The 72,089-nt window shown below is 38.9% G+C and overlaps 1 protein-coding gene across 1 annotated transcript; it reads right to left on the reverse strand.

Annotated features, from left to right (window-relative positions):
• Positions 1-7,364: 7,364 nt before the first annotated feature.
• LOC142151068 (pesticidal crystal-like protein Cry17Aa) lies at positions 7,365-21,252 on the reverse strand. Its single transcript, XM_075206361.1, has 2 exons — positions 21,157-21,252; positions 7,365-10,542 (listed from the first exon to the last, which is right to left on the reverse strand). Exons 1-2 carry the CDS (start codon positions 21,218-21,220, stop codon positions 9,134-9,136), a joined length of 1,473 nt encoding a protein of 490 aa, XP_075062462.1. The 5' UTR covers positions 21,221-21,252; the 3' UTR covers positions 7,365-9,133.
• Positions 21,253-72,089: the final 50,837 nt, after the last annotated feature.

The raw sequence follows: 72,089 nt of genomic DNA on the forward strand, positions 1-72,089 counted from the left end.
CAGAATGAGCCCAAACTTGGTGCAATTAACATGTTGGAAACATTACTTAGTTTCTTCACCACATTATATTTTATATTAACTGAAATAGAAATATCAACTTATTTGCATGTTGCTATTTGCTATGATTATTGTTCTATTGTGTACTAATCGCATTGCAACCGATATTAGTGTACAGGAATTATTGATGCACCACCTTCATCCAATTATCTAACTTTAACAAATGAGTTGTACCAACCAAAAGTGGTCGAAGGAAGTACAACCAGCCGACAACAGAGTCATGGGTAACCAAGGCTCATTGGTCTGTCTTGACCAATGCCACAGAAGAGGTGCTGTAGTACAAATTGCTGAAAAAGTTAATGCTGGCGATGATAGAAAGGTGACAGAATACCCAGTGCATAGCAGCTTGCTGGGTATGGGGCTGTGTAGTCACAGCACGGTCACAGTGCCCATGCTGATCCCTGTCCAACAGCAAAAGCGTCTACAATGGTCATGTGAGCACCAAAATTGATCAATGGAGCAATGGAAGAGGATGGCCTGATCTGACAAATTATATTTTCTTTTACAGCATGTGGACGGCTGGGTGCGTGTGCAGCATTTACCTGGGGAAGAGATGGTACCAGGATGCACTATGGGAAGAAGGCAAGCCGGCGGAGGCAGTGTTGGGCAATGTTTTGCTGGGAAACCTTGGGTTCTGGCATTCATATATTTGTTACTTTGACAAGTACCACCTACTTAAACATTGTTGCAGACCAAGTACACCCCTTCATGGCAACAGTATACACTCATGGCAGTGTCCTCCTTCTGCAAGATAATGTACATTGCCGCACTGCACATTATCCACATTAACCATTGTTCAGGTATGGTCTGAGGAACATGACAGTGTTCAAGGTGTTGACTTGGCCTCCAAATTCCCCAGATCTCATTTCAATTCGAGTATCTGCGCATCTTAAAGGATCTGCTCCTAACGTCCTGGTGCCAGATACATCAGGACACCTTCAGAGGTCTTGTGGAGTCCATGCCTCGCCGGCCCAGAGCTGTTTTGTTGGTACGAGAGGGTCCTACACAATATTAGAGAGGTGGTTTCAATGTTGCTGCTGTTCGGTGTACGTCTCCATAGTCTTTTGTAGAACACAGTTCAATGTTCATTTCCTGAAGATCAAACACAAGGATCTTCTGTTCCATCAATTGTTCCACTTTTATGAGACTTTAGAAGATGGGGAAAAAAAAGCATTTAAAATATTACTTCTCATTTTTCCAACTGGTATACTTCAAAAGGTGGTGATACTGACTGTGATACTGACCACAATATCTTTCACCCTGTCATGCATTGTGCTGTTCAAACTGATTTTAGAGTTGTTCCCTACAGAAAAAAATGTTGATACATTACATTTACTATATTTTCATAGAAATTATTACAAAGTTGAGACTTGGGAATCAATACTACAAAAACTGTTGAAGAGTGACACATTCTACTCTGCAGAAATGTGTATATTTCATCACCATACGTGTCTCCATCCTGCTATTTGATGCCTTTCATTGTATTTGCTTTGTCTGTCATTTAGTGTGATTGTTAGCCATCTAAAGAATGCACATATCAGAGTAGACACATATCTATCTAATATTTATCAATCTATCTAATATATATCCATCTCAAATCTATACCATATCTATCTATCTTTCTATCCCATATCTATCTATCTATCAATCCATCTACTGTCTATCTCATAGCCAGTGATGCCTCAACTAAATTATGTATATAATGGGATGTGTGGCTTTACTATTAGTTGCACAATAAGTTAATGAATGTACAGGCTCATTGGATCCCATATTAAAGTGTACATTTATCATGTTTGTTTTATCCTTTAAGTTAGTCACAATGATTAAACAACATAATCTTTTGCAATACCAAATACTGAGGCTTGAATATGTTGTAATATATTAGATGGGTAAGAAGAAATAGTGCATTAGGAATGTTATTGAATATATAAACACATAACAGATAGCAAACATAACATTGTTGTCATGTAAATGTGGCACCTTCTGGGGTCTCTAGACCTTTTTCTTCTTAGGAGCAGCTATGGTCACTAGGTTTGCACAGAGTATGGATTTTAGAATCTAAAATTAAGTGAACTCCAGACTGTTTACTTTCAGAAATAAGGAGAAGCACACATTGATGATAATGATTGTATCAGGATGCTGCCTTGTCTCTGCATCTCCTGTCTTTTGGACAATATTGGACTTTAGATTATTGTAATTATCCTGCAGTACCTTTAATCCACCAGGGGGTGCTGATATTGTGCCTTGTCTCTTCTCCCTACCAGGGGTTAACTTGCTGCACTAGCTATTCATTTTCACCTGTTCTCTCAATATTTTTACCTGCCTCTCCCAGTTACCTTTGCTGGTCATTAATGTGTTGTGCTCACTTGTTTCTCCTGTTCCTTGGGACTATTACAAGTTGCTTGCCACCATCTCTGTACCTGGAGTCTCTCCACTCAGTCTGTTCAGCCTGTTCACCTGCACCAGCCATATTCCTTGTTATTTGCTTTCAGCCTCTCTCAAAAATCCTCGTTCGGTATCTGCAAAACTCAGTTTGTACCTTTCACCACAATTTAGATCATATCTGTTCAATAAATATCATATGCTTTCATCATATTCCGGGCTCCATAGATGTCATTCCAAACTTTTAGCATTGAAGTGTGACAGATTGTTTTTATTATTATTTTGATTATTGTTATTAAAATCCATATAGCACCAGAATATTCTGTAGGGCTTTACAATTGGGAACAAACACACTAGATTGGGTATTACAGAAATACAGAGATATAAGAATGCTGTATGCAAGCTTGCAATCTATAGGACAGCCAGATTGATAAAGTAGTAACTGCTTAGTGGGCTATACGATCCAGAGACAAAGCAATGTTGTTCAGGGGGTCAAGAAACAAAAGGATTGATTGAGCATATAGAGACACATAAGTCTTGCGTGCACTGTTTAGAGGCTGATAATAGGGTGCCCTAGGGAGGTTAAGATTGTGTTTGAAGAATTTGAAGAGGTAGTATTAAGGTTTGCAAACTAGTGGAAAATCTTGTTGTGTAAGGGAGGGAATGTCACAAAGTGGATAAAGCCTGAAAAAAGTCTTGTACCTGTAACTGGGAGCAGGTAATGAATGTGGATGAGAAATGCAGATAAATCAAGCAAAGCAAGTTCGACATTCTATCAAACCAGGTCAGTTCAACAGCTTAGGACTTGTTTCTGGTCCTCTGATGATTTGAGGCTGGTTCATTCTGAAGGTGAATTTAAAAGTTGAACATATTTGTAGAGCAAATGCATTTGATGGTTGACGGACACATGAAACAAGCACATCTGACATTCAAGGAATGTGCTACATGTATGTTGAATAAGCTCAACATGATCATAAATAACGTCGAACAGGCTCCATCAAGTTTCAGACTTTTCAAACAGCCTCACACCTGCTCAAACGTGCTTGAACTATGAACAATGGTCAAATCTTTCACATTGGCATAAGAATCATTTTCAAAATGGTCTAAGCATCTCTACCAAACATCAATAGAAACCAACTCTATATGAAGCTATTTTTACCAGAATATGTGATATGTGGTATCTACAGTGTTATAGTGTAATGCAAAACTTGTACATATGTTTGTAGTTACAGTAGCCAGGTCTATCTTTGAAGCCTTTCTAATTTAAATACAAGCTGACAGCCAAAACTCTTCAGGTAACAAGGTCTTGAACGGTACTGCAGTGGACCAGAGGACAAGGTGTACAATATAAAAAGTACCACCTCAATTTGCTAAGTGCAGTCTAGCATCACTGCTGTACTTCTTGTCCTTGGCAACAAATGTCCAATAAAGCACTCTCTCTGAATAAGAACATTTGTTAGAGTAGTTCCCAGAAGACATACCAGGGAGTTGAGCTACCAGTCAGACCTCCTGTTGGTGTACGCTGGCCAGAACTTTGACCTGGGGAGCCTGCTCTGGGCCTTCTACTGGATGGAATTGGTTTATTTGTCTGTCTGCAATAGGACTCCCCTGCACCGATTGGAATGAAACCTATGCCAGGTGGTCCAGTTGGATTATAACCAGGTTTTAAGGGGACTAGGGTCCTGGTTGTACCTCCTGTTGGAGTACACTTGGCAAATCTTTGACCCAGGAAGCCTATTCTGAGCATTCCACTGGATGTATTTTTGGAAACTTCACAGACTGGTAACATTGGATCTCAGAAGACATACTAGGGAGTTGAGGTTCCGTTCGGACCTGACGTTGGCGTATGCTTGCCAAAACTTTGACACGGGGAGCCTGTTCTGGGCCTTCCACTGAATGGATTTGAATGATATTTAATAAAAAAAACAAAAACGACATAGGGCAGCCACCTCAGGAGTGTGTAGGAAGAGCTGCTAAGCTGCTAATTATTTTTAAATTGTTGACAGTTACATCCAACTCATTGATAGCTTAATAGCTTGGAGATTTAAACCCGGGCAATGCCGGGTACTTCAGCTAATTATTTATACAGCTCTAACACACTACACAGAACTCTACACTGAGGAGATCATGGCATAAACAAATTACATTCATTGACATGAAACAAAAAGGTATGATTGCACTGCCCATGTGATCTTACAATCTAAGAAGTTTCCTGATACTTAAGGAAACAAAATAATTTTTGTAGCAGCTGGATGGAAAAGTGTGTGCTGTTATTACAAGCATATGGCATTATCAGGCCGCCAATAAAAAAGCAGTCCTTGGTGGATGGCATTTCTGTGCAGCTATTGGTATTGCACCATGGGGGCAAGCAGAGACACCCGAAGGTGGAGATACGAAACAAAAACCAGTCACTATAGAAACCTTAAAATATTCAGCTGTTGTTGAACAAAACTGTACTTTACCAGTTACAATGACTGAACCTTCATTCTCTACTGGTTGTGAAGCAGGCATTTGCTTTTGCGCTACACAGGAACTCTTGAGTTTAACTGTAAACTTGGAGCTTCTGTGAGTGTGAATCTTCCACTGCCACCACAAACATTAACAAATATTATGTTTGTGAAAGATAAAGATGTGGGTGGCTGGGCACACAGTTGATCTACGGTGCAGTCATCTTTAGCTGCTATCAGCATGCTTTAAGTAGGCCTGTATTAGGTGAGATTAAGTTTTGAATCCACTGTGGTATTCTAGTAGAATAAATAAACAACCATAAATCTATTGATGTTGGTCAGGTAGAGTACACTGTAATGTATTTTCTTACATAGACAAATAGTGGTGATATTTATCTCATGGTGGAAAGTGTATAGAAAAACCACATTGTATATGTAACCAGTACATCTGCACATTTGAAAGCATAAAAGTTCAAGAATCAACCTCACAATTTTACATCCTGTTATTGATTAAAAGGAACAAGTAAGGAAGCAGAAAAGAAAAGAATGACATATCTCTGGTAAGAAATGGGAAGGGAGAGGCAAAGTAGAAAAGTAGGGGGGATCCCCAGAAGCATCTAGGAGCAACCTGTTAGTAGTAAGAGGAAATGCAGTTTCTTGCGGTTCACCAGCCAAAATGGTGGGCCCATTAGGAAAGAGCGAGAGAGATGACCTGAGGTTAAATACGTGTCATGATAGACCTATAAGTAGGAGACTAGCCAGCAGAGCCATATGGCCATATAGTCTATGAATCACTTTGGGCATGACATAGAGAGGTCATCCATAGTCATATAGTTGTGGTTCCTGTTCCTGTGTTTTGGTTCTGACCCGGCTTCCCTGACTTCTCTTCTGGATTGTGATTTCTGCTCCTTTTGTGACCCCGGCTAGTTTGACTATTCTCCTGGATTCCTCTATTTATCCTTTCAGTGTTACCTCGGCCTGTCTGACTTCTTTGTGGATCTCCCTTTGGTACCGCCTGTCTCCGTTTGGCTTCTGACCCAGACCGTTCTGACCATTCTCTATCACTACTCTGGTAACTGTCCAGGAGGACTGCGACCTGCGTACCCTGTGCAGCGAAGTCCAAACCTCCTAGCAACGGTCCCTGGTGAACACCAGGGGTACGTTAGACTTCGCACCTCCTGGTTCAGTGGCGCTAATACAGGTTAGTGGTTTCTGTACAGTTGAGTTTCTGCTCCCGATGCCTGACACTGTGAAGTTTTCATCCAAATCCATCCAGTAGAAAGCTCAGAACAGGCTCCCCGGATCATAGTTCTGTGCAGAGTACACCAACGGGAGATCCGACTGGGACCCTAACCCTCCTAAAACCTGGTCAGGACCCAACTGGACTACATTGCATTTGCTTCATCCCAATCGGTGCAGGGATGTCGAAGATATTCGCCAAACAAACTTATTTTTGTAATCTAATATATAAATGCTTAGTGGCGTCTGTCTGTCTGTGTGGAAAAAAAAAGCCAAGTTGCAGCGCCACCTGCTGGGCAGAGTTAAACACTGACCTACTAAATTCTTAGTGTGTGTGGGAAAAAAAATTCAAAAAGGGCTGAAATTTGGTAGGGCTCAAACTCATTTTCGTGAGGTAATTTTACCTCATGAACACACATGTGTAGAGGCGTGCGTTAGTGTGTGTGTGTGTGTGTGTGGAAAAAACTATTTTCTCAGAAAGGGCTCATCCAATTGACCTGAAATTTGGTATACTGACATTATGTGACAAAAAAATTAGAATAGTCAAGTCAGTTAACTTCCATCATCCCCCCTTCCCCTCGTGGGAGGGGTAGTAAAGGCTAAATTTACGAGTTGAGGGGTCAAACTCATTTTCGTGAGGTAATTTTACCTCATGAACACACATTAAAAGGGCGCTTGCGTCGGGAAGTAACGATCTTCCCCTGAGGAGGCCTGGGCTAGGCACAAATGCATGACAAGAACCTTTTTAAGACCTTAAGTATCTTGATTTGACTAGAATGCATGAGTATCATGCACGGGTTAACTTGTATATATATATATATATATATATATATATATATATTGCTTAGAAGAGTCCAAGGTATGGTTGTTGATTCACTTGGGCGCCATCTTAACTGTAATCTAAGGATCCGAATCAATTAGCTGTGAGGTTCCATACCTTGTGGTATGTGTATGCACGCATAACCGACAATTATGATAATGAAAAAACGTCACTCTATTTTGCTTACACAACTTTCTGAAGCGACTGTGCCACTAATTTGACGCTAATTTAATGGCCCTAAGAGACGACAGTATTCTGTGTGTTGTGATTTCCTTATCAGTTTGTGAAGTATGTATGGCTACTGTAAATCATAAATAAATATAAGTCGCTTAGCAGTTGATTACATATTTTACTTTACCTCACCCATTGCACTTAGTAAGTGTTCTGTCACTTAAATAATAAATAAGGACACATGAGTCTTGTTTGGTGAAGAAAAGTAACAAACTTTATTGAAAATAATTTAATCAATTAAAGTGGTGTCAGATAAAAAGCACGACCAATCAGCTATCAGCCGCTACTATGCCAAATTATGGCAAGCAAACAAAACAACATCCTCTGACACTTCTAAGCAGCGGAGTTCCACTCTCCCTCTTTTGGCTCAGTAGCTAGAACCCCCCCCAGCATAAGCGATGCCCCATAACTTCCCAAGTGGGAGTGTTACTAATATGAACCTCCCTTTTTATGGTAGAATGTTCCACCGCCACCCGAATGCATCATTGATGGCTGCTGTTTGGCCTGCTTTTCCGCAAGCCAAGATCCACCTGCAAACAAAAGCAGCCCATGCCCAAGTTTATAGAACCTCACCATTCCAGGCCGTCCCCCCAAATCTATTCTTATTGGCTGATGATTGCAAAACAAACAAGCCTTGTATTATTAACCCTTGCTGGGCATCCAGTTTTATTCCTTTTATTTTACCACAACCTTGGGGCTTATATGCCTCCGGGACAGTTACCTGCCCTCTATTATCCTTACATTTGATGAATACAATGGTCTATAAGTTCTGATTTGTTCACTGGGATCAAAATGGCATTTGTAAAAAATAATCTGACAGCTTGTTAACAAATAGCAGAACTTGCTGTGTCGATGTTTTCTACAATAATAAAACCAACAAAGGTAAAACTATTATTAATGATAATGTCTTATTATCTGGTCATCTGGATAAGCAATAACATTCGAACGATGGGACTATAGGGTAATGGTGGAATGATGGGAAAATTCTGAGATGGTAGAGAATGGAGGGAGAATGGACGCTCTACTTGAATGATTAAGCAAAAATGGGTCACAAATGTCATTAAAGAATTCTGTATTTTCATAAATTAAATGGTGAAAAAAATATTACATTATTTAATTTCCATTCACTAAAATTACATATGGAGTCACATTTTTCCATGTGTCATAAATATATGCTTCGTTTTTTTGACTTATGTACATGAATATATCTTATGAATTAATTTCCTGTATTAAAGGCCTCCATATACTTGTAAATAACTTCATATTGACCAAAGCCATATATTATGACTGTACAATATATGCAGTAGAGATATTGAGGCTTGTTATACAAGTACTAACTTCATCATTATTCCCTGAGCCGATTATCCTTATCCATCTATGTGGAATTTTCAGAACAGTCAAATTAATAAAGAAAATGTTATTTTGTGATTTTCCCAACTATATTGGAAGATAAGTATCAGCGCAACTTTATATTTATATAACTGTAGCATAATGTCAATGTGGACACTGTGATCATCTAATAAAACCCACAGAGTCCAATTAGACACACATGAGATTTCAAGGGGCTTTCATTTATGTTATCATAGTTGGTTCATCCAAAGACACCAGAATTTGCTTCGTTCCAACGTTACAAATATTGTATTTCTCTGGCAACTACATTTAGGTTCATGTAATGTATTTGATAGCTTACAAGCAATGCACAGATCTATTTTAAAATCAGAGAAGCAAGTTTTAACTGTTTTTTGTCAGGTGACCCTCTTAACAAAATAAAATTGAGACTAATAAGTATTATTACATTCATTATCACATTCATTTTAATTTTTAATATGTTCTTATGGAGAATCTTGCTGATACAAAGTACAGCTTTTATATTTATGCTTGTGAATCACCAAACAGCTGAAAGTATCACTGATGAGATATTTACTTCTGTTTACAGGGTATCACGGCAGCAGAGGATTTACTCCACCTCCGTTACTGAGCTGTATTTAAAATGGTCATTTGCAAAGTCCACAATGTGTAAGTCATGTGTGTCCATTTGAGAAGGTTTGGTAGGATAGGCTTTGAAATCTAACTCAATCTGATACAGTCCAGAGACACCTCCTGCCATACGGACGTTGTATAGTCCATATGTGTCTATACTTCCAGTGTCAACACACGAAACACTCCATCCACCACGGTTTCCCAGACGCCCAGTAGATTCCCCATTTGAGAATCCTATGGTCACTTCAACCATTACATTGTCATTATCACAAAACTGTAATGATTTGACACGTCTGTTATTTAATTGGATCTCATGTAACAAGCCACCTTCTCTGTTTCCTACAAATGATCCAGAGTGGGTGCTGTAAATAACCTGGAAGCCATTTAGAAAATCCCATTCTCGAACATTGATGCTAGTAACTTCACCATTCTTTATGTTATCATTACCTGGTGTATATAGGTGGTACCATTGATCTCTTATAATTTGAACACTGGGTGAGATGGGACCAAAAGTTGCTATGGACATGGATGGTGGTATGACTGAGGCATCATCTTCCTTTCCAGGGATGAAGTTATCCAAGTAAAAAGATGGTACAAATATCTGTAGGAGTTCTCCATTCCGAAGACCAAACATGTTTTTTATTACAGCATCACCTATATTACTAAAAAAGTAACGGTCAGGAGGGCCTAAATCATGTTCGTATTCATACTTTACTGTTTCTTTTGTCATTTCATCATAGACTGTCCCATATGGTGCAAATATAACATAAGGTGGTCCTAGAAGGATATATCTTTCGTAACCTAAGTTTATAGTGATTTTATCCTTTCTCCAGTCTACCCATTTGGAGTATATTGTTTTCATGTAATCTTTATATGTAGAAATTTGTTCCTCAAGATCTTTTCTCCAGACTCTTGTGTTGTCCTCATCATACATTTCCTTTCCATGAAGAAGCCTCTCCTTTAAAATCAATAAATGTTGAATACTATGTGTGACCACTAGAGGAATTAGTTGCACAGAGTTTTTAGACTCTGTAAGCTTGAAGAATAATTCATTACTTGCATGGATCATGGATGACAATAATGAACCTTTTTCTCTGATCTGAGCTTCAACATACATCTCCATAGTCTTATGTAGACCATGGAGCTCAGAATTTCTTTCCTGAAGTTCAAATTCAAGGATCTTCTGATCTATCAATCCTTCCACTTGGTCTTTTATGAGACTCCATATATCTTGTTCAGAAGATGGCCAGAAAGCCTTTAAAAGTGTACTTATGATTAGTCCAACTGGTATACCTCCAATGGGGGGAATCTTGGCTGTGATACTGATCAAAATATCTTTCATCCTGTCATTCCATGTGCCACCCAAATTGTTTCTACAGTTGTTTCCTACAAAAAAATAAATGTAGAAACATTACATTTAATATATTTTCACAAAATGTACTGCAAAGTAGAGATTCTGAAAATCAATACTAACACTAATAATGCTGACGTGTGACACATGCTTCTTTGCACAAATTTCAATATTTCATCACCATATGTGCATCCTGTCCTGCTATTTGATGTCTTTCCCTGTAGGTGCTTTGCATGTAATTTTGTGGTATTGTGAACAATACACCACAGTAGGATAGTCTGCCATTCTAACATGTGAGGATAGACCACAGTATCAGTTAAAAGACCAGTTAAAATTACCTCATGAAAATGATTTTGAGCCCTCAACTCGTAAATGATTTTGAGCCCTCAACTCGTAAATTTAGCCTTTACTACCCCTCCCACGGGGGGAAGGGGGAATGATGGAAGTTAAATGACTTCACTATTCTAATTTTTTTGTCAAACAATGTCAGTATACCAAATTTCAGGTCAATTGGATGAGCCCTTTCTGAGAAAATAGTTTTTTCCACAGACACACACACACTAACACACGCTGCTACACATGCAGGGGTGGATCTAGAAAATGTTTGTACCCGGGGCGATGTTAGGGTGGGTCGATTTAGGCTCGCCCCCTTTCCGACTTCTGAGGATGCCAGCGGCTGCACAGTATGTGCAGGTCCGCTCGGCAGTGACAGGCAGGGACAGTGTGCTGCCCGGCTGCTCTGATTGTGTTTAAAACACAATCAGAGCAGCCGGGCAGCACACTGTCACTGCCAAGCGGACCTGCACATACCGTGCAGCCGTCGGCAGCAAACCCCTGTTAGGGGGGGCGATTGCCCTGATCGCACCCCCCTGGATCCGCCACTGTACACATGTGTGTTCATGAGGTAAAATGACCTCACGGAAATGAGTTTGACCCCTCAACTCGTAAATTTAGCCTTTACTACCCCTCCCACGGGGGGAAGGGGGGATGATGGAAGTTAACTGACTTCACTATTCTAATTTTTTTGTCAATAATGTCAGTATACCAAATTTCAGCCCTTTCTGAGTTTTTTTTCCCACACACACTAAGAATTTAGTAGGTCAGTGTATAACTCCACCCAGCAGGTGGCGCTGCGGCTTTTTTTTTTTTCCACACACAGACTAACACACGCTGCTAGGCTTTTATATTATATATATATATATATATATATATATATATATATATATATATATAAAAAAAAACAGGGATACTCTGCACTCTCCAATCATGTGTTTGGAGAGTGCAAAGTATCCCTGTTTTCTTGTCTATAAAATGTGGGCAACCCCCTCCTGCACCCTGGTCTGTACATGGTGAGTGCAGAGGATCTATGTCTGTTTTTGTTTATACAATGTAAGTCCCATGACTCTTGCACCCCATTTTCTACATTCTTTACATTTATTAATTCCAACTTGTGCCAGGTGAGTCCCAGGTGTCCCATGGCTGCTAGTGCTTGGCTTGGAAAAGCTGTGTGCAGGTAAGTCTTAAGCCCAGATAAAATAGCATAGCATTTGATCATGTTAGGACTGACCAGAATGGGAAGACTTTGGCGTCAGTTGGTCAGCTTAACATATATTGCAATATGTGGAACTAACACTCCCTGTTTTTAATATAGAACAGTACTTGGTATAGCATTAATTATGTGTTTGGTGAGTGCAGAGTATCCCTGTTTCCTTGTCTATAAAATGTGGGCAACCCCCTCTTGCACCCTAGTCTGTACATGGTGAGTTCAGAGGATCTATGCCTGTTTTTGTTTATATATATATATATATATATATATATACATATATACATATATATCAGGGATGTGCACCGGCGACTTTTGGAGTCTCGTGTTTTGTGTTTTGGATTCGGATTTTCTCGATGTTTTGGATTTGGATTTGTTTCGCAAAACACCTGCCGAAAGGTTTTGGTTCGGATTTAAGGTTTTGGATTCAGATTTTTTCTGAAAGAAACATAAAAAGTGTTAAAATCAAGTTTTAGGGCTAATTTTCACTCCTACGCTATTATTAACCTCAATAACATTCAATAACAATCATTTCCACTAATTTAAAGGCTATTCTGAACACCTAACACCTCACAATAATTTTTTTTTTTTTAGTACAAAATATTGCAACGAGGTATCTTTCTGGACTGCGTAGAGGAGTGTTCCCCACAATATAATTAAAAACCCATCAACTGGTCTGAATTACACCCAAAAATAGTATCTGGACTGCGTAGAGTAGTGGGCACTGGGCACCACAATATAATATATATATATAAAACCTTCAACAGGGCTGAATTACACCCCAAAAAAAACATATCTGGACTGCGTAGAGTAGTGGGCACTGGGCACCACAATATAATATATATATAAAACCTTCAACAGGGCTGAATTACACCCCAAAAAAACATATCTGGACTGCGTAGAGTAGTGGGCACTGGGCACCACAATATAATATATATATAAAACCTTCAACAGGGCTGAATTACACCCCAAAAAAACATATCTGGACTGCGTAGAGTAGTGGGCACTGGGCACCACAATGTAATATATATAAAATCTTCAACAGGGCTGAATTACACCCCAAAAAATCGTATCTGGACTGTGTAGAGTAGTGGGCACTGGGCACCACAATATAATATATATAAAACCTTCAACAGGGCTGAATTACAGCCAAAAAAAAGTATCTGGACTGCGTAGAGGACTGGCCACTGGCCACCACAATATAATATATAGAAAACCTTCAACAGGTCTGAATTACAGCCAAAAAACAGTATCTGGACTGCGTAGAGTAGTGGGCACTGGGCACCACAATATAATCTATATTAAACCTTCAACAGGGCTGAATTACACTGCACATACAGCTGCTCCTCCATCCTCTCCATCATATACATGTTGGAGTTTCAGCGTGTCAAAACCTCTTGTTTTTGATAATGACAGTGCATTTTGAATATTTTTCAATTTGCCCCTTAACACTGAATGTACTTTATCTATGATACGCATCTATCTTTCTTGACTGCGTAGTGTGGTGGCCCCGGTACACAATTTGGTACCGAGGCCACAATATAATTAAAAAACCCTCCACGGATCAGAATTCCACCAAAAAAGGGTATGGACCGCGTAGTGTGGTGGCCCCGGTACACAATTTGGTACCGAGGCCACAATACAATTAAAAAACCCTCCACGGGTCAGAATTCCACCAAAAAAGGGTATGGACTGCACAGTGTAGTGGCCCCGGTAGTAAATTTGGTGCCGGGGCCACAATACCTCCTCCAACTTCCAAGTGTAGTGTTTATAAAGACAGACAGCGTCGAAATGTTATTTGTTGACTTTATTAACCCTATAATTGTCCCTGTTGCAAATATTCGTGCAATGCAGAGTGACTTTTTCATTTAAAGACTCAAGCTTTCAAGTGTAGTGTTTATAAAATATAAACAACAATACAGTAGTTCTAGAGCACGTCAATACCTCTTGGTTTAAATTATGACAGGGCATTTTACTTTTGATTTAATTTCTAGAATTTGTTGAAATTTGGTTTGACTTTTTGAACATGGCAAACGACTTTTGAATGGTCATATAGTGCAAAAATAAAAATTACAAAATGAAATTGTCCTTGGGCCTTCCCACCCACCCTTATGTTGTTGAAATAGGACATGCACACTTTAACAAACCAATCATTTCAGCGACAGGGCCTACCAAACAACTGTGGCTGAAATGATTGGTTTGTTTGGGCCCCCACACCAAAAAAACTATTTATCTCTCCCTGTACAGACTAAACAGGCTCTACTGAGGCAAGATGTTGTCCTCATCCTCAACCTCAGATTCCTCTCCCCCTACAGTGTGTACTTCCTCCTCCTCACACATTATCAATTCGTCCCCGCTGGACTCCACAACCACAGGTCCCTCTGTACTATCTGGAGGGCAGTGCTGTACTTCATTGAGGAATTTATTATTCATTTTTATAAACATCATTTTTTCGACGTTGTGAGGAAGCAACCTCACTGACCAGGTTACCCGCTGCACTAAAAACTCTTTCCAAGTACACACTGGAGGGGGGAAAACTCAGGTAAAATAGAGCCAATTTGTACAGGGGCTTCCAAACTGTTTTTTTTTTCCTGCCAGTAACAATATGGAGTGTCTGACATGTCTATTTGGATGGTGTCAGCAAAATAATCCTCCACCATTTTTTCTATTGTGACAGCATCCAATGCAGCGACAGTAGACATGTCTGCAATATTTGGCAGGTCCTTCAGTCCGGACCAGATGTTATCAGCATCCCCGCCAGCGGGTCTTTTAGGAAAACTGAGCTTTTTCCTCGCAGCCATAGATGTGGAAGAAAATGAGGGTGAAGCTGTTGGCATGTCACGGTCCTCTTCAGAGGACAATTTCCTGACCAGCAGGTCTTTGCACCTCTGTAGACTTGTGTCCGCCGGAAACAGAGACACAACATACGCTTTAAACCGAGGATCGAGCACGGTGGCCAGAATATATTCCTCTGACTTTAAAAGAGTGACCACCCTCGGATCCTGGCAAAGCGTACGAAGGGCTACATCCACAAGAGCTACATGCTTGGTGGAATCGCAATGGTTTACCAGCTCCTCCCTCACTTTCTCCAGCTGCTTCTGCAACAGCCTGATCAGGGGAATGACCTGACTCAAGCTGGCAGTGTCGGAACTGACTTCTCGTGTGGCAAGTTCAAACGGCTGGAGAACCTTACACAACACGGAAATCAGTCTCCACTGCGCTTGACTCAGGCGCATCCCTACTCCTTTGCCTATGTCGTAGGTGGCTGTGTAGGCCTGAATGGCCTTTTGCTGCTCCTCCATCCTCTGCAGCATAGAGGGTGGAGTTCGAGCGCGTCACAACCTCTTGTTTGAGGTGATGGCAGTGCAGGTTCATGGTTTTTTGATGTGCCTCTAGTCTGCGGTAGACACTGGCTGAATGCCGAAAGTGTCCAGCAATTTTGCGCGCCACCGCAAGCATCTCCTGCACACCCCTGTCACTCTTTAGGTAATGCTGCACCACCAAATTAATAGTGTGGGCAAAACATGGGACATGTTGAAAATTGCCCATATTTAATGCCCGCACAATGTTACTGGCATTGTCTGACATCACAAATCCCCATGAGAGTCTAAGTGGGGTAAGCCACTGGGAGACAATTTCCCTCAGTTGTAAGCATTCCCTAAAATGTTGTCAGCATTGTGCCTCTTATTAAAGCCTGTAATACACAATGTTGCCTGCCTTTGCATGAGCAGCCATTTTTTAGATGCTGCTACTGATGCAGCTGTTGGTGTTGCTGCGGAAGGGGATACATCTACCCAGTGGGCTGTCACAGTCATATAGTCCTTCGTTTGCCCAGAACCACTTGTCCACATGTCCGTGGTTAAGTGGACAGTGGGTACAACCGCATTTTTTAGAGCACTGAGGACACTTGATTGTACTTCTCTGTACATCTTTGGTATCGCCTGCCTAGTGAAGTGGAATCTCGAGGGGATTTGGTACTGGGGACACAATACCTCCATCAACCCTCTAAATCCCACTCCACTGATGGCGGACACCGGGCGTACGTCTAAGACCAACATTGCAGTCACAGCCGCAGTTATACGCTTTGCAATAGGGTGACTACTATCGTATTTTGTGGTCATGGCAAACGACTGCTGGACGGTCAATTGTTTGGTGAAAGACTTAGCCGTCTTACGACTTCCCCTCTGGGAAGATGACCGAGTAACAGCAGCAACACCAGCAGTGGCAGTAGTAGGCGTACCGCTGCAGGATTCCTCGGATGTATCCCGTATTGAGGAGGACTCATTCTGGCTGCTGACTTGGGCTGCAGGACTGAATCTGATGGAGATCGTGGAGGAAGTGGACGAGGAGGGTGTTGCTGGTGTGTATCCAACTGGACCACGGGATTTAGGTGTCCCTGTACCGATGAGGGTCCTAGCCCCAGTTCCTGAACTAACCACGGAACTATGAAGGTTATTCAGGTGACGTATAAGGGAGGATGTTCCTAAGTGGGCAAGATCCTTACCCCTGCTTATTTGAGCTTTACATAAGCTACATATGGCCATACATTGGTTGTCCGGATTTGGATAAAAATAACTCCACACCGAAGAGGTGCATTTTTTGGTCTTCTGACCAGGCATGACAATGGGCTTTTTCATCCCATGGACATCAGCTGTTTCCCTCCCTGGTGCCTCATTTACAATAACCACATCACCATCCTCATCATCAAGTTCCTCCACAGCACCAGCTACATCAATAGCCTCCTCCAGAGCCACGTCTTCCCGTACAGTGATGGGAAGGTCAGGCGTGACAACCACCAACACCCTTGGACTCGCCTTGGGGATTTGTGATAATTTCTCTTTAGAAGGCAGAGTTTTTTGCTGTTTTGTTGCTGACAGCATAACTCTCTTCAATTTTTTGTAGGGGGGGAGGAGGAGGAGGGCTAAGATCCTTGGGTGAAGCTGAACCACTAGTCATGAACACGGGCCAGGGCCTAAGCCGTTCCCTGCCACTCCGTGTCGTAAATGGCATATTGGCAACTTTACGTTTCTCCGCTGATGATTTTAAGTTTCGCTTTTTGCTACTTTTACTTAACTTGGGCTTTTTGGATTTTACATGCCCTGTACTAGGAGATTGGGCATCGGGCTTGAAAGACGACGTTGATGGCAATTCATCGTCTATGTCATGACTAGTGGCAGCAGCTTCAGCATTAGGAGGAAGTGGGTCTTGATCTTTTTCTACTTTATCATCCAAATTTTTGGTCTCCATTCTATGTAGCACAACATACTGCAGAATGTGTGAACTTGGTAATATTGCAGTACCAATGGACTTATACTGCAGAATGTGTGAACTCGGTAATATTGCAGTACCAATGGACTTATACTGCTGGATTGGTTTTGCAACTTTTGTGGTAATTTTTTTTTTTTTTTTATTATTCTTTTGGTTTTTTTAGTATAACTTTTTTTTACTTTTTAAAAAAATTGGGAATAATGGGGAAAGAACTATGCCCTTAGAAGCACAGAGCACTGGACACAGCACCACTGGACTGAACAGGACACAGCACAGGACCCAGCAGCACCACTGAACTCTAAATTGACAGAGCACAGCACACAGCATCACTGCACTGATACTGCAGAATGTGTGAACTTTGTAATATTTCAGTAACACTGGACTTTTACTGCTGAATGTGTGAACTTGGTAATATTGCAGTAGCAATGGACTTATACCGCTTGATTGGTTTGGCAAATTTTGTGGTAATTTTTTTATTTTTTTTAATTTATTAATGTAGTTTTTGGTATAACTTTATTGTACTTTTTTAAACACTTGGGAATAATGGGGAAATAACTATGCCCTTAGAAGCACAGAGCACTGGACACAGCACCACTGGACTGAACAGGACGCAGCACAGGACACAGCAGCACCACTGAACTCACAAGGACAGAGCATAGCACCACTGGACTGAACAGGACACAGCACAGGACCCAGCAGCACCACTGAACTCAGAAGGACAAAGCACAGCACACAGCACCACTGGACTGATACTGCAGAACACAGCACAGCACTAAACAGCACAGCTCAGCACAGCACTAAACACCACAGCTCAGCACAGCACACAACTAATCAGCACAGCACGAGATATAGCAGGACAGAGGACCACCTAACCTAACACAACCTCCCTCTACCCTGATCAATGCCCGAGTGAAGTTGGCGGCATCTAGCGGGGAATTTATAGGATCCGAGTATCGCGAGATCCGACAGCGGGATTATGAGTCAGAGCCTCGGTTACAGTTTTGAATTTGGCGCCAATACCCGGATCTGTCTCGGATCCGACCCGGATCGGCAACGTTCGGGTGGGCTCGGATTTCGGAAAACCGAGTGCGCTCATCTCCAATATATATATATATATATATATATATATGTATGTGTATATACATATGCACACAGATTATTATGGTGGTCAGTTTTCTCAACAGACTTGAGTACATACTGTATGTTCTACAACACTGACATGTTTTCTTGGCAGGAATCATTCTCATCAATTGAATGGTCAGATCGGTGGTTTTTAAGGGTTTTACAAGTATGACTGGCCACAAACCTTAATGAACATATTGGAAACTGTGGGTCAGCTGAAATCACATTGATTATTGAAACAATAGTTGCATGACTTCTAAGAACGGATATACGATATAGTGCTCTGTTTTTTAGGCTAACTTAAAGATTAGAATACTTTCTTGTCATAAATATTCATTAAGGTAATATATTGACCTTTTATGACTTTGTATGAAGACCACGTCTTGTAAATCTACATATATGTTATACCTCTATGTACAGTGTATATAAAAAGTCCACACAACCTTATTAAAATTGTAAATATTTGAAAAGTAAAGTCCGAAATCAAGAAAAATATGTCAGACCTCTTCTACCTCTAATGTGACCTTGCAGCCAACAAAATTCAAGTGAACAACAAATAGACATATTTTTATGAAAAATATAGGTAAAATAAAAAGCTATAATAATCTGGTTGTATGCACTCTTTCATAAGTTTTCTTGGTCTATCCTACTGGAACTTCCACATTCAGGGATGGGCTGGGCCAGGGGGCAAGGGGGCATCGGCCCCCCAGGCCGCTCAGTCTTAGTCCCCCCGGATGCAATATCGCCTGATTTTTACCGGCGGCCACATCTCATGACACGGGATGCGGCCGCGTCATCAATGACGCAGCCGCATCGCGTGTCATGTGAAGCGGCCTCCTGTGCGCCCCCTGGGCTGAAATCTGCCAGCCCGCGCCTCTCCACAATGCACAATGAGACTTTAAAATATGTACGTGGTCTCATTGTTGAACATCACAAATGCCTGCAATTTAAATTAAGGTGTAAAGGCTTTTTATACTCACTGCACACAATACGATTTAAAACTTTAAATAAAATGTTTCCATTTGACCGAGGTTTAAACCATCTACCGTACTCATCTTTTCCACCATAACTGCAATAGCATTGGAGGTCTTGTTGGATATATCTCCTCCCTATAACTTGCATATACACAGTGGGCCTGATTCATTAAGAGAAGTTTCTTATTTAAGCCTCCTGGACAAAATCATGGTACCAGGGCCATCTTTTCCATTGGGCACGATGGGCAGCTGCCCGGGGGCCCCACAGGCAAGGGGGCCCCATAGGCACGGCTCTTAATGAGAATAAATAATCCTGCAAAAGAAAAAAACCTGCAAAAAAAACATTCAAGGGTCACTGAGCAAGTACATCTATCTATCTCTATCTCTATATATCTATATCTATATCTGTATCTGTATACATCTATATATCTATATCTAGGGGCCCCGGTGCACTGCTTTGCCCGGGGGCCCATAATGTTGTTAAGATGGCCCTGCATGGTACAATGCAAGGGGTGCAAACTAGTTTTCTGTTTTGCACATAAGTTAAATACTGACTGTTTTTTCATGTAGCACACAAATATCAACTTTAAATTTCAGTGTACAAATAAGGTATCAAGTATTTGTGTGCTACATGAAAAAACAGTCAGTATTTAACTTATGTGCAAAACAGAATACTAGTTTGCACCCCTTGCATTGTAACATGGTTTTGTCCAGGAGACTTAAACAAGAAACTTCTTAAGTTAAGATTCTTAATGAATCAGGCCTGGTGTTACAAAGGTATTAGAAAGGAAATAAGGTTCAACCTAAACAAAAATGTAATTAGGGAACAGGTTTTTATTTATGGTATATAAATAACAAGTTTAAACAATGGATCGTGATTGCTGAGCCTTTATGTACATTATCCTCCTGAAAAAATAAATAGCCAATAAAAGTGGGAACACCGAGGCTTAGGTATAACCTTCATTGTAGTGACTGAACTACACATAGGCTTCCCTTTCTATATGCTATATATTCCAAGACAGTGACAGCAAGACGTATGTCGAATACAGGCTTACAGTGAACTCTAAAGATGGTCTGTATTTCTCATCTTTATCTATATTATCTGAAACTAGCAACTCCTTCTATATATGTACAGTTACAATATTATTTTTCCTTACACAGAATACACATTGCAGTGGATTTGAAATATATTCTTAGTCACAATCTCATTGCAGTTGTACATCAAAGTAGATCTGTCCAGTAACAAATGTGATCTGCTATTCACTGAAATTTCTGTGCATTAAAATTGATCAAGTGTAAATCTGCAGAAAGTAGCAGCATGATGCTGGATATCTCACTGAAAAGCCATGTGCTACAAATTATACACCGAAGACATTTGATATTGAAATTATGTCAGATTACTTTTTGCAATATACTGGTATATTGCTCATTAATTGTTATCTAACAACATACAATTAAATGTCAGACATAGACCCGAATGGAACAGTGTTTGGTTTGCTTTGGTACAAAGTTTTAGCAAGAGAAAACTTAAAAGTATTGCTTGCCAATGATATAAATCAATTTGAAAAGTTATCCATAAAAGAGAGTGAATGTAATATGTTGTGAAAGTCTGTAGTAATCAAGTCTAAGAGATATTGATTTTTACACCAACATTTAATGTGTGTCATTACAGTACTTGAGCTTTGTGGAAGGATGTACAAGATATTCATCTCTTATACATAGGTATATGTTTAACTACTTACCTTGCAGAAAGAGGAAGAGGAGAAAAAGGGTGGTCATACAAGGTCTAGAGCGCTTGGACACCATTCTTATGCTGAGCAAACGTTCACTAACCCATTGATTCCTCAACTAAATTGTGCATATGATGGGACTGATATTCGTTGCTAAATAAGTTAATGAATATCTAGGTTCATTGGAACTTATAAAAACAAGTACAAGTTTCATGTTTGCTTTGTCTTTCAAAGAAACAACACAATGTTTTGCAATATCAAAATGCTGAGGCTTTTGTTTGACACATAAGGTAATCTGAGATAGAAAGCATCATATAAAAAATTCAGGAAACTATGGGTGCACTTCTAACTCCTATATAAATGATGAACTGGTGTCTCCTAGGTTTCAGAAGACTATTTTATTCCTAGACTCGGTTCTGATAATCAGTCTAGTCTGAGTAGGGATGTCAGCATGCAAAATGAACAGATATTTACACTGTTTGATTATCAGGTAATGCTTGAATGTTTGGAGGCAAGGAGAAAGCCTTGTTGTACAGGGAGGGAGTGGGTGCAGCCTGCAAAAAGTCCTGTAACCGGGAATGGGGGAAAGTAATGAGTGTGGATGAGAAGTGGAAATCTTGGGCAGAGTGGAAGGGTCAAACTAGTAGATATTTTGAGATAAGGGAAGGGATGTATGTTGGTGCAGTTTTATAAATGACTATCTTATTTTGATAGTAATAAATAATAAGTATTTTATATTGGAATCGGTAAAGTACAGGCACCAAAGTAGGGACTGACAGAGCGGATCAGCAGTAGAAGAATGTTTTGCAAGGAAAATCTTCTTGTCAGTCTTGTTGCTTCATTCAAAAATTGTAGGGGGTATATGTATCAAGCTGCAATTTTGAAAATCCAGCGATTTTCTCGGGAGAGTTGAAACTCGCTGATATATGAAGCTGAGATTTCATGTAAAATCGCGTTAGATGTTTTTCTGTCAAAATCGCTATTTAAAAAATCGCTAGAGATCGGAGACCTGACAGTTTGGCACTCTAGCAATGCAAGTCTCAAATGTATGAAGATGTGATTAAGCAAACTCTCCCGAGTTCCCTTTAAAAATGGCTAGATACAACACGCTGCATCCTAGCTGCGTGATTAGTAAACACATCCCTGTTACACTGCCTGTCTATAGAGCCGGAGGTCCCGCGGCTGTCAAAAATTGAAAAAGACATAAATGTAAAAAATAAAATGCGTGGGGTACCCCCATCTGAGCACTAGTGCTGCCAGACTACTGCTGGTTATGTGAAAATCAGAAAAATAATTGCGTGTGAACCCCGCAATTTTCACATAACCAACACTAGGCAAACCAGCCGGGGTGGTTGGCACTATAGCAGGGGGACATGCAGAAGGGGTCCCCCTGTCATAATGATAAACCAACCCCAGGTTGTTCAGCGCTGGGCTATATTCCCTAGAGAGTGGGGTCCACCATAAAAAACGAGCGGGTCCCTCCTCTAGGAATACCAGCCCAGTACTGAAAGCACTAGGGCTCTTCCCACACCCCTGGACGGTGGGTGTAGAGTAAAATCGGCGATTATAATGTAAAAAAACCAAACTGACTCCATTTTGCTTTGTGGAACTACAAGTCCCAGCCATGCCAGGGTGCCATAAACAGTTTGGTCATGCTATTGCTTCTATAACTACAAGCACCAGCATACCCATAGCAGCCAGGTCATGCTGGCACTTTGAGAACCACAAGTGCCAAATTGGCCTGACACCCATGGCTGGCTGAGACCTGTAGTTCTACTAAACAAAAATGTTTAAAAAAACACAAACTCCCTCATTAAAACCACATACTATTAATAAAAATAAAAACCCCAATAAAAAAACATAACACAGCCTCTTTTGTACCACATAAATTTAATAAAAATAATAAAACCCAAAATGCTCACCTATCTGAATTCTTCTTCTTTTGTCAGCAGCTTTTACTCTAAATGTGTTTAAAAACCATGTCCATAAACATTTATAGATCCAAATGTCCATGCTTGTAACAATGTCCATAAATAATTATAGATCCAAATGTCCATGCTTGTAACCATGTCCATAAATAATTATAGATCCAAATGTCCATGCTTGTAACCATGTCCATATATAATTATAGATCCAAATGTCCATGCTTGCAACCATGTCCATAAATAATTATGGATCCAAATGTCCATGCTTGTAACCATATCCATAAATAATTATAGATCCAAATGTCCATGCTTGTAACCATGTCCATAAATAATTATAGATCCAAATGTCCATGCTTGTAACCATATCCATAAATAATTATAGATCCAAATGTCCATGCTTGTAACCATGTCCATAAATAATTATAGATCCAAATGTCCATGCTTGTAACCATGTCCATAAATAATTATAGATCCAAATGTCCATGCTTGTAACCATGTCCATAAATAATTATAGATCCAAATGTCCATGCTTGTAACCATGTCCATAAATAATTGTAGATCCAAATGTCCATGCTCGAAAATATCTTGTGTTCTTCTGGTCATCAAGATCCCCTAGTTGCTTGCAGTCTTCTTATCTTCAGACAACAAGGGCCCCTATATTTGTAAAATACAAATTGGACCATGATACATTTACCCCTAGATGTCTGATGTAGGGGAAGATCAGTAAGGATGGTATTGCCATAGTCAAAGCAGGAGATGATGAGTGCATGTAATAAAGTTTTAGCAGTATCTTGTGTGCAATATGTGCATATTCTGGAAATCACTCAATGAATGCACTATTCTTTGCAGCTTGTCAGACAGGTACACAGCATTCTAATAGAATTCTTTATCTTTATATCATGAAACAGAAGGGTTGTTGTTAGAATTTGAGGCTAGTGTAAGTATAAGGATTCCAATGGTGAGGAGCTGTGTAGGGATCAGATGTATGGGAATGTTCATAACCAGAAAAAAGGTTACAGAAGTCCACCATCATCATTTATTTATATAGCGCCAGCAAATTCTGTAGCTCTTTACAATTGGGGACAAACTTTCGAATGAATAATTGGATGAATTAATTTTAAATGGATAAATATTGATTATTAGAAACATAAGCAAAAGTAGAAAGCAGTAAATAAATGAATATTATGGTGAGAGTGGACTATAAAATTCATGTAATAGGAACAGTATTTAAAATGAATACCAAACCCTAAACAGGTATGTGCAGCTAAAAATGAAATAAAAAATAAGTATAAAACTGTCAAAATGAAATGTAAGGATCTTGGATATGTTATAGCATTGATAAATGCCGTTTTTGTAGAGATAAAACACCAGGCAGAATGTTGGCAGTGGAGCGCCAGATACACACAGTGCTGCTCGAATGTATAGAGTAAAAATGTCCCTGTTCACTATAACTAACTCAGCTCTTACCCTGTCACGTCCAATAAGACTTGATGGTCATCTCTCGGCGTCCGATTCAGTGCTTCTCTGCTGGTAACTGCAGTCCCGGTATGCTGGAATGCACTATAGAACGCAATGGACTTCCTGTATGGTATAGCATGTGGATCAAAAAGGGCGTGTATTTCCTTTAACTCGTTTCATCCGTAAAAGGACTTTCTCAAAGAGTACTAGTTGCTGATTAGGAGGGCGATTGAAGGCTGTTCTCCTTACAGTTTTTCTTAAAAGAGTTTATTATTAAAAACCAATCATTTAAAAAATGGGGTCCTAAAATTAAAGAACTGTGCTAATTATTCCCATTATTATGCTCACAACATTTAGGTCTTGGTATTGCAAAGTTAAATGATACTGGTAAAATAAGTTAAAATAAGTTATCTGTTTAAAATATTAATGATAATAGTTTAAAAGGTAATTACCCTTCAAATGAAATTACTTATTAAAAAACTGGTTATGTATATAAATATGGTAATATAAAAAATCATTACATATCAATATATTCTTTAAACTTAAAAATAAGTCTCCAACTCAGACGATTATATTTTAAAATTAGGAGACCTAATAGTGTTATATCTCCCTTCTATTGCACGGTATTTATTAATGCTATAACATATCCAAGAGCCTTACATTTCATTTTGACATTTATACTTACTTTTTACTTAATTTTTAGATGTACATACCTGTTTAGGGATTGGTATACATTTAAATACTGTTTCAATTGCATGAATTATATAGTCCACTCTCACTTTAATCTTCATTTATTAGTCTCTTGTTGCGCTCCTACTTTTGCTTATGTTTCTATTTTTATTTAATTAGGAGCAGCATAAGCCACACAACTCAAGGATTCGCAAAACCTACGGATTTTGGTTTACCAACATAGGGTGGAAGACATGTCTAATAAAGGAAAGAACGCAAATAGTATTATGTCGTTTATCATCCAGTGTTGCTAAACCGAATATCCACTTTGTGTGATCTAAGAGAGGTGCTGGTGGAGAATCTAGAGACAAGAAAAAAAATTGTTTCTATTTCATGTAATTTTTCCGATTAACACTTGATTTATTTGCATAACATACGCATATATTTCCCTATACATTTGCCACATGTTTAAATGGTTATACTGATAGATATTGATGTTGTATTTTATGGTGAAAGGAATTGCTAAAATCTCTGAGAAGTTATTACCAACATTTGGGAAAATATTTTTCTGTACAGAAAACAAAGGTGTATGTGAATTGTGTGATTGTGAAAGTACAGGTTAAGGGTAAAGGTTATTGTTGAGAAAACAGAGTATAAAATTGACATTAAGGTAGGTATACGAGGTATGCGATGAAAACAGAGGTTTTCTTCATAATCCCAATTGTAATCGTAGAGTATGCAGATAATTAGCACCTGTAAGCTGTGCGATCAGACCGCATGTGCTGCATACGCACCCTGATTGTGAAATTGTGGATGGTGGGAGGAACTTCACTGGAAAGGCAGAGTATTGTTTTGTGCTGCGAAGCGCTGAGGAGTCCGCTTTCACATGGGCACTAAACACTGATATTTCCATTCTCCCAGTAGGAAGTGACTGTGTTAGGGACCTCATTGTGTACGCTGGCAATCGTGTGAATTGTTTAGTGGTACACAGTGGAGAAGAAGTGAGTATACGCAGCTTATAGAATTTATCCACAATCTCTAGCAGGAGTTTTGCGATGCGAAGCGATGAGGACACCGTTTCCACATGGGCATTAAACAAATGTATGAGATGGCTTATGTGACCTACGCACAGGTCAAAGAAAGCCCAATAGGGTCGGTGAAGTATGTAATGGGCAGGAAATAAGGTAAATATGCATTGGCATACTGTGAAAAATGGGTCAAAATGACCGTTGAATGTGTGAAACCTTTTTCCTAAGTTGGTCATTTTGATCCAGAGGTATTGAGTACGGGTAGTGATAAAAATGTTTTGTGTAAATCCCTAAACTAGAGAAACACACTGACTGTTTAAAACTGTGGTAACAGGAAGGGAATATTTTGCATGAGAGAGCAAAACAAAGATAGTGAATACAGGCGAAACCGCTGCTGTCATATGCTGACAGTGGGAGAAAGTATAAACGATACTAAAACGAATCAAAAAAAATTAACAAATGTAAATTAAAACTCACATTAAGTATTACAAAAAGGTAACGTTTCCGAAAAAGATGATAAACCCACTTTTGTTTCAACAATAGCCCTGCAATTAACATACAGGAACTACCACATAGGCAAGAGAAGGTTAGTGGTCTCACCCTCGGGCAGTGGTTGGAACCAGTGAGACAGGTTTAGAAATCAATAGACTGGAGAGAGATTAGTATTCCATTCAATGGCATGCCCCCTCCCTTTAGATTGTTCGCTCCTTTGAGCAGGGCTCTCCTACCTTCTGTTTCCATCACTTTTAACTGCGCTCTCCAGCTACTCAGCTCACCTCCTCTCAGTCCCTCTGCCCTCTGTCTCCTCTCGCTTCTCTCCGCTCCCCTCAGTGACTCTCAACCTGTCATCCATGCCCACCCTCTTGGGCCATAGTTACCTGCCTGTACTCACTTTTCCCCTCCCTCCCTCTCTTTCATTCTGTGCCTGAGCCCCCAGAGTTATAGTGCTTACTGTTACTTGTACTGTGCTGTTTCACCTTGTATTGTGCCATTTTTTGTCCTTGTACGGCGCTACGGATACTTTGTGGCGCCCTATAAATAAAAATTAATAATAATAATAATAAATGCCAAATCTTTAAAACCTGAACAAACAGTCTCAACACACCCACCTTATGTGGATAATAACAGAAGTGCAGTCAGGGAAAATAGTAAGTCTTGTAAATTTATTCATTTTAGTGAAGCCTCAGTATTTTGGCACAAGCCTGGCGTGACTGTTTTGTTGAACCAAAACGATGGGTCGGTTCTAAGTAGCATGTAAATGTAGTATTGCAGTGTTCTGATTTGTTTATTTCATCATACTAAACACTTATTAGTTTATTTCTTGTAGACAAGACACAATATTGCAAAGGATACATTACAACCATGCCAGACAAGGGTTAAAATACTTTAAATACTGTCTCATCCAGGGTCTATAACAATTGACAACAGACAGGATTCAGGCTATACAGGATATGACACTGACACAGAATCAGCAACAGATTTGTGCTTTCTGAGGGATGTGGGAGTACTGGACATCCTGAATCGGATCCCAGTTTTTTTTTTTATATTTTGGCTTTACCATGGCAGGAGTTGGTCTCATCTTTAAGGCCTGAGCTTGTCTCACATACTGAAGAGTCAGAGCAGGCATTCTTTCATATTAAAGAGAATCTGACTAAAAGCACCTGCTCTGGGGATGCCTGATTATAAAAAAGTCTTTGCGCTGTACTGTACAGAAGCCGATGGTTGTACAGCAGGAGTCTTGACATAGACACTGGTTCAATTCAACTGTTTATACATGGCATGCGGTATCTGCCTAAATTACAAATGTCTCCTAAGCAAGGTGTACAAAATGTGCCTCCAAATGCACAAAGGGTGGAAGGAGAGGAGACGAAGGGTGAATTTGGCAGGTATACAGATACGCATGATTGTGTGGAATATTTGAATCAGACTGTTACCGAAAAGACCTGACATAAGTGACACTCCCTTAGAAAATGTGAATATTTTGTATGTATTATGTTCTATTATTTCTCATAGACAGATAGACATGTACTGGTAATACTGATATATAGATGAGGAAAGCGCTATAGAAGCTGAATCTGGGCCAGCCTCACATAACCCAAGTAGCCAAGCCTGTGAGATTGAGAAAGGCATGTGAGTTGGAGTTAATATGTACACTGACTTTAAGTATGTTTTAAGATAGCGCGTGACTCTGGGGCTTTATAGTGTTTTAGGAACTTTTATAATAGTAACAGGACATCAGTAGCACAGTCACACACACAGAATGACTTTTGACAGTGATAAAAAGACTCAATATCAATGGGTAATAACATGGCTGACAGAGCTGCCAAGTGGGCAGCAGGTTTATCTATGACAACTGACAGAATAATGGTCTTTGAAACAATAAACATACAAGAAACAATAAACATACAAGAAGTAATTAAAATGTAAGATTTGTGTTCCCTACAGGAAAAGGCGGCCAGGAAGGCAATGGGATGCGGTTCAATAGTCCTCCGGAATCTGGAGAAATGGACAAGGTAGGCCCGTGGCTCCCATAGCATATCTCCCAGGCCTTGCACATGGTCTGCACATGGTCTGACTTCTCTGGGTAAAGAAGGTATGTGAGAGCTGGTAAGAATACTGGTGTGCAACAGACTTTTCTTCACAAGCTAGTGGAAAGGCAATGTCCTGTCTCACTTGAATGAGGAAAAATGTTGGGAGGACAGTACCAACAGAGCCATCTCATATCCCTCCTACAGATAGAGTTTTTCCAGGTAAAACAAATCAACTGCATCCAATTTCCACCTTGCAGTAACCTCAAGTATGTACTTTTGTATTTTCTAACTGGGTAAAGACATTTCCAGCAGCCACTAATACTACTGTTTCATACCCAAGAATTTGTATGCAGATATTGTATCCCTAGAGTTACAGAAAGTTATAGTTGTACTCATTTTACTGGTGAAATCTTTCAGATCATGTATGAAACTTATGGGCATTTGATAGTAAGTTATTTGCTCTCGATAGGAGACAAGTTAGTGGAAAAGTAGAGAGGATAAATGGTACTATCTGTTAGGAACCCCTCTAGCCGGTACAGCAAAACCCGGAGTCTGCTCTGCAAGTCTGGTGTTCACTGGAGCCCCTAGTGGTGGGGACAGACTTGGCCGCAGACTAACAGAGGGTCATGAAATGCGTACCGGCTGGGGAGAACCCAGGAAAGTGGAGTGAAGTCCAGGCAAGGGTCGAGGGCCGGCAGCAGACAGCAAATCCAATAAAGAAGCGGGGGTCAAGGGTCACGAGCAAAGTCGGTAAACACGCCAGGGTCGGGGTCACAAGAAACAACAGGCAGGGTTCAAATCTAGGCCAGGGGTCATACACAGGCAATCCAACAGAATATCCACAGGACAGGAACAAGGAGCAGAGCAGGTCAGCAGAACTGATAACAGTAAGCTATAACCGGCAGTGAGACTGCAGACCTCACTGCCTTTAATACACAGATGGCCATATCAGGGCTTGTATGCACCCCTGCAGGCTGATTGCATGTTACAGAGCCAGACCAATCAGGGCTTGGCCCTGAAGTACACATTTGCAGGCTAATGCCTGTCAATTCAGCCCCAGGCTGAATCTAATAAAATGATCTAAACAACGCGCGTGCGCGCCCGGCTTTCTATGCTGCCGGGATGCCGCGCTGAAGAAGCGTCCGACCGTTGCCTTGGCAACGGTTGGGCGCTGGGCGGAAGTGACGTCCCGGTCATCAAGGTGACGGCGGGGACGCCAAGGGCCACAGGAAGTGAGCCGCTATCCAGAAAGAATGGAGTAGAGTGATAGTTGAAACTAGATTGGAGTTGCTGGAAGCTTTTGCCACTAATGCTCCCCAACATCAGATCCACTCCTAAACCAACTCTTAACCTGTTGCCTTTGGAAATACTTTTTGACAAGCAACCTCATTTGATGGTAGATTCCCAAGATGAGTTAAATGTAATGATGAAGAGACTGTTCAAAATCTTATAAAGAGAAGCAAATAGTTAGACAACAACAAAGGAAGTTTGAATCACTGTCTCCTGACACTAACTGTCATGATGTTGGACTGGGAGGATATGCTGTTGTAACAGGCCTAAAAAAATGGCCACTGACCTCCATTTTGGTGTATTCATACTTTTCTGTGTGTATTGTAAAATGCTTATCTAATCAAAGACTGGGCCAAGAACACTCCACATATAATGCCAGAGCATTGTCTCAGATGCTTCTGCACATGAGCGAGAATATATTATTTATTATCAGTAATGTACCAATAGCAATTCTGAAAATATGTTTATACCCTTATATGTAAGTTGATTCTAAGACCCTTTGTTCTCGGAGTATAAAACTGGAATGCAACCAGAGAGGCACTTGCCTCATGACTGGACCTTGATGGAGAAAGGTGCCTATTGTTTTTCCAGCTTTTGTATGAAAGAGGGGTCCTGGAAATTGACTGTTACTTGAACATATTGGAAGCTAAGTATTTGATTTGCTTTTTCTTTTATGTTATGTTTATCGTAAAAATAAAGGTAAATGTCACAATACATCTTGCATTCATGAGTCATTAACTCTTTGAAACCGAAAGAACCTCATTCAACCTGGAACAGTTATGAACTGTAATTTCCTACGCTCAAGTTGTTTAACAGACAGATGAAAAGGCCCATTCCAAGTGTTGATGACCAGCACCACATCTCTGAAAAGTAGCAGAAAGAGAGACTTGGATCAGTTCCATCCACTGCAGAGAAGGCAATAGCCTGAAAAAGGATAAAAATATAGCCAAGGATGACACTGGTGAATCTGTTCCAGGAGGCCTAAAATCGCAATTAATAACACCTGAGCCAAGGACTTTGCAAAGACTTTTATCCCATCATGGAGCAAAGGGTTTTGTGTTTTACCCTTTCCAGTGTTTTTTTCTCATTCTTACTATTTTTCCAGGACATTCTATTTTTGCAACGGTGATCAGGTGATGGAGACTGGTTCAGGTAGTGATGTGGAGATGGAGGAGAAATTGTAAACACAATCAATCCAGCCAAATACACTATTGTCACGGGCACTAGGAGTCTTTGCCCAGGATATCACCAGATGATGTTCTTACCAGAGTAATATAGCTGGCACTATGGTCCTCTGGTAGCAGGGTGACTAACGGAACAGGAGAATCAGCAGATGGTGAGAGAATGCTCAAGGAAAGTCTATGACTAGCAGCAACTGGTAATGACTTAGATGTATGAACACGATGAACCAAATGGACGAGTAAACGTGAGGAGAGTCAGTGGTCTGCGTACAGCAAGTTGTACCACTGCTATAGTGAGAAGGAATGTCCAGGAGTAGAGAGGAGGTAGTGAAAGTCAGTGGTCTGCGTATGGCAAGTTGTACCACTGTCTATAGTGAAGGGATGGATTCCAGGTGCAAGTAGGTAACGGGGAAGTCAGTGGTCTGCGTACAGCAAGTTGTACCACTGCTTATGTGAGAGGATACTTGTAACTGGTGCCAATGGGAAACAGGAGTCAGTGGTGTGCGTTCAGCAAGTTGTACCACTGCTATATATATGTGAGGATGGGCACGAGGAGATGAATGGAACACAGAAGATACACGGGAGGTACGAGGAACCTGATCCCACGATGATAACCACAATACAATAATAACTGACAAGCGCTGCTCGAAGTATACAAAGTCACTATAGAGATCCAGGTAAATGGAAACAAAGTCAATAGCAACAATAGCTTCAGTAGATGGAGAACTCCGGAGATGAACACAACACAGTCCAGGTGGATATGCAATATAATAGCAAAGTCAATGGAAAGTAAGCATACTGCGGTTCAGGAGAGCAGGCTGTCACGGAGAAGTGCAGGGATACCTGAACAGCTGAACGCCGGCAGGAGGAGAGACCACTGGAGGATGGAAGCGGTAATCAGGTTGGTGCAGCGCACGAAAGGTAACCGGTAATCAAAGGAGCAATACTCTGGAAGCAGTAGTAAATACAACTGGAGACACGATGAACACGGGAGTGTTGAGGTGGTCTGGTATCCGGCAGTAGTAGCGGAGACAGCGGAGAGCAGACACGCTGAACACAGGAGAGTTGAGACGGTCTGGGAACCGGCAGTAGTAGCAGATAGGAATCAGCTGAGTGCATACACAATGAACACAGGAGAGTTTGAGACGGTCTGGGAACCGGCAGTAGTAGCAGATAGGAATCAGCTAAGTGCATACACGATGAACACAGGAGAGTTGAAGTGGTCTGGAAACCACAATCGTAGCAGACAGGAATCAGCTGGAACTGAATACACGAGGAAACACAGGAACACCTTCAGAGGCTCATGGGGAATGAGACTCCAAGATCAGGCAACTAGGTAATGATCACAGGTGGTTTAAATAGGGAGGGTTGCCTGATCATCCAATTAAATAAAAGCAACAGGTACTGAAGGTTTCATAAGGGCTGCACATGCGCAGACCCTCAGGGTGGCGGACGGCCACGGTTCCTGAATACAGGAGAAAGGGTACTCACAGTCCGGTGAGTGACAACTATTCAATTCGGAGGGTAAAGAAAACATCTGCTAACCTTGAACCTCGGAGACAGTGTGAGGGGCTATTGTCTAAAGAATATTGTGTCTGTAAGTACTGTGAGCCAATAGTTGAAGAGAGGCACATCCAGCGATGCCAGTCCAGTAATAATTTGGACTTGGGTGGGCATCCATGAGAATGATTATCCTTCTCTGGTGGGTAAGGTCCTAGACCAAACTGAATGCTGGGTGTGCTCTCGCGTGCCTAAGAGACAAAATAATGTAAGACTAGTCCCATTCCCACTAAACATCTCTGAGGTTGTTGAATTACAGGGGAGGGGAGACCAATAGAAAGGAGATATAACACTATTTGGTCTCCTAGCTTGAAACTTCGCCAATACTCAGTAGAACGGTCAGTGCTGTTCCTGAATTTGTCACATGCAAAGTAGCTGAACCAAATGATCAGACAATAGCCCGCCACACAAGTGTTTATTAAAGATTTATTAAAGTATGGTTAATTAGAAAGTCTGAAGGGCATCATAAACATAGTCATGTTAATAGACATAAGAAAATATTGATTGGGAAAGTTCCTCTAGGTTATTGTATAAATGTTATGCAAGCAGAGAATTGACTTGGAGAGATGGAAATGCTAGACAGGGGGAACTTTATTAGAATATTGTGCATTGATGTAACATATTATATTGTGCCTTATATCCTTCCAGACAATGTATTATATATGTGGGTCACTGCCGACCGCGACGCTGTTATCGGTGCTGTTAAGGGGCATATAAATGGTTAGAGCTCAGAGATAACTATTTGAGAGCCCTGCTACTTGTGGATTTATCTTTGATATATTTTTCACATGGTGCATTAGTCTTATCTATATATTATTATTGCACGCTACTACACTAAGGGTTTTTGGTATTAGAGTGTATTTCTCACTTATTGCTAGCTACACTATTGTGTTTTTTTTTTTTTTTTTTACATGTCATTACACTACTGGAGATGGATGAATGGAGTTACAATTTCATTGTTTGAAGAACTCTGATGCAATATAAGGATAGGAACTATAACCCTTGCGTGAACCCTTTTCCACATGTTATTTAAATGGGTGGGGTGCTGAATAATGATGCGGATTATTCTGACAAGACTTACCCCAACGTCTTCACACCAAAGGGCTCCTACCCAATGAGGCTCCAGGACGACTGATGTGCAAAGCGACTGGAAGCAATCGCGATGAATGAAGAAGTCGTTGTGTCTTGATGACGTCACTGCCGACAGCGACGCTGTTATAGGTGCTGTTAAGGGGCAAATGTAAGTATGTTGTCATGGACAATGTACTTTACAAAGCGTTGTACATTGTCGATGCCCGCATACTTACATTTCCCCCTTAACAGCACCGATAACAGCATTGCGGTCGGCAGTGACATCATCAAGTTGCGGCGGCATCTTCATTTCATTGCGATTGCTTCCAGTCGCTTGACACATCAGTCGTCCTGGTGCCTCGTCGGGAAGGAACCCTTCGGTGGGAAGATGTTGGGGTAAGTGTTGTCAGCATCTATATATGCTGACTACAACCGATTTAAATCAGGAACTAATCAGTTTAGGACTAACTATATCCTGTACATTTATTATTAATATTGCTTTTTCTAGTGATTGATGGTGTGCGCATGTGATATACAAACCTCCTAGTTTTATTTGTTGAAGGCTTAGTGGTACCCTTTTGCATAACACGGCAGCAATCCATATTTATTATTCCTTGATAATTTTCCACTATTTTCACTTCTTAAGCTGCACTCATGTTCAAATATAGGGAACAGAGACAACTATATGTTAAGGAGATTTTTTACAGTGATGTGAATAGTAACCTTATAGACAAGGACCTAGAAGGATCTATGGATAAATTGGAATAACTCCTACAAGAGAAGAGGATATGGTGGGAGACCGTAACTTTAGAATATTATATAGCAGATCAAATTATTCCATTAGGCTTAAGGATTAAAAAATGTACCTCCTTTAATAATCATACTAAGGAATTTGAACAAGACTGAATTAAGATCATAGGAGATTGTTCTTGTTGCCTAACGAAATTAATAGTTGAGGAAAGACGAACATAATTTAAGAAAATTACAGGATGAAAATTTGAAACTCTAATCAGACCTTTCTTGGATCTTGTGGACTATCAAAGATTTGAAGGTAGAATCATTAGGAGTTTAGAGAAAGAAGATAGACTTAATTAAAAAAACAACATAAATACGTACATGATAAGAAGGAGATTGTACTAACCAAAGGCAATGTATGTTCCTTACACAGAGATGTCACCACTTAGACTCATAATGGAAAACATCTCAATAGGGAAAATAACAGCTACTACAATAAAGGAAATAAAGATTGGTATGATTATTGCAAACTGTACAACAACAATAGAGTTAATTGTGATAATAATCAGAGACAATTCAGGAGCCATAGGCGGGAGAAGTTTAGATATGTAAAAGAAGTCTTAAATAGATGAAGAAAGAAAAATACCTTATTATTCCAATAGAGGTCCACATGATCATAGCAGAAATAAAGGTGATTGTAAATTTAAAGAAAAGTGAGAATCTAGGGCCTGATTCATTACGGAACTTAAATTAAGAAGTTTCTTATTTAAGTCTCCTGGACAAAACCATGTTACAATGCAAGGGGTGAAAATTAGTTTTCTGTTTTGTACATAAGTTAAATACTGAGCTACATCAAAAATCAGTCAGTATTTAACCTATGAAATTATATAGTGAGCGCTCAATTGTCCCTATTAAGATTAGGTGTTTGTTAAGAGGATATAGTGACCGCTCTGTTGTTCTATTGGGATTGGGTGATTGTTACAACGATCTAAAGAGTAGTATCGGTGGGTATGGAGTCAATACATGGGTAAATTAATAAAATGGTAAAATAACATGCATTTAATAAACTAAAACATTAAAATGTACATAACAAAATAATATAATAACTGTAGATGGATAAAACACAGTGAAAAAAGTGACAAATGTGTCACTAACCAAATAGATGAACAAAAAACAAACCATGTAAATGAAAGTCCAATTAATGCTGAAATGAGGTTAACCCGGGAAACCTCAATGAAATAGGGGAATTGGTTTGGTGGGTCTGATAAGATAACAGTCTGTGACCAACCTTAATATCCTGAGTGTCCACAGCGGGGTAAGAGAGTCCTTCAACAGAAGGAGGATCTATCATCCATTGAGGATCAAATCAATACTTTAAATAATACATTAAGCTCTGTCAGTAGCAATTCCAATTATCAAGAATTACTCACTCCAATTAAAACTAGATTAGACAAAAAGGAACAATCCATCATAGAGAAGAAAAAAATCTAAATACCTGAGACAGATTTGGTGTTAAAAGAAACAACAAAAAAGGGATAAGCCTCAGTAAAATCCATCATCTTGAGGAAACCATTGGGACTCACATCCAATCCCGTTTAACTTCCAAATTACCTTATAAGAGAATGGGCATCACGTACCAACAGTATATGTCCTTCATACATCGGAAATCTCTACCAACAATAATTAACACCAGCTCTTAGAGTAACACCAGTAGCCTGGACACTGATGTGTCCTCCTTAACCATATCTGTATATGATGATTCTAATTACAATTACGATATTTTGGCTATTCAATCATTCGAAATAGGCTGGCAATGGAAACCACCTCATAAACACCAAATAACAAATATAGATATTCCATCTATCCAAATCCCTCCACCACCATCACCTGTTTATGATAACACTCTGTATTCTACACCATCAGTTTCTTTCAAGCCACCCAAACTTTATGAACCTACACAAAGGCCAAATCAGCTGAATTCCACAAAAAGAAAACTAGACACCTCAGACGAGGAAGAAGAGGAGGCCAAAAAAACAAAATCCATAACATAGATAGCCCCTCTTCCACAAAATCTACAGGCATTTTTAATCTAAGCACACATATATTATCATCAGCACAAATCAGTGTGCTTACCAAAAGGATTATAGTATGCTCCCACATAACCAATTAATAAATTCAATACTTATCTAGATGTCTAGTGCTTTGTGAGGAAACTCACTCTTAAAATATTCTTTGCTAAAACACCATTGGAACGTACCATTAGACTAGAACAGGACATGTACAAGCATACAAACCTAAAACCTGAGTCAAACTTCTACCCACGACAGGTCAAAGGAAGCTTGATTGATAGCTTTGAAACTCTAGTCCTTGATGACATTGGAAAAATCAAGCAACATAAACAGAATGTTGTCAATTTAACACTAGCTGAAATGGACGCATTAAAAGAGTTACAGAACATTAAAGAAATTACAATCAAACCAACAGACAAGGGTGGGGGGATTGTCATTCTCAACACTACAATTCAGAGACTATCAGATACGTCCACCTATGAAAGTCTTAAAACCAATCCAACCAACGCATACTCTGAACAACTGAAATCCATTCTCATCGAAGGGATGGATCTCGGTATCCTTACCCTTCACGAATTCAATTACCTACATAACTCTCATCCTATCATTCCTGTTATTTACTATTTACCAAAAATTCATAAAAACCCCACCAATCCTCCAGGTAGACCAATAATTTCAGGAATCGGATCTATAACTGCTAATCTCTCTCACTATCTGGACACCTACTTGCAGCCTTATGTAAAACAACAAAAAGCATACCTCAAGGACACCACACATATTTTACAGATACTAGAAGACACAGCATGGCACAATTATTATTGGTTGGTCACATGTGATGTGACCACCCTATATACAGTCATAAAGCACAAATTAGGTATCATAATCACAAAATATTTCCTTGATCAGGACCCTAACTTAAATAGCAGACAGATAGAATTCATCCTCACAAATATAGAATTCATCCTCAAGCATAATTATTTCTGGTTTGATGATGAATTATATCTACAACTTCAAGGTACAGCCATGGGCACCAGATTTGCCCCCAGCTATGCAAATCTATATATGAGTTTCTAGGAAAACTAAATAATTTGGCCAATAATAGCTGGGCAGCAAATCTGGTGCTCTGGAAAAGATTTATAGATGATGTCTTCATCATTTGGGATGGTCCTGAAACCTCCTTACTTCAGTTTCTATCTCACATAATTATGAACAAATATGGACTACAATTCACAGCGAAGTACAGGCAGGTGTCTGTAGAATTTCTAGATTTAGAAATTTTCGTTTTCGATCATACACTTGCCACCAAAACATATAAAAAGCCGGTTGATGTGAATAGTTATATTCTGTCTGATAGCCATCATCATCCCTAGTGGTAAACAAGTATTCCATTTAGTCAATTTACAAGGATTCGACGCAATTGCACACATTTAAAGGACTATATAGAACAAGGTACACAAATGGTATCAGAATTTCAGGACAAAAAGTATGATACTCATCTAGTCCTTGAAGCATTTGACCAATTGAAACATTCAAAACGCAGCAAATTATTACAATACAGGTCTGCAGACACTTTCAATACCTCCACCATAACAGCCAAAGACAAATATCAGATATATTTTATATCAGACTACTCAAGTGGAGCACAACAGCTAAAACATATAATCAAAAAACACTGGCATATCTTACGGAAAGATGATACAGTAGGGCCACTACTCCCAAAATACCCAAAGTTGTGTTCAGGAAAGCTCCCGATCTAAAGCGAACTCTTGTCAGGAACCACATCAAAAACAATATTCCTAGAAACAACTAGCTGAGTACCCTGAGTCATAACCCTGGCTTCTACCATTGTGGAAGATGCAGTAACTGTAAACTTTTAAACTATAGGTTCACTAATACTACTTCTAAATTTCACTCTACATACAACAAGACTAGTTTTCTCATTAAGGATTTTATCACATGTGACACCAAGAACGTGATATACTTACTACAATGTCCGTGCTCGAAACAGTATGAGGGCCAAACAATTAGACCATTAAAAACCAGGATAGGCAAACACATCAGAAACACCATCTCTCTCACCATTTCAAACTTGAACATAATTGTGACCCTAAAGGTCTAAACTTTGTCGGCAGATTAATTGGAGAGGAGGTAGTAACATTAAAATGATCAACAGAGAGGAATCCAGGATGATTTTCCTCCTTAATACCCTTACACCGGCAGGACTGAATGCGGAATTTGATCTCTCAGTATGATAGGATCATGAGTACTGGCCCCTAGTTTTACCATTCACTAGAGATTTTTGCCTATACCTATGCACCTGATAGGTGACTGTCATCATTGAGTCTATGATACACCAATCCCCCATAGGTGATATCTCCATGTTCACTACTATCATAACACCCTGGTCATGCCAAGCAGAGTGTTGCCAGATTAGTACCAAGATGGGAGACCGCTTGGGAATATCTGGTTTAGTAGAAAAACATGTCTGAGAAATATTATCCCGATTGGGGTGTATTGGTGAGGAATGCACCTGCTGACTAGTCTCCTTTCGATGTTCAGATTATGAGAAACAAACTCTCCTTATTTCTGATACATTTACATAATCATCACTTATATCATACAACCACCTTTCCTCTCTGGAAGATATCTGAACAATTTATTTTTCACAGACTATGTATTCATGATTAAGAGCCAAATCTTGGCTGGTTGTATTGTGATTTATTTATGTATAACATCTTAATAACTTATCTGTCACAGACATATGTATTCATAATCAAGAGCTACATTCTGGCTGATTGTTTTGTGATCGATTTATCCATAATATATCTATATCATTTATTGATTTATTGTCTTAATGGGCATGATGTACTTTTACTGTTATATACACTCCTCTCTTTGTATATGTATCCACGAGCGTTGGACGAGTTCATATGGAAAGATCCAAATTGGGGGATAAATCTGGTGTCATGACATTGTTATATCGATGTAATAATATTTGTGTGGAAGGGAGAAAAGGAGTCATTGGATTCCTTTTGTGAATACTTGAGTAAAAAATTGTATAATATGCAACACCTTCAATATTAGCCAGGAATGTGTCAATTTCCTTGACCTCACGATTTACATCAAATATGGTTGATTACATACTAAGACATGCACAAAACCTACAGATAGCAACTCTTACATAAACTCGGAAAGTCACCATCATAGGAATTGGCTGAACAATATTCCTGCAGGCCAATTTACCCGAGTTAAGAGGAATTGTACAGAAAGTAGTGTATGTGAAGAGCAGATAGCAATATTAAAAACACAATTTTTGGAGAAAGGTCACTCCACATAATGTGTAGAAGGAACGTGAGTAACATTAAGAGACAACAGTTGCTAGAACCCGGGGAAAAGACAAAAATACCCAATTTAATAGAAACCACAAAAGATATGAGAATGTTTTTAAAAAATAATGGAAGGTTCTTAAGAGTGACCCTATACTCCCGACTTTATTGCCAACAATACTGAAATTTGTTGACAGACAAGCACTTAATCTGAGGGACAGAATAGTTTGCAGCAGTCTCCCCCATCATAATAATAGAAATCCGATTCAACAGTGGGATCTCCTATATGCGGGTCTACCATGTAGAACTATAAAGAGCAGCACCTCTAAAATAACCGAATATGAATCAACGACTACTGGTTCCAAACTTAAAGTCAAAGACTTTATCACATGCCATTCAAAGAATTTGATTTATTTGATACAATGTTCATGCAAAAAGCAGTATGTTGAAAAGACAAGCCGTGCCTTAAAAATCTGGTTAAGTGAACATCTTTGAAATATAAAGAAAGGTAAAATCAACCATTAGTTACCTGTGCACTGTAAAGGCAAACATGAATGCCGCATTAAATCATTTAAATCATTTTGTGGCATTAAAATTATAAAGGACAACTGGAGATGTAGGGATGAAAAAAAAAAACTAGCACAGGCTGAAATGGAATGCATTTTATACTTTGAATACGCTGGTGCCAATGTTGATTTTGAGTTGAAATGGTTTTTATGAAAAACGAGGGATCGTACTATATATTAACAATATACCCCTCTTATTAATCCCTTCAAAAGGAGAATACTATTCTCTTGAGCAACATTCTTTACTGTTTTTTAGTATGATTGATTTTGCCCACCCATAACGAACTTTCCATTTAGTCATCCACCCTGATTTTCATATTCATAATACCCTTTTCAAAATTTGGGTTAATATGAATCTGTTATGATTCCTAGTGCATTCTGGAAGCAGCAACAGAAGTATAATAAACCAAATGTCTATATTCAGGCAAAATATATAAACAAGGATTCCGTTTGTGGGATATGCAGATCTCCAGGTAGCAGTATAAACAGGTAGAACTCAAATCCATAGATATGAACAGGTGTGATAAATGGCAGGAAAGTCCACAGAGCAACATGTTCCAAGTAATGGCAGGTACAGATAAATAGCAGGGACAAGTATAATGAGTTACCCAAGTCCAGGAGGCACAAGGCTGTCTAGGGAAGCAGACAAACTGAGTCCAGTGACCAAGCAGAGATCAGGGTAAGCAGAATCCAATAGCCAGGCAGAGGTCAGGGTTACAAGCGAATAAGCATAGTCCAGAAATCAAGCAGAGGTCAGGGCAACAGGCAATCAAGCAGGGTCCAGGAATCAGACAGAGGGTCACAACAGAAGATCAAGCAGCAGTAGAACAAACACAGGAACAGGGAGAAACCAGCAACAGCCAGGGATAAACAATGAACTGCACTGAGCACAGGTTGAGGCAGGTATTTGAAGCTGTGAGACAGGTGCAGTTCTAATTAGGCAAGGAGGTTAACTCCTAAAGGCATGGTGTAGAGTTCAGGAGCGGAACAGCAGCACCTCTGGTGGATTAAAGGTACTGCTGCCACATACAAAATATAGGCAGAGTCGTAACAGAATCAATTTGATTTTTGAGAGTTTATATTTGAGAAAGCAGATATGGGCCATTTAATGTATGTGAGGGATTTCACTGTTATAAAAGAATGACGTATGCCATGGAATTTACCAAGGCCAACAATACTCCCCCTATTTTATGGCAGTTAGGACAAGTCACGCATTATGAGGATTTCCATTTAGTAATCGAGACATGGAAGCTGTCATGACAATCTGTTTTACAGTTGTCTTAGAAGACTTCCACATCTATATATCAAAATTGTAATATGAGCTTCTGATATTTTGTGGTCTGCTTCCACTCCAACCCCCCTTTTCCCCGATAGGTGTCAGTGTGATATATGCTTTAGTGCATTTATGTGAGATGGTATTTTATTTTCATGTTGCACTCCATGCAGGATTTTTAAACCTTGGCTTTATTTTTAGCATTTTCGCCCCTTGCTTGGCTGACCCATATATATGATCTTCATTGGAGATACTCATTAAATATCTAAGTACTGGTTACCACGGCGTACTTCACAATTTGTGGTGATCTGGGGTTGATATCATTTTATATAGAATCAAGGTCTGTATTGAAAGGCATTATTGGTGTCATAGTAACACGGAAAGATACACGTCACTGAAGTTACCATGGTGATTGATACTACCTATAACCAATAGCAAGGAAGATAAGCTAATCGTTACGAAGGTCTCCATTCAGCTTCAGGCAAGGGGAATTTTATTAACATAGAAAGTCATGTATGTGAGTTGTTATACGTATTAGTAAGATGATACCTTTATACAAATTATACATCCATATGGATCCTAATCAGAATTGATGCAACTCCACATATGCCATTTGGTTTTGTGCTTTCTGATGTTTTTTTTTTATATATAATGGATTGACACATAATGTTTACGCATACAATGGATTGTTATACAATTTGTCAATATTTTGTAAATTTTGAGTAACTTTATGTTAGATGGAAGTCCTGATGTTAAGATATTTTTAATGTAACCTGTTTTATGAATATTGGTTTGAGTTCCAATATCTGCTTTCTGATTGGCCGTCAAACATATAAAAACTGTATTGGTGGCATGTGTCAGACATTACCCTGACAAAGACCCGAGATGCCAGGTCGAAACGCGTTGGTAAAGAGCGATCTGGTTTTAGTTTGCTTACCCTGCTGGATAAAAGTCTAACCGGCAACAGAGAACCCGGAGACTTATAACATCTGCCGGAGACTTATAACATCTGCCAGAGACTTATAACATCTAGAGACTGATTTCTCCTTATTACTCCTTTAGGAGTGCACTTGCTACCTCAAAACAGAGGAGTATGTTCTACAGTGTTTTCTGTCAGAAATTCATCTGTTTTTATATGTGTAATAAACGCTTGTTTTTTAAGGTATTATGCCAGATCTCGTTATGCTTTGTTTTTTATGTACAACTGCATTTCAAGCATGAGATTGTAGAAAAATTCCTATGAAGGAGAAATAAACACAACTGAGGGCACTTGATTATTCCTGATTGCATATACTGTAGGCTTTTTAGTAAGTACTAGTTAAAGAGGCGAGAGCCCTGCTATTTGTGGATGTACCTTTGATATATTTTTTTATTTGGTGCATTAGTCTTATCTATATACTATTATTGCACGCATGAAATACTTACCCTGCTACTAAGCTAAGGGTTTTGGGTATTAGAGTGTGTTCCTCGCTTCTTGCTGGCTACACTATTGTGTTTTTGTTTGTTTTCTACATGTCATCACACTATTGGAGATGGATGAATGGAGTTACAATTTCATTCTTTGAAGAACTCGTAATATAAGGATAGGAACTATGACTCTTCTGTGAACCCTTTTCCACATGCTATATAAGCAGGAACTGTTCAGTTTAGGACTACCCATATCCTGAACATTCATTATTATTATTGTTTTTTCTAGTGAGTGATGGTGTGCGCCTGGGATATACAAACCTCCTTGTTTTATATGTTTAAGGTTTAGTGGTATAACACTGCAGCAATCCATAGAGAGCGCTAAGAGAAGTCATACAGATATTTATTTTTCCTTTATATGCTGGATTTGGTTAAGTGTTTTGTGAACTCCAAAATGTCCTGCTGCACATGTTGTGTTGTAGGATCTCTTATTGGAGAGAAGGTATTGGAATCACAAGGCTAAATTTATAGACTATACCAGTGGATCCCAATATTTATCAGTCCAAGGCACTCTTAGGGTCTCCTTCATTTTTTTTTTAAAGGCACCCCTAAGACAAATAATAACCAAGTAGTCCCTCGCCCTGGCTGCGGCACCCCTGTAAGATCGCCGAGGCACCCCAGGGAGCTGCGACACACAGTGGACTAAACAATCATCTGCCTAGATCACCATTCCAGGTATCCTCTTTAGGAGTATGGACATTCATTGTCCCCTCACTTTGGAACGGAACACTGGGGAATGAAGGGCTGCAAGGAAGCTGGAAGTAGGTACGGTCTCTTTAGAGGGATATTATATTGAAATTGTCTGGAGAGAGAATCAGCACTTCCAATTTTAGAATTCAACCTCTGTGCTAATTTTATATTTTCAGTACACCCCTTGGCTACTTCCCGGGCTCTTTCTCATTTTATTTTGTTTTCAGTAATTTTCCCTTCAAACAAAATAATAATAATAATAATAATATTATTGTTATTCTCTGTAAACATGTATTACATATAGACAAATCATACAAAGCACGTTCGACTTTTGGTCAAACCAGGTCAGTTCAACAGCTTAGGACTTGTTTGTGGTCCACTAATTGCATGGGGCCATTTCATTCTGAAGCTGAATTTTAAAAGTTAAACAAATTTGTAAAGCAAATGTATTTGATGCTTGTTGGACACATAAGACAAGCACATTTGACATTCAAGGAATGTGCTACACATATGTAGAATAAGTTCAACGTGATCAAAAATTACGTTGAACAGGCTCCAACAAGTTTCAGAGTTTTAAGCCTCACACCTGCTCAAACGTGCTTAAACCATGAACAATGGTCAACTCTTTCACATTGGCATAAGTTTGAGAATTTACATAATTTTTTTAGCTTTTGAATACATTTGACAAACTTCGAGAATCATTTTCAAAGTGGTCTAAGCATCTTTACCAAACATTAATAGAACCCAACTCTATATGAAGCTATTTTTATCAGAACATGAGGTGTGGACAGTGTTATAGTGTAATGCAAAAGTTGTACATATGTTTGTAGTTACAGTAGCCAGGTCTTACTTTGAAGCTTTCCGAATTTCAATACAAGCTGACAGTTGAAAGTCTTCAGGTAACCATGAATCTAGGAGACTTTAATATGTCTTGTATGATGCTGCAGTGTACTAATTACCAGAGGACAAGGGTACAATGTAAAAAGTACCACCTCAGTTTGCTCAGTACAGTCTACCATCACTGCTGTACTCATCATCCTTGGCAACAAACGCTCAATGGTTGAATCTTTAATGCTTGGACTTGGAGTTTGTGGCATAGTGGTAGCGGACTAATTCAAAACTGATAATGATACAAAGTAGTACACTTAATAGCATGTTTTATTCAACAGCTTGTTAACAAATAATCAATTATTATTATTATTATTATTATTTATTATTCATAAAGCCCTGACATACTATGCAGCACTCTACACATGACATAAACTAATTACATTCAGTGACATGAAACAAAAGGTTAAAATGGCTCTGCCCAAATGATCTTACAATCTAAGAGGTTTCCTGATAGATAATGAAGCAAAGTAACAATCGTAGCAGCTGGTTGGAAAAGTGTGTGCTGTTATTACAAACTTGCCGCTACTGGTAGTGCGTCATGGGTGAAACAAGGAGAGACAATGAAACAAGAACCTGTTACTATAGAAACCTTAAAATAGTCAGCTGCTGTCAAACATAACTGTACTTTACCACTTACAATAATGGAACATCCATTCACTACTGGTGGTGGAGCAGTCATTTGCCTTTGTGCTGCATGGACACTCTTGTGATTATCAGTAAACTTGGCGTAGCCGTGAGTGTGACTCTCCCACTGCCTTCACAAACTTTCACAGATTTTATTTTTGTGACAGATGAAAATGTGGGAGGCTGGGCAAACAGCTGATGTAAAATTCAGCCATATCTAGCTGCTGTCAGTATGCTTTAAGTAGGTCCGTATTAGGTGAAGCTTAAGTATTGGTTTCACTGTAGTATTTTAGTAGAAACAATAAACAACCATAATGAATCAATGAAGACAAAAATTGTTGTCAGTAAGGGATTTATCCATTCTGTTGAAAGCTTCTCTCTCTACTCAGATATAAAATCAATTATATGTTAATTCTTAGTCCTAGTATTTATTTGGATTTTACGCTAATCTTTTTTCATTGTATCAACTTACTCATCCCTTCTCTTATTTCCTTGTTCCCCAGGCTATATATTGCAGGATTCAATAGTGGTGTAAAAACAGTGTATAGGAGAGAAATAACTTTGTTGAAATTCAGCGAATATCCAGAAGCTGGTACTGTGTACTTTGCAATTAAGGTTCCATAGTATATGGTGACAACTGTGAGGTGGGAACTGCAGGTGGAGAAGGCTTTCTGTCTTCCAGTAGTGGTGGAGATCTTCAGGATGGTGAAGACAATTCTGACATAAGTTACAATAATGAACATAAATGGAAAAAGCACAACTGGAATTGAGAATACAATGGTCTCAATTTTCACAATAGTAGTGTCTGAGCAAGATGCCTCAAGGAGAGGAGCAAGGTCACAGTAAATGTGGTCAATGACATTGCACCCACAAAACCGAGACTCTGAAATAATGGAGGATAGGTTGAGAAGAAAACCCAAAAGCCAAGACCATACCACTAACCGGTAGCGGAAACGGACGTCCATTATAGTGATGTAATGCAACGGACGACAGATGGCTAAATATCGATCATAAGACATCACAGTAAGGACAAAACATTCAGAAATTGTTGATGAGCAGGCAAAATAGAACTGTGTAACACAGTCATTAACTGGCATGGTCTTTGCTTGTCCTACTAAGATACTAAGCAATTTATGAACCACATTTGTAGACAATAAGATGTCACATAAAGATAAATGACTGAGAAAGAAATACATTGGAGTGTGAAGCTGTTTACTTCTCAAAACCAACCCAGCTATGAGGACATTTCCAGTTATTGTGAAGATGTATGCTACAGAGAGTGTAACAAAAAGTGTGTATTTTAGTATCCAATGACCCTGAATTCCTAGTAAAATAAATTCAGTAATCTTAGTTTCGTTGCATTTATTCATCGTAATAGAATAAAATCAGTTTAGCAACAGAGTGTGGAAAACAATTCATATTGCGGAAATGTTCTATTTCAGGTACATAAAGTATATTAATTTCAGTATATAAAACATCACTCTGTGTGACTCCACCGTGATAATATTGTTGTGGGTATGTCTATTGTGGTTTGCCAATTTATTTCTTGGTAGCTCATGCTGTTTCAACCAGGATCTGACAGAGTCACTGGTGGCATCCACACAGTTGTCCAAGTCGGCCCAGCAATCCTCTGCAAAATAACAATACGCATGTGATACTCAGACACGCTTGTTCTAGAACAGGTTTGATTTGTCCTACGATCCGAGAGAGTACAGACATGGTCTGAAGAAGACGTATATCAGTTTAGATGATCACAGGAAACAGGGTTACACATTTTAGGACTGGTTTCCACCAAGGTCGCCAAGCTTTGAAAATATTTTAAATTGTCAAATTGCTAAATGGCAGATATTTTAAATATAATTAATGATATACGAGGTATGCCTATTAAATAACGACACTGTGATTCCACCTAGTAAACAAAGCAGTCAGAACCGGATAACAGCATATGTAGTAACCTTGAACCAGTCTGAACCTGCATGACAAGCTGCAACACTATATGACGTTCAGCTGATTGTGAGTCACCATTTAGTTTGGTTGTGTTTTCTGTAGAGTGCCGAAAAAATGTTACTTTTAAAAGTTGAACGTGTCAATTTGAAATTTTTTGTAAAATTGCACAAAACACCAGCAGAATATTTTCAATGCTTACTACGGCCTATGGGAATGACTGCCTGTCTCGTGCGCTTTTGTTTGAGTGGCACAAAAGATTTTGCGAGGGATGTGAAGATGTCGAAGATGATGAACACCCTGCACGAGGGAGTATATTGAAGGGGGCAAACATTAAATTTGTAATAACGATAAATAGAGGTGAGTTATTTAATCAGTCTCGTTATTTATTAGACATGCCTAGTATTTGTAAATGAGAAAAAAATAAAAATAATAGGCAAGACGTATAGAGAAGAAGGATATCTGGGCAAATATGGGGTTCACAACACTACTCATGCACAAATCGATCTCCTGGTGACTGTTACGTGTACTCCAGTAGTGTTAGTAGGACGTCATGTTTTCAATGATGAATATCACTTTGCATTATTTTTAATAACTAACAGTAAGATTATTGATTATTGGCGGCCATTGCTTCCACACCCAGACCTTCATACAGATGATGGCCATCGTGTTGTTACAACTCCAGTCTCCAGTATAATAGGGCCATATGCCTTCACTGGATGATTTAGGATATGTAAGAAGAGCAGTAATAGTCATAGTCATAGTCATGTGTCTCTTCCATGGCAGAATGATAACTTAGGCCCCAGGAAGTAATATCATTGCCCAGTCTTCCTTTTTCCATCCTCTTCAAAAGTACTTAAGCGTCAAATACATAACTCTACAGTATATCTGTGATAACCTATTTCTCATTTAAACCCCCATTAGGAAAAATTTTATCTATTTTTTCCTCCCAACAATAAACAAACTGGCATGTACAGTAAAATAGCGAATGATTTACTTACTGTTAAATCCAAATTTAAAAAATCTGATACATATTCTAAGGACATGTCTACAGATTCTATTGCTGTAAAAGCATCTTCTGCTCTCCAAACCCTTTCATCTTCTGGACTTACTACAGCCAAACTAACAAAACGGCAGTAGCTTCAAGACAGGTAAATGCTATATGCAATCTACTAGAGTATGGACAGAAAATGCTCCCCAGTATAGGGACTCAGGTAGGAGCAAATCCAGGTAAAGGGGGTACATTTGTAACTGGACAAACCATATTGTGATGAACTTGCTGTGAATATAGCACACAAATACTCAGCAGCGTGATTAAGAACTGAGCTAGGACAAGTCCTCTTCACAATTATATTTATATATATTTTTTTAAACTAAAAATCTTTACTTAGATTTATTGCCAACGCTAAACGAGGTCCATAAAATTTAAGCCCTAACAGGAAAATACATTTTTACCCTTGTACATTATTCACTCTGTTTGACATACCGATCACTGTAGATATAGGTGTTGGACCTGAGTCATTAAGGAGAGCAAAGCATAAAGTAGGAGTAACTTTGCACTTAGGCAAAACCATGTTGCTTTGGAGGGGGAGGTACATTTTGAAATGTAAAGACAGATTTATATTTGGGGGTAGGGCATGTCTTATATCAATTTTAAATTTCAGTGTAAAAATAAAACTATCAAGTATTTGTGTGTTAAATGAAAAAACAGCCAGTAGTTTCCATACATGCAAAATAATAGACTAATTTGCACCCCTTGCATTGTAACATGGTTTGTCCCAGAGAACATTTACTCCTTGTGTCTATGAATGCTCACTGCCCAAAGTTTTTTTTTACTACTCACAATAAGGGGTTTATTTATCAACAAGTTAACCCGTGCATGATACTCATGCATTGTAGTCAAATCAAGCTACTTAAGGTGTTAAAAAGGTTCTTGTCATGCATTTGGGCCTAGCCCAGGCCTCCTCAGGGGAAGAGCGTTACTTCCCGACGCAACCTTTTTTTAACGTGGTTTTGTCCACATGTCACCACCTCATCATTTTTCTCCATTACCTCATCCTTCATCTTCATCGCCACATCCTTCATCAAGCTACTTAAGGTGTTAAAAACTCCCCACTGTCACCCCCGGCAACCACCAACCACTCCCAACTGTCACTTCGTCTCAAGAAATATATAGGTCAGTGTATAACTCTGCCCAGCAGGTGACGCTGCAGCTTTGGTTTTTTTTCCCCACACATGCCACTAGGCATTTATATAGTAGATAGGTGAAAAGTCGGGACCTCTTATGAATAGATGGGAGTTTTCACTGGATATAGGGGTTTCTCACATTTATCAAAGTGCCCTGGTCGGTGAACACTATCAAGCTAAGCTTCCCCATGCAAAGCATGGAGATGTGCATTTAACATGGATAGTGGCATTACAAGTAGTGATGCTGTCTTTCTATTACTATCTCCGGATCGCAATAACAGAGTCAAAAATGCTTTATTTGCAAAAACAAACCTTTTTTTTGTTAGTTTTAATAATGTTCATTTTTTAAATCTATATTTTTATTAAACTTTATTATTTTTACTTTTTTTATCTGAATTCTGAAAATATCAGCAAAAGAAAATCTAGGTTATCACCCTGTCATCATAAATAGGGTCCTCAATCTTGCACGAGTGCTGGCTTTATCAGCATAAAAACTAAACAACTAAAACAATAAAATACTTGTGCACATCCTATTTAGACTTCATCTTAATTTGTGGCTCTAAGACAAGTAGATTTGCTCTACAGCAATCAGCTATGAATGCTGCAGATAGACTTAAACAGGGTTTTGCTTCCAAGCTCATTTTCAGTTGGATGATGAAGACGGAGGAATGACATCTGAAGATAAAGGGTTATTGGCCAATCAGGGGAGGGCTGGCACATTTCAGCCCAGGGGGTCAAGACTCGATTTAGCAGCCTATTTTAAAAGGGAAAAAAATTCAGGTGGCCCAGTGAGCAAGCCCTTGATACCCTTCTATGGGACCAGCCCAGAGGGGCAGATGCTCCCCTGTCCCCAACCCAACCAGCCAGTGTTGCCAATCAATAACCAGAAAAAAATTCTATGTTGTATGCATAAGTGCAGATCATGACAAGGAAATGATAATATATAAAGATGCAGACAATACTCAGCAGTGCATAGAAAACTCTACACAATGTGAGATATTATTTAGTCGTGTGGATAAATAATAACATTTGAAATGTTTTAATCTGGACCTTGTTGGGACTTTAAGGTATTGGTGGGATGATGGGTAAATGTTTCATATGATAGAGAAAGGAGAGAGCATAGACTCTGTGCATGAATGATGAAGCAAAAATTGTTCACAATAGTGAATAAACAATAAAGTCTCTACTTTCATAAAATATATGGGGAAAAAATGGTTTTGCTTATTTCATTTCTAATACCTAACATTACATATGGAGGCAATGCACCCTTTTCCATATGTCAGATATATATGCTTCAGTTTTATGACTTACCTAAGACTTGTAAATAACTTCACATTAACCAAAGCTGTAAAAACTGACTGTACAATATTTGCGGTGGAGATATCAAGGCTTGTTATACCGGTACTTACTACAGCATTATTCCCCAAGCTGAATACGCTTATCCATCTACATTGAATTTCCAGACCATTAATAAAGAAAAATTATTTTGTGGATTTCCCACCTGTAGTCATAGCCAGGAAGATAAATCTCAGCATTGCTCTCATAATGCACTGTAATAAACTGTATATATTTATATAAGTGTAGTGGATGGTCCTTGTGGACGTTGTGATCATGTTAAAAAAACGCCCATAGAGACCAATTAGACATACGTGAGATATGAAGGGGGACTTTCTTGTATATTATCATAGTTGACGCATCATCCCCAGACACGAGAATTTGCTTTGTTATAGTGTACAAATATTAATTTTCTCTCTTCGTTATTTATAGATATAATTAATGAATCTGTTAGATACAGTAGTTGCAACACAAATGAAAGTAATGTGAACTGTATATTACTTGTAATCTAAGAAGTACATTTTCCCTGTTTGGTTTAGTAATGTGATCCTCTGAACAAAATGAAATTGAGACCGATTTCTTCACAGTATTCATTTTATTGAATTAAGGTACTATAACATTAGTTTTGATTGTGTAATATGTACTTATGAAGAATCTTGCTGATCCAAAGCACAGCTTTTATATTTATGCCTGATAATGACTGACAGTATCACTGATGAGATATTAAGTTCTGTTCAGAAGGTTTCCCGGCAACTGTGATTTACTCCACCTCCGTTACCGAACTGTTTATAAGTTTTATTGGCAAAGTCCACAATGTGTAAGTCACATGTGTCCATGTGAGAAGGTTTGGCAGGATAGGCTTTGTAATCTAACTCAATCTGATATAGTCCATTGCCACAGCTGCCTCCTGCCAAACGGACATTGTATAGTCCATATGTGTCTATCCCTCCTGTGTCAACACACAAAACACTCCATCCACCACGGTTTCCCAGACGTACAGTAGATTCCCAGTTTGAGAATCCTATGGTCACTTCAACTGCATTACAGTTTTTGACACAATACTGTAGTGATCTGGCACATCTGTTATTTAATTGGATCTCAAGTAGCAAGCCATCCCCACTGTTTCCTACAAATGATCCAGAGTGTGTGTTGTAAATGACCTGGAAGCCATCTAGAATATTCCATTCTCGTACATTGATGCTAGTAACTTCATCATTGTTCGTGTTAATATTACCTGGTGTGTATAGGTAATTACTTTCATATCTTATAATCTGAACACTGGGTGAAATTGGACCAAAAGTTGCTATGTACATGGCTGGTGGTATGACTGAGGGATCATCTTCCTTTCCAGGGATGAAGTTATCCAGGTAAAAGATGACACATTTATCTGCAGGAGTTCTCTATTTCGATGACCGAACATGTTTTTCTTTACAGCCTCACATATATTTCTAAAGAAGTTATTGTCAGCAGGGCCTATAGCAATAGAGTATACATGCTCTACTCTTTTCCTTTGTCATTTCATCACAGACTGTCCCATATGGCTCAAATCTAACAAAAGGGGGGAAGATAATGGGAATGGTTCTGTAACCTATGTCTAGAGTGATTTTAGCCTTTCTCCAGCCTACCAATTTGGAGTAAATTGTTTTCATGTAATCTTTATATGTAGAAATTTGATCCTCAAGATCTTTTCTCATAACACCTGTGTTGTCCTCATCATACATTTCCTTTCCATGAAGAAGCCTCTCCTTTAAAATCAATAAATGTTGAGTAATATGGTGTGAAGCCTCTCCTTTAAAATCAATAAATGTTGAGTACTATGTGTGACCACTAGAGGGATTAGTTGCACAGAGTTTTTAGAGTCTGTAAGCTTGAAGAATAATTCATTTATCGCATTTACCCTTTTTCTCTGATCTGAGCTTTGACTTATATCTGTATGGTCTTCTGTAGAGCACGTATCTCATTATTTCTTTCCTGAAGTTCAAATTCAAGGATATTCTGAACTATCAATCCTTCCACTTGGTCTTTTATGAGACTTCAAATAGCTTTTTAAGACAATGGCCAGAATGCCTTTAGAAGCATACTTATGATTTGTCCAACTGGTATACCCTCAATGGGGGGAATCTTGGCTGTGATACTGACCAAGATATCTTTCATCCTGTCGTTCCATGTGCCACCCAAACTGCTTTTACAGTTTTTCCCTACAAAAAAATGTAGAAGCATTAAATATAATATATTTTCATAAAATTTACTGCAAAGTTGAATTTCTGAGAAATAAAACTCCCCAAAAAATCTGAGATGTAACACATTCCTATTTTCACAAATTTCAATATTTCATTGCCATATGTGCTCAAGTCCTACTTTTCAATGTCTTTCCATGTAGCTGTTTAGCATGACATTTTGTGGAATTATGAACCATCAAAATAATGCACATATCAGCTAGAGTAGACACATAGGGGCTTATTAAGAGTGCGATGTACACCAGTTTGTGTAGCGTATCCCATGTGAAATCACTCTGCACAGAAAGAGGGCGCAAGTGCAGATTTGTGCAATTGTGGCAACTGACCCAACTGTAGGTCTAGAAGTGTGGTGAGTGACAGGTGCATATGCTTCTCAGATGCATCTCCAGATGTGCCTGGCTCTGCACATGAGTGAAAATGTTAATTTTTCCACTTTCTATAGAACTTTTCGCCAATTCTATCATCAACTCTGTATCAGCCCCATAAACTAAATGTACTGCCTATTACAACATTTGGACCACCAGCTAATTTAATAACAATCTATCCTTTTTCAATTCCAAAATACTTCTTGTAAGAGCCTCATTTATGCATCTATTAAGTTGTAAGTTTTAATTTCATTGGTTTATGTATGAATAGAAATATTCTTTTTCTTATAAATTGCACCTAAATTGAAGGTAAATGTGTATAAATAGCAGGGGCGGACCTATACTTTATTTTGGGGCGGGGGGCAATTTAGTATAATCATGCCCATCCATTCTGATTGGCTGGCCCTGGTTGGCCCCGTCCTGTCCATGATTGGCCCCTTAGGTGGGGTGATTGCCCCGATCACTCCCCCCCCCCCCTCTGGATCTGTCAGAGATAAATAGGCACACCGGGCACTTGCTTAAATACAATAGAGATCCATTAAATATTGACTGTCCTGATGTTTATTTACACTAATTCCTTGTTCAAAACATAAAATAAACTTTAATGAAAGGTGTTTAATGCAAATGTTAAAGTAAAAAAGTATTAAGGGATTGGCCCTAAAGTGCTAGTAGGCAGGACGGTGAATTGGAACTTGGAACATTCTTCTATGCAAATTTACATATAGACCCTCAACCTGTAAAATAGTTGCTCAAGTGTGTTCACGTAGGCGGTAGGATAGTCTGCCACTCTAACATGTGAGGATAGACCACAGTATCACTTATAGACAAACAGGTGGAGAGGAACTGTCGACACTGAAAACTGCAGCATCACATTACACAACAAAATAATACTGAATTATTCAAAATTCTTATTTAACAATGCACCTCAGGATTTCTGCTACAGGTCAAGACAACCAGTCTTGCGAGACCTGAACGTGTATGAAGTATTTTACAATGCCCTAACACCTACCAAGTTTTCCACAAGTAAAGTTTGGATTTGCATTTCTTTGTTGGTGCTTCAGAGTCTTAATTGTTTGTCTGGTCGTCAAATTGTTCGTCCTCACTATTCTACCATTTCAACCCATCTCTTTCACCTTTGTCCACCATGACTCAGGAGCCATCTTCCAGAATAAATCCCACAGCCCCAAGACCAATCCGACCAGAAATACTCAATTCGAACACAAACAAAGATCCTTCACCTCCGAAAACACGAAAAAGACCCAAACCTTTAAAAGAAGAAGAGGAGGAAGACTTAGGAGGGGCAAGGTCGAAAATAAGAAAGTAACCACAACACTAAAGGCATCTTTAAGCTTAGCACAATCGAATGAACCAAACCACAAATTGAAGTGTTGAACAAAGGGTTAAAATTTGCACCAGAGAGACCCCTGAACAAGTTTGACACCTACATTAATCTACACCAATTTATTCGTAAGATAACTCTGAAAAAATATTTTGCCATGCCTAAAATAGAAGGAAAACCTCTTTCACCTACTAAAGAACCACAACATAGAGAAGCAGAATATATAAGAACGAATCTAAAGGAAAAATCCAAGTTATATCCCAGTCACCTTAATGGACTTTTCATTACAACATTTCAGAAATTGGTAGAAAAAGATTTAGAAAAACTTCCCCTGCATCCCCCCCCCCAAAATTAGATCCAATTTAAACAAAAAAGAAATAAAAGCATTGAAGGAACTTAAAGACAATCCAGATCTAATTATAAAACCAGCTGACAGGGGTGAGGGCATTACTGTTCTCAATAAACAAGATTACCTAGAAGAACTTAATAGGCAATTAAAGGATACGGACACTTATGAAATACTTACTAGTGACCCTACCCAACTGTACCAAGAGGAATTGATGAATCTCCTCAAACCAGCATTTGATAAAGGCATAATTAGTAAAGCCGAACTAGACTTTCTGTATAACAAATTCCCAAGGCTCCTGGTCATTTATCAATTACCCAAGATCCACAAAACCCTTGACCACCCACAAGGGAGACCCATTGTCTCCGGGATACAATCTCTAACTACGAATTTATCCAAATATATAGATTTCTTTCTCCAACCAGTAGTCACCAGACAAAGGAGCTATTTAAGGGACACGGGTCATGTACTCAACATTTTAAAAGGAATCAAATGGGAGGCAGGGTACACTCTAGCTACATGTGATGTCACTTTGCTATATACAATCATCAAACACAGCACAGGCTGTGCACATGTGAGAAATATTCTCACCCAGGACTGTAAGATTCAAATTGAACAAATTTATTTCATTATGGAAGGTATCCAATTCATACTTAACCATAACTACTTTTGGTCAGAAGGCCAGTACTATAGACAGGTTCGCGGAACAGCAATGGGCGCAAAATTTGCTCCCAGTTACGCGAACCTGTTCGTGGCAGAATGGGAAAACTGCAACATCTGGGTTAACAATCCATTCACCCAACATATCCTCACATGGATCATATTTATAGATGACATGTTTTTCATCTGGACGGGCAATAGAAATTATCTAGATCTCTTTTTGAAGTACTTTAATCAGAATAAACTTAGTCTACAATTCACAGCCAACTTTAGTGAACTAATGGTCCCCTTTTTAGATCTTGAAACCTACATAGAAGATAACACCATTAAGACCAGAACCTTTTTCAAAACAGTAGACTCCAATTCATATATTCCTTTAAGCAGTAGCCACCATAAAAACTGGTTACAAAACATACCAAAGGGCCAGTTTTACGAGGCATAACTGCTCCAAACTGGACCAATTTGACAAACAAGTTGAAACTCTAAAAGACAGATTTCTAGAATGAAATTATGACTCGGAAATATTGGACAAAGCCATAAGTGAGATAAGGGATGCAAACAGGGAAACCCTCCTGGAAGGAAAAGAGGGGAAGAAAAAAACTGATAAAAAAAACCAAAAAACTGAGAAAGAAACATCACTTGATCTAGTCCCCTTTATCTCCCAATTCAGTCGTGATTCAAGGAAGGTAGAACATATCTTCATTAAACACTGGGACATACTGCTAGGAGATGATAAATTAAAGATATACTTCCAAAGACAAGCTGGGTTCACAACACAAAACCAACTATTACATACAACTCTCATACCACCGGGAAAGAATTTACTGTAAACCATAAAATCACCTGTGATACCACAGGAGTAATTTATCTCCTGCAGTGCCCGTGCGGCCTGCAATATATCGGAAGAACCATTAGAAAACTCCATATACGTATCTGTGAACATCAAAGGAATATCATAATTGGTTTTGAGAAACATTGTGGGGCATATTCAATTAGCTTTTGGATTTGCGGTAACGCGCCGGAACAGCCGCGAAATGTAATACACGGTACCGCAATAACGTGGATTTTCGTTCGCAGCCCATAGGGTTGCAAACGAAAATCCGCGTTAATGCGGTACCGTAATACCCACAAGAACGCGCACTTTTCGCGGCAACACGCGTTACCGCGAATCCAAAAGCTAATTGAATATGCCCCTGTGTGTCTGAACATTCTTTAACGCATCATGCGCAAAATCCCTCCCTCCTTTGATTCATGGGCATAAAAAAGGTGAAGAAACAATGGAGAGGTGGGGATTACATCAGATTAATTTCACAAGAAGAGTCCAAGTTCATCTTTAATCTGAAAACCTTAACCCCTAAAGGTTTAAACATCGATTTTGATCTTAACCAATTCCTATGATCCTTACTGTAATTGTTTTATTTGCTCTACTTTATGCCACTGTCTGCTTCCATCAACACTTTGTACATATATTTATATGTGTAACCATATCCTCAGTTAACTTAGTTTCCACTTGATGTTTATATTTTTTGCATTTACCATCATTATGTAAAGTCTGATTTGTTCCGCTAACTGTCCGTTTAAATTACGGGCCAATTGGGAGGCTACTTCATTACATATCAGCCCACAGCGATTCCCCCACCTGTCTCTCAGAAATAGAGGCCAATTGGGAGACTACGCTACGGCGACCAATCATACAAGGGATACTCCCCTCAGGCACCCTTAAAGAGATGCCCCTGCTCCTAGACCGTCACTTCCCTGAAGAAGCTGACAGCAAAACGCGTAGGTAGACTGCCGCAGCCTCTACTTTCATTCCTAATCCTGGATTGAATCTTTCTGAGGTTCGTTTATCGGCAACACATCACATGCGCATCATCGGACTTAGCCGCGGCCGCGACTCAGTTCTTTTTTAAGGATCTAGGTGCAGCGGGTTTAAGGAGCCTTATCGGGTGAAAATGGAACAGCACTATACAACCCACTCAGGGTAAGCCTGTTACCAGCACCAAGACGATTACTGTTGTTGGCTTCCTTTGTATTTTATCCTCATTTTGGCTTTATGCTTTATCCATTGGAACTTTGTGCTCACCTATATAGGATCCGGACTACCTGTATTCTGGGAGCCCTTATTCCAGCTCATACCTATGCTCTGGGACATTTATGCATATTTGCTCAGAGATTGACTTTATAATATTGGACTCTGCATATCCAGCTTTCCTAGCCCAGCAAATTAAGGGCTTATGAACCTATATTTATGCATTCATATTTATCCTGATATGGATTTTGTACATGTGTTTTTACATTGATACACCTGTTGCAGTGTTTACCACGATTGTGTATGTAAATCTAGGTTGCAACCTACTGTCTATGTCTTTGATTTATGATACCTAAACAATAAAAGGTTTAAATATCTATAGAATCATCACATTCCGTTTTGTGAGCACCAAGGGGACACCAGCTTTTGTTATACACAATTATTCTAACTATTTTAGAAAGTTATCTCAGTGGACAGATGTGGGGATATATATGGTTCTTGGTACCAATTGAGTACACACTCTTTGTTGAATATTTCGTCTAATGGGAACAGTGGGTCTGCAGTGATGAACCTCTGAGTTTCTCCAATCTGTGAAACCCTCATCAGTAGGGGCATTGAATGATATAATACCTCATTTTTTTATTTCCTTAATCAGTGTATTATAGCTAACAATATCATACATAATGGTGTGGATCTCTAGAAGCCAATCCCTTCAATTTAGTATGACACTGCTTTATTCTTTTAACGTCATGGGAACTTATAAGTTCACCAGAACTTAAACTATGTTCAGCATGAAGCTAATCCGAGCATAAATCTTATATTGTTTTATGTGTGAAGGTACAACTGGATTCTCAACCGGAAATCAAATAAAAATACAAATATAACAGAGTAAAAACGCTGATGACCTTAAGAGATGAATATGAAATGATGCATAAACATAGATACCTTGAGATTGATTATGCCAAAATAACTTATTACCTGACTGTGCCATGTAAGGAGCTCATGATGGCCTCACCTCATGGGATGCCGATTAGTCTATAGAAGTCTATTAAAGTCGAGGTGGAGATTTTTGAAGCAGTGGCACAACTCTAAATGCTCATCAATAAATATACAGAATGTGATAAAGGTTTCAAAAAATTTCCTTGCAATGTTGACATCAAGATACAAATTTCCAAAGATTTATGCAACAGTCACAATTTAAGGATGAGCAATCTTTGTATAACAAAAATGGGACCTATAATTAAAGAGCAGATGAACAGGCTCTGATCACTACACTTTACAATCTAGAAGATTTGGAAGAAACAAAAAAGCACATGTAAGGACTATCCATTTTTACACTTTCAAGGATGAAGGTGAGTAGATGATAGAAAGTAACAGAAAGTTCCTCTAGTTCAATAGAAACAGCACTAAGTCCACAGTAAGGTGTATAACTGCAGAACAGAGTATAGTTGAGTTCAGGAGAATGATTGAGATGGGAAATGGGAGATAATAAGAGAGGATAACAGGACCCATTTAGTAAGCAAAAAAAATGGCAGGGCAAAAATCTGCTTTGGTTTACTGCACGTGTGAGGCTGGTAGTCCTTGTTATGGCTACCACTGATACCTTGATAAACTTTTAGAACAAGATGAGTGATAGAGGTCTTCACATGTAGCATGCCACAATACGAGTACCTGTGACATTCTCACAGGTACTCAGATTTCCCAGGACCTAAGCTCAAAAGTAGTAAAAGTTTATCTCATGTACCAGGTAGTGATGAGTTAGACAGACTGTGAGTACATCATATCACATGGTATACAGAAGACAAACCAGTAATCAAACAAATAGTCGAGGGTGGGCAGTGAGCTGGAACAACTGTAGACAAGCCAAAAGTTTGAAGCAGACAACGAGCTGGAATGGTCCAGTAACAAACTAAGCGTCAGGACGGGCAGCAAACAAAATATCCAGGAACAGGCAGAAGGTCTGTAACAAGTAATCAACCAACAATATATACAGCAAAACACCAGGTATACAAAGTGCAGGCACGATACTATAATTGTCAGGACAGAAGAGTCACCGAGAGCCTTCACGAGTAGTGTAGGGGCGCATGACAGTGCTTCCACCTTGACGAGGAGATAATGAACCACTACAACTGGGTCTAGTCAGAAACTGATGATTGAAGACTCTTCTCAATCTTTCTGCTTAAATATTCTTCATAGGAATCCAAATTCTCTTCTCTGGACCACACCCTTTCAAATGAATGAAATGATGAATACAGTCTTGAACCCACTTGAAATCCAATTTTTTTCTGCTTAATAAATGCTTGGAGTCCATCAACATCTATCAAGGGGTGTTTAGTAGAAGGCTTTAAAAAAGTCCACAGGGATTGGACTAAACACTAACGTATATCAACAGAGACTTCAAGTTATATCTTTACCTGATATAGTACTATACAGCAATAAGGAAAGAAGAGCCATTTGAAAGTTCTCTTCTGATAACAAAATTGGGATGTAGGTTACAGCAGTAACTGGAAAGCATGTATATATATTACATCAGTGGAAAACTATGTATATTTGACTATTTGAATATCATGATACGCTCACTTTTGGGACTTGAAACTCTGACATTACCATTACCCTCAGGTGGGGATAGGTGTTCCCCTAATGACACGGCAGTGTAATCGGACACGATTATATTGCTTTTAATTGTTTGTACAGTGCATCAATGAGACTGCTATCTGACCTTACACTTACATATGAATAAAGCTGCTGGAATGGATATAGTAGTATAGCCAGGTATATTTAACGTCCCTGTGAATTTGCTAATTGGTTGATTTTAATTATTTATAATAAATGGGTGTGGTTTCACATCTCCTGAGAATATAAACTCCATGCCATGGACGTAATTTGTTTCTATAATATTCTATTATATCATATATTTTATATACTTGTATGGAAAGATGACAGGAGTTGTTTGCCAACTCTATCCATGGTAAATATTCAAGCCAATTATTGTAAAATTTACACATATAACATTACAGGTACTGTACCAAAGACTGTTTTACTCTCTCAGGGCCTGATTCATTAAGGATCTTAACTTGAGAAACTTCTTATTTCAGTCTCCTGGACAAAACCATGTTACAATGCATGGGGTGCAAATTAGTATTCTGTTTTACACATAAGTTGAATACTATCTGTTTTTTCGTGTAGCACACAAATATCAACTTTAAATTTCAGTGTACAAATACGTTATCAAGTATTTGTGTGCTACATGAAAAAACAGTCAGTATTTAACTTATGTGCAAAACAGAATACTAATTTGCTCCCCTTGCATTTTAACATGGTTTTGTCCAGGAGACTGAAATAAGAAGTTTCTCAAGTTAAGATCCTTAATGAATCAGGCCCTCAGTCTGGAAATTTGAATTGAGGGCTGTAGGGTATAAACATAAATTAGTAAATCAGTGGAGAGCAAAAAGGCTTCCAGAACTGAGAAATCCTCATCCGAGACTTTATCGAAATGGCAATCCAAAGAGTCTGCAAATAGGACAGGATTATGCCATCCAAGTTTATCGGGCACTATTAAAGGCATGGTATTCCTAAGAGTTTTATTTCTGGAACAAATTTCACAGGACAAAACAAATTCCTTTACATCCTGTTTCACTGATTGGCACCAAATTAAATAAGATAACAGTTTCAATGTTTTGACAATACCAGAATGACCAGAGATTTTGAAGTTCAGAAAGGCCAGCTTTTCTATGAACTTCAGGAGCATACAAGAGACAAGACATAACCTGTGACAATTGAGTAGAGCTGTCCCCTTTGCGACCAGCTAAAATTGATGAACTAGGAATTATGGGTAAATTATTAGCACTAGGGTCTTTTCCTAGAAAGGAAACTTTGGGAGGTCTGAAAGTATTAGCAAAATTAAATCGCGTGTCCCTGTTTAGAATTTAATCTTTTGGCTGACTCAATATAGAACAGTTTTTTGTGGTCAGTAAAAACAGTATGATTGGCTCCTTTTAGCCAATGTCTCCAGTAGCCCATTTAGTAGCTAGGAGTTGCCAACGTCATACTTGGATTTGGTTGAAGATAGGAAGGCACAGGGATGTAACTTCTTATCATTTGCATCCACTTCTTAGAGGAAGGCACCAGCACCAACATCAGAAGCATCTACCTCAATGATGAAAGGTAATTCTGGATTGGGATGGCGAATCACAGGAGCAGAGATAAATGCCCTTTTCAGGGCAGCACAAGCTTCCAGGGCTTGAGGAGATAAAACCACTGTGTGAGACCCCTTTTTCTTCAGGGCAGTGATGGGTGTGACCAAGACAGAGAATGAGCACATAAACCTTATATATTAGTTGGCAAAAAATAGGAAACTTTGGATGGCTTTACAGTTGGTGTCCTGAAGTTTACTGTGATCCAAAGAAAATCCTTCAGAGAAGATAATGTATCTAAGGAAGGCAACCTTGGCAACTTCAAATTCACATTTTCCTGATGTGGCCAACAACTGACAAATTTGCCCAGGATATCTCGAAACACATTGTGGATTAATTTTTGGAAGACTGCTGGGGAATTGCAAAACGGCATAACAAGATATTCATTATGTCCTATATTAAAAGCCATCTTCCACTAATCTCCATCTTTAATATTAATTAAATTATAAGCCCCATAGAGGTCTATTTTAGAAAAAATAGTACCTTTCTTGATACAATAGTACTGATATCAATGGTAATGGGTAGGTAATTTTGATGGTTATCTTATTGAGGCCCCTCAAATAAATATAGGGTCAAAGACTTCCATATTTTTAGAAACAAAGTAGATCCCTGCTCCAACAGGTGACTTGGAAGACCTTATGATGACTTTACTGATATTCTCCTGGATATGTTCTTCCATGGCCTTACTTTCAGGACAAACCCAAGGATAAAGCCTCTGTTTAGGCAGTCTTGCCCCTGGAATTAATTCAATAGTACAATCATAGCTCCTAAGCAGGGGTAGTATATCAGCTGATTTTGTTTTAGAGAAAACATTGAGGAATTAATTTTAATGGATGAGGAAGGCTTGGAGGCGAAGGCTTGGAGGAACAGACTAAGCATCTGTATGGGTAAGTACAATAAGTGGCAGCACAGAACGACCCCCAATGTATAATTTCTCTGTTAGTCCAGTCGATAAGTGGATTATGGTTTAACAACTATGTATGGCTTAAAATGAGAGCAACTGTGGGACAATTAATGACATATAATGACAAATATCCTGAAAGCAGACTCCCAATAGATAAATGTATAAGTGGAGTTTTGTTTAAAAGTTTACCTTCAATTAGGGGATTACCATCACATTGAGTGATGACTATGCATTTTGAGGGAAGGTATCTTTAAGGTTTAAAAAACCTCAAAACCAAGAAAATTTGAGGAGTTCCACTATCCAGGAGAGCAGAATCACCAGCCACTCGATTGTCAAAAGAGATGCAAGTGGGAACAAGAGGAACATTTTTATAAGAGATTAATTGTAAGCATAGATGGACCCCTACCAAATTCATTGGGCGTGTTTTTTTCCTGGCTTTTTGGGGCCATGCGACCCTTGGCACCACAATACAAACAAGGTCCCAAAGATTGTCTCCTCGACTTGTCCTCCAGAAAAAGTCTTTAAGCCCCAGGTTGCATGGGCTCTCCTAGTTTAGCTGCAACAGGGGGAGGTGTAGGAGACAGATTAAAAGATGACTCTTTCTCCATTCTTCTATCTGTAATGCATTTGTCAATTTTTATCACTAATTTAATTAATTTTTCAAAAGTATCTTAAACAGGTTACTGGACCAGGGTGTCTTTAATCTTTTTCGGGAGTCCTAAATGGATTTGGCAATATAGAGCTGGATCATTACAACCACTGTCTGCGGAACAGCATATGAATTCAGAGTAGTATTCCCCCAAAGTCCTGCGACCTTGTTTCAGAGATAGCAGATGACATTCATTGGAGGCTACCCTGTCAGAGTCATCATATAATAAACAGAGGGCTTAAAATAATGCATAGTGCTCAATAGTTGAAGTTGAGACCAAAAATCCATGTTTATGAGTCTCCCTGGAGTAAGTAGATAATAAATCTCACCTTTTGTCTTTCAGATTCTCAAGAATTAGGCATCAGTCTGAAATATAAATTGCAACAACTCTCCTTGAAGTTGCAGAAGAGCTTATGTTCCCCAGAGAGATGGTCAGGGAGGTTCCATTTAGGTTCCACTGATATACTTCTGGTAGCTTGGGTTACTCTGGAGGCCTCTTCTTAAGTGGAAAAACATGCAGACACATCCTATACCACTTACAACCAGACTTTTGTCTGGTTTTGATACACCAGCACTTGAGCAGGACTTGTGGTTCAGTCTACATGGGAACTCTATTCCCTGTTTATTATGGGCCGGGCATAATGTTATGGCTCCCACTGATACCTTGATATACTTTAAGAGCAAGAGGGAAGAGAGCGTTCTATACCTGTAGCAAGCTACTTTTCCCAAAGAGAGCGACGTCACAGTTACTCAGCAGCCCCAGGACTTAAACTCAAAGTAGTAAAGGTTTATCTCAGGTACCAAGGAGTTATAGAGACTGGGGGCTAGATTTACTAAGCTGCGGGTTTGAGAAAGTGGGGATGTTGCCTATGGCAACCAATCAGATTCTAGCTGTCATTTTGTAGAAGGTACTAAATAAATGAAAGCTAGAATCTGATTGGTTGCTATAGGCAACATCCCCACTTTTTCAAACCCGCAGCTTAGTAAATTTAGCCCTGGGACTACAGCTCACCACACAATATACAGAAAACAAACAGGCAAAAAAACAAATGGGCGAGGGCAGGCAGCAAGCACTAATAACTGTAAACAAGCCAAAAGGTTGAGGTGGGTAGCAGCAAGACTAACCGTAACAAGCCAAGGGTTAAGGCAGGCTGCAAACAGAGAATATCCAGAAACAGGTAGAAGATCCACAAAGGTAATCAAACACGTCATAGAGCAAAGCAGCAGGTAAACAAGGTGCAGGCACAATGCTATAATTGGCAGGGGACCTAAGCACTCCATGTAATTTAATGTACAACAGACCAAGCATGAGACTCCTACATAGGCGAGACTCCCCCGTAGGGATAGGACAAGTGGGTCACATGTCCGCTAGAGCGTACGGAAAAAGCACCCTGGCTGCTTGGCAAGCAGCCAGGACATGCAGAGCGCAACTAGTCAGAAGAGTCACAGCAAGCCATTGTGAGACTGCCACATTCTGTTTTTTTGCAGTCTCCCACCCCATTGAGACATGGGGATTAGCTTTCGTTATAGAGAGTGAACCCCAAGATGCTAGTTTTTCATTATTATTTCATTGGTTGTTACTTTTTTTTTATATATATTACACAGGGCACTCACATTCCCAACCAATCCTCCTGTTGGTCATTCTAGTTATGTTTAAAAAATAACAGACAGAGGCACTGTGGGGGAGACTGTCACAGGTCCAAAATTGATAGCAGCATAGTTTATGAAACTATAGTAGCTCATTGCCCACACAATGGAGGCACTATGTATTGCAGAATTTGAGGGATAGTTTTAGGAGGTCACATCTGTGAACACCATTTTTTGTATAGCTTTTAATGGTAATGGCATAATTATTACAGGATAAGGAGTGGCATATTCTACCACAGAGTCTGTGCACTATAGTTTTACTACCCTTTTCACGGCTACATTCATAATGTTACAGTGTTGATCTTTGATCTCTTTCATTTTAACTGGGGTACAACTACACAGCACCTGGTCTGAATGTGTGGCAGGCTGTGTGGCAGAGCTCTTCCAGTGCCTAACAGCGGGACATTGTGTATACATGAAGTCTGCATACATTATACCAGTAAAACTACGTTGCATTCCTGTGTTCATAGTTTCTTTAGCTCTTCAGACAAGGGTATATTTATTGCTTGAATAAACAGGTGAAGGAGTGTGGAGCATTGTTAGATAAGGCCATGCAACTACTAAATGGAGTATACTGTGTCCATATACAATCAAGAATGTGCACGTTTGGTAAACCCCACCTCAGTTTTGCTGCTGATCTCCAGTGAATATGAAATCACTTTCTAGAAGGGGGTGTTTGTCACAGAACCCAGGCACTTGAAGTAGCAATGCTATGCTTAAAGCATATATCATTTTAAGCCGACTGATATTTCAGTTCTATGATACAAGAAGTATTTACAAAAGATTGTTCTCACTCCCGTCTTCAGGACTTTGCCTGGGCTGCTCCCCTGCTGTGGAACGATCTTCCACGTTCCATCAGGTTAGCATCTACTCTCAAAGGCTTCAAGCGTGTCCTTAAGACTCATTTCTTTATTCAAGTCTATCAGTCCTCCTCCTAACTCCCTTCTCCTGGCTCTCTCCCCCAGTTAGTACCACCCTATTTGTGTCTCCCCCTTCCCTTTAGGTTGTAAGCTCTCATGAGCAGGGCCCTCTTTCCTTGTGTGCTCCTTATACTATTCCATCACCCTCTGTACCTCTTGGCCTGCTTTGCTAGCCCTGTTTTCCCTGTTTTCTTAAGCTTCGGCCTACTTCACGCTGATTTCTACCTTCCCTTTAACTATCTGTCCCAGAAATAATCTGATTTGCTTTACCCTGTCACCTGTGTTTGTATATATTTTTGTATCATGATGTGTCTTGGTTGTATGTTTTCTGTATATGTAATGTACGGCGCTGCGGACCCTTTGTGGCGATTATAAGCCAAAGATAATAATAATAATAAATTTAGTGTTGGTTGGTTAGCGGGTTAATGAATGTCTAGCTTTTCATGTTAGCCAAATATTTATCTAGCTTACCAGGTATTTTGAAATAAGTAGATTGACTTAAAATTCAGGATTTTGAAAGCCATAAACATTTTCGGTTATAACTGAATACAGATCCTAATAGAAATCATTTGCAAATACACTTTGGACCATCCGTATGATGAAAGATCATAGGACACATTTGACACAAATAATGCAAACAGAATCCAATCAAAATAAATGTACATACATATAAACGGTTTAATCAATGAATAAGTGCATGTTTCACCAATTATTTAATATGCCATAGCAGGGAACCTTAATCTAGTGTTTACTGGAAATCACTAACTTGACATACTTATGTGACATAATTCAGACACATCAAGAGGTGAAAGTAGGCTCCTGTAACTCTGTGATAGACAGCCTGATACCCTTCAAGGTCTACGTGGTGTGACCCTCTAACCTTCAAAAGGGCCATACATTACTCATAATCTCAGTAATAAGATAAAACAATACATTTAATAAAAGAAAGAGAAACCTATCTGTAATAACATATCCGGAGGCATTTTATAACAAACACATCTGACAATAAAGCAAGAAGAAGCTGTGGGCTACAGGTGAAGACTCAGAGGACCACACACGGTCCAAGGACCACCTGTCGCCCAACACTGCTGTAACCCTTTCAATGATTTAACATACAGATGGAAGCCTGTGTTGGCTTTCATGAATTAAGCAAATGTCATATCACATAGGGGTCCTGATTTCCTGTTAATAAAATAGCCATGCCCATGATGATTCTATTACTATGACTATTGTGATGTTCGTGATTATCTATATATCTATATATATATATATATATATATATATATATATATATATATATAGATATATAGATATATATAGATATAGATATATATAGATATATAGATCAACTGATTAGTTACTTCCTACTGTGCTACCCTGTGTCACATCTTAATCATTCTTCCGACTTCTAGGAAATACATTATCTGTATGAAATGATTCCAATTGTGCAAAAAGAGGGAGGAAATAAAAAATGAAGAAATAAATACCACACTAGTCTAATTTTTCACAGATTTTTATCCTCAAAACCACTATAGATGTCTCTTCCTTATTATAAGAGTAATATTTAATCTTTTATTCATCATATACTTTTTATATTGTTTTTAGCTGGGGGAAGGTGCCTTTCCTCATGACTAATATGATTATACTCAAAAAAGTTAAAAAGAAAGAAAAGGTGGCATCAGAAAGCACTGCCTATAATATAAACCTAAAATATAACGTATATTAAGAAAATATTAAAAATACCAATTTAGAAACAGAACATAGTTGCAAGACAGTGAAATATAAAAGATGGTAAAATAGTTGGATTATAAAGTTATAGAAATAAGTGATTAAAAATAGTTCTGTGGTTGTGAGTTTTCAACAATCACATTTAGGGCTAGATTTGCTAAGCTGCGGGTTTGAAAAAGTGGGGATGTTGCCTATAGCAACCAATCAGATTCTAGCTTTCATTTATTTAGTACTTTCTACAAAATGACAGTTAGAAACTGATTGGTTGCTATAGGCACCATCCCCACTTTTTCAAACCCGCAGCTCAGTAAATCTAGCCCTTAGTCTTTTATTATTGCTCCTAAATTGCACCTCTAGGAGGGTTATATCACATTTATTATTAGATTTGATTGTTTTTTATGGTTCTAATTCACAAAAAATATACTTGTGGCTCAGTTTTTATTCACATAGGTCAGTGTTGGCTAACCTGTGACACTCCAGGTGTTGTGAAACTACAAGTCCCAGCATGCTTTGCCAATATATAGCAGCTTATTGCTTGAAGGGTATGCTGGGACTTGTAGTTTCACAACAGCTGGAGTGTCACAGGTTAGCCAACACTGACATAGGTCATTCCTTCTTGTATTGTTCACTTATCTCATATGTCTCACTGGATACTAACTGTACACTTGGCACAGTCTCATTCATTTATACAAGCTGAGGCTCTTATGAGCAATAAACCTATAAACCTTACTGGGGCCAGGAAAGCTATACTATCTCTTACCTACCAAGTCCCTACATAAAATCTATTTCTCTCCGTTAAACTGAAGGTTCTATATCTTCAAGGAGTATTGCTATCTCACATATTAGTCATATCCTCACATAACACACAGACATGCCAACTATGTTCACTTAATGCTTTTCTTTTAAGGCAAACATCTGAGGCAGTGTCAGGATCACCTTTATATAGCCTATCATAGCCAATCAGAGCAATCCACATCAAACTCCCCATCTGGGATCAATCAGTGAGAGGGTGTTTCTATTACTTTCTCCAGATTAACCCATTGTCACTCATTATGTCAGGGAAATAAAGATCCATTTTTAAATATGTATCAGACATCATGATTCCTACACCAAAAAACAGTATATATCAATAATACTACTAGCAAAGAACATTAATTCATATCATTTTGTTATGTGGATTATCACAATTTAGCAGGGCAAAATTATTTTCTTATTGCTATACCAATGAGTATAGACATTATTTCAGATTTGATGTACGGTACCTTTATTTGCCATCGCAATTTTCTTACTCAGAAAATAAAGTAAAGGTTTAATGTTATTTATCATTTCATCATTTTTCACTATACTTATTAATTCAGACTTGATTCTGATCATCATATAGAGGAGTTCCACATTTATCCAAATAGCATGATTTCCCATTCTCTCCTATTCTTTTCATCAGAAAAGAATTCCACATCCCTTTCCATTTACTAAGTTCCATGTGTTCCCTGTCGATGGTGCATAAGTGATCTCCTCATTTTACAAACTTTCCCTTCATCTCCAAAAATCAATACAATCTTACTGACATTTACAAAGGAATATGAAGCCTGGGAGAGGGGTTGGACTTGAATCATAGCTCTTTGCTGTGCTTATATTACAGGCTATTAGTTCATTGAGCCACTTGCTACTTTCGTTAGACTAGTGAGAGACGATAATCATATATTCATATTAATTAATCTCATTATTACCTTATTTCATTCCCCTATTAATCCAACACCCTAATCCTCAACCCACAGCAGAAGGCAACTATAAAGTGATTACAATTGTGAAGTGATTATTATTTATTGAGTTTCATTCCTTTATTTCAATTTTTTATATATTTTATTCTTAGATTTTGTTTTTAGATTTTAATATTAAATAACAAACGTCAAATATGTGCATTGTGACAACACATATCTACTATTCATTGCATTAAAACAAAAGAAATTCTCAAAAATAAAACTTCTATAACACTTGTCAAATGACATATGATAATAGCATTATTGAATACTTCTGCATCACTAAATGTCTTTGTATATAGATTTTTGTATCTTAATTAGTAATCTGAGACGCCAATTAGAATCCATTTGGTAAGCTATATGCTACCATAAGATTAATTGTGTTGTTATAAATACTGGTGGATGAATTATATGTTTTTGGAGTCTATGCTTTTTAATATATGAATACTAAATGATGATGATAATTGTTTCAATAAAGTGTATTTTTTTGAGATAGAACATCGTATTTTCATGCCAGGGATATATACTTTTATATAAACCTTCTTCGTAGAGGCTTAGAATTTATGTAGTGCTTTGCTTATTTATTTGCTGCTCAATAAAACTAGCTTCTGGCTGGTTGTACCCAAATCTTTTTTATTATTATTATTATTATTATTATTATCATTTATTTATATAGCACCACTGATTCTGCAGCGCTGTACAGAGAACTCATTCACATCAGTCCCTGCCCCATTGGGGCTTACAGTCTAAATTACCTAGCACAAACACAGACAGAGACACACACTAGGGTCAATTTGATAGCAGCCAATTAACCTACCAGTATATTTTTGAAGTGTGGGAGGAAACCGGAGCACCCGGAGGAAACCCACGCAAACACCTGGAGCACATACAAACTCCTCACAGATAAGGCCATGGTCGGGAATTGAACTCATGACCCCAGTCCTGTGAGGCAGAAGTGCTAACCACTTAGCCACTATGCTGCCCAAATCTTGAAGTTATGTCTCTGCTACTGCCTGCTTTGATGTCTTGTGAAACCATTAATCCCAAGAGATGTTTCAGCTACCGAAATTTAAGGTATTACAATATGTTGGAGAAAGCAAGCAGGTATAAAAAGGATGGGAGTAGCAAACAAAATTTGACAAATTTAAAAGTCCCCTATTTATTAACCTTACTGAAATGATTATAGCCTTGCTACTGGCTACAGCAGCTCAAAATTAGTCTACCAAAGGGCAGCAGTTAACCATTAAGAAAAAACAGAAGTAAAATTGCAAAGACCTGAAAAACTTAGAAGAGGTGATGTAGCAGCTAGCATCAACAGCTAGTAATGCCTCAGCAGGAGCAAGGCTAGCCCAAACTTCATATGCGGTAACCTCTTTATGTCGAAGATAACTAAAAGTAATGGTACTGAAGCCTACTTAACCTTGCTTGGGAAACCAGCCAAGCAAAAGAGCTGGCCTAAAAGAACAGTGGACAGGCCTTTTGGCAACTTTTTGATATGAAACCTACTTTGACTTGAGTCCTGCTGATGCTTTGGCTATGACAAATGAAAACCTAAAATTTGGACCCAATTAGGAGTTACACTTTTCTATCAATGTTCAACACGTTTACCACTGGTTGTACAAAGTGGACAAGTCTCCCTGGTTCTAGATACATAACCATATGCATCTGTCTGAGAAGTAGCAACAAATGAAAATACTGATGAGAACACTAATTGCGAAATGGATCAATATGGACCAGTACCTAAGATTTATGAATGATGCTTTGCCAAAATGGGTGAGCCATGGAGACCCCAAAATACAGATATCTCCACTGACATCTATTCTATGATAAAAAAGGTGCCAGGAGAGTGGTTAAAATGGTTACATTTTGGCTTCAGTTGCCACCCCATCTTGTAACATAGTAACATAGTTGATGAGGTTGAAAAAAGACACCAGTCCATCAAGTTCAACCTATTTTGGATCTCCTGCGATCCTGCACTTATATTTGAAATTAATCCAGAGTAGGCAACCGCCCATCTGTTTCAATTTTGAAAATCCCCCCAGACTCAATATTGCAATCCAATTTTTACCCTATATCCACTACTATCCTTTATTTTAAATTAACGGTCGTATCCCTGGATACACCTTTCCGCTAAAAATTTGTCTAACCCTTTCTTAAACATATCTATTGAATCTGCCATCACAACCTTCCCTGGCAATGAATTCCATATCTTGACTGCCCTTACTGTAAAGAACCCCTTCCTTTGCTGGTTGTGAAATTTCCTCTCCTCTAACCTTAGGGGATGACCACGTGTCCTGTGTATGGTCCTTGGGGTAAAAAGTTCCCATGAAAGCTCTCTGTATTGACCCCTA

This window comes from Mixophyes fleayi, chromosome 4 (genome assembly GCF_038048845.1).
Source record: "Mixophyes fleayi isolate aMixFle1 chromosome 4, aMixFle1.hap1, whole genome shotgun sequence".
Taxonomy (NCBI): domain Eukaryota; kingdom Metazoa; phylum Chordata; class Amphibia; order Anura; family Limnodynastidae; genus Mixophyes; species Mixophyes fleayi.

Excerpts from the sequence above, each read along its gene's own strand:
- LOC142151068 (XM_075206361.1), bottom strand. The coding sequence starts at position 21,220 with ATGGTGTCCAAGCGCTCTAGACCTTGTATGACCACCCTTTTTCTCCTC. Across the intron at positions 10,543-21,156 it reads CCTCTTCCTCTTTCTGCAAG|GAAACAACTGTAGAAACAAT; the intron begins GTAAGTAGTTAA and ends ATTTTTTTGTAG.